The sequence below is a fragment of the Eleutherodactylus coqui genome, chromosome 6 (genome assembly GCF_035609145.1).
Source record: "Eleutherodactylus coqui strain aEleCoq1 chromosome 6, aEleCoq1.hap1, whole genome shotgun sequence".
Classification (NCBI taxonomy): Eukaryota; Metazoa; Chordata; class Amphibia; order Anura; family Eleutherodactylidae; genus Eleutherodactylus; species Eleutherodactylus coqui.
This window is the reverse complement of record NC_089842.1, coordinates 36,182,192-36,248,815: the sequence shown is the minus strand read 5'-3', so window position 1 is coordinate 36,248,815 and position 66,624 is coordinate 36,182,192. Positions and strand designations below refer to the sequence as shown.

Here is a 66,624-nt window from a genome sequence, read left to right as displayed (position 1 = left end):
GTAACTCCTTTATTTATCTCTCGCCGCCGCTGTATGAGGGCTTGTTTTTTAGCGGGACGAGTTGTTTTTTTCAATTGTGCTATTTAATGTACCATATAATGTACTGAAAAACTTTAAGTGGAGAGAAGTGGAAAAAAACAAATGAAATTTCGCCATCTTCGGTGCGTCTTGTTTCTACGGCGCACAACCTGCAGCAAAAAGGACATGATAGTTTTGCTCTACGGGTCAGAACGACTACTGCGATACCAAACTTGTGTCGTTTTTGCTTTTAATTTAATTTTTTTAATTATGTTTTTATTTACTACTTGTATTTTTTTTCCAAAGATATTTAATTTGTTAAAATTATTGTCTGCCGCCATCTTCTGTGCGCAATAGATTTTTTATCTTTCCGTCAACATAGTTGTGTGAAGGTTTTTTTTTTAATGTCCTGTAGTTTACGTTGGCGCCATTTTGGAATGCATACGACTTTTTGATAACTTTTTATTGCATTTTTTTGTTTTGGAGGCAGGGGGACCAAAAAAGCGCATTTCTGGTTTGTTTGTTTTTTCTGCCGACGTTCATCGTGCGGGGTCAATAATGCGCTACTTTGATAGATCGGACTTTTAGAGACGCAGCGATACCAAATATGTATTTTTTTTTTATTTAGATTTTTTTTTTTTTTTTTTAATAAATAAAAACAATTTTTATTTTTTTTAAACTTGTTAATTTTTTTAATAATTAGTAAAACTTTTATTAACCTTATTTTTACTTTTTTTTTTTTAAATCCCCAGAAAGGAACAAGAACTTGTGAGGCTCTGATTGCTCCTTCAGTATGATGTAATTGCATAGAAATACATCATACTGTGATCGGGCAGGCACTTTATCAAGCCACCCCACGGGCATTGCTTGATAGGCATTCTGCCATGACAGCCCTGCTGCCTTTCAGAAGGCCCGCAGCTGCTATGACATCCGGAGGGCTCCCTGCGATCTCATTGTGGGGGGCCGTATGAGACCACTGAACATCGTTCGGGGGAATTTAAATGCCACTGACAGTGGCATTTAAAGGGTTAACAGCTCCAATGAGCCGCTTGGCTTATCAGAGCTGTTGCTGCCAGGTGTTGGCTGTAAGAAACAGACAATCTCTTCGTACATAGCCCAGTGATACAGGACGTAAAAGCAAGATGGGGCGGTCACTAAAGGGTTAAAGAGAATTTGTCGGATTTTTCCTTTATGCAATCCAAAGGTGCTTTTAGGCGCAACGATTATCGTTCCAAAAATCTCACTAAGCGGGCGGCGGCGGATGTAAGGGGCGCTGCGAGCATTGGCCAAGAACGTTCATGAAGTGCGTGCCGGGCTCCCATAAACCGGTTGGATTACGCATGCGGGAGGCCCAGGCTGCGACCCCACATACCTGCATTATCTGTATTGTAGACGATCGCTGCAGCTCGCCGTCGGTCGTGCGCAGTACAGTTTTTTTTTTTTTCAAGCATTTGTATTTCCCGCGCCATCGCTAGGTGATGACGCAGGTACCCATGACCCATCTGCAGTGTTGATTGCGTGTGGCCTGCGGGTCGAACGCCTTCACTAACTTCAATAGAGGCCGTCCGCAGCAAAATAGAGCATGCCGCAATTTTTTTTTTCCTCCGCTCCTAGAATACGCAATTTGTATCCGCAAGCGTGAGGGAAAAAGCAAAAGTACATGCCTTTTTTTTTAATGTGTCTGATTTGCTGCGGATCCTCCACGTGGACGCCATCCGTGGATTCCACAGTAGGAATCTGGTCACGTGAATCCGGCCTAAAAACGGATGTTAGCACGCAAGCTCCGGCATCCTTTGTCACAGCTCATGCGTGGGGTATCATCAGAGGATAGGCAGACACATTCATTTTTTATTAAAAGCAGGGGGCGTGGCTGTGTGGAGAAAATCGGACTCTTTTACGAAAATCGGACTCTTTTCGCCTAATTTTAATACAGTGCAGGGAAACTCCAGAAGAGGATGTCCCCGAGGCAGGTATAACCACCGTATATGGCAATCTGATTATGAACATTATTTCATGCCTAGCTTAGATTGCATAGGAAAAACCTGATAACCGCTTCCCTTTAGGCGTCCTTCACACGGGCGACACATCATCGCCGCGATATCACATCGCTGGTCCGTGCGATATCGCTGCGTCTTCTCATGGCAATACCACAATTTTGTAGTGCTAAAAAAGTCGCATGTGACGCAACAAAGTTGCACGACTTTGTAGCATCACATGCGAGGATTTTTAGGGGGGGGGGGGGGGGCTGAAATACAAGCCCTACCCTGAAAATAAGCCGTAGCTGAAGAAGAAAAAAAAAAAATACACATCACCTGTCCCGCGCTGTCAGCCCGGCCGCATCTTCTCCCCTGGTCCCCGGCACTGATCATCTTCTACTCTTCTGGCCGGGGATTCAAAAATCCCCGCCTCCTGGAAGCGCAGGCTGTGATTGGCTGACGCTTAGCTGGAATCTCCGTCTAGAAGAGAAGAGGATGATCAGTGTCGGGGACTCAGGGAGAAGATGCGGCCGGGCTGTCAGCGTGTCTAAGGTGATGAATGTGTCTTTTTTTTACTTTTGCCTGCAGTTAGGGCTGAAGTTATTGCTATGACAGTAGGATCTCCTACTGTCAAAGTTGCATCGCACCGCACGGAAACCGTGTTTTCATGCGATGCAACAGGTAGGAAGGCTCCATAGGGAAACATTGGCGACAAAACCTCGCGTGTCGCGGGCATATCGCCGGGTCTGCAAGGTTTTTGTGTTGTGTTGTAGCATGCTACAGAACATCGCATGTGTGAAGGAACTCGTAGGAAAGCATGGGCGTCACATACATGGGATTTGTCGCCCGTGTGAAGGAGGCCTTAATCACACGGGCTTACCTTTTTTGTTTTTTCACTTTTGGTTTCTTTCAAAAAATCATAATTCTTTTTTTTAATCTATTGATGTAGCTGACTGAGGGCTTATTGTTTGTGGGACGAGTTGTATCACTAGAGATGAGCGAACATACTCGTTTAGGGAGATTTCGCAATCGAGCACCGCTTTTTTTCGAGTAACTGACTACTCGGGCGAAAAGATTCGTGGGGCGCCGGGGGTGAGCGGGGGGGTTACAGAGGGGAGTGGGAGGGGGGTTAAGAGAGAGAGCTCCCCCCTGTTCCCCACTGCTACCCCCCGCTCCACCACGCCGCCCCCCGAATCTTTTCGTACGAGTAGTGAGTTACTCGAAAAAAGCGGTGCTCGAGTGCGAAATCGCCCTAAACGAGTATGTTCGCTCATCTCTATTGGTCACTAGTACTATTTAATGCCCCATCAAATGTGAAAAACTGAAAAAAGTGCAGTGAAAGGAAGAAAAATAAAACCGTAATTCCGCCATCTTTGAAGGGGTGGGGTCTTGTTCTACTGGCATATAAACTGCGGCAAAAGTCACATCAGTTTGATCTATGGGTCCGTACAAAGAGAACTTATCCCGTGACTTTATGCTGCACTCCTGGGTCACCGCTCTAACTTCCATACTGGGAAGCTCCAACCATGAAAGGATCGGGGGCGCTAATAAAGGACCATTCAGTATATATATATTCTATTGAGTCCCACCAATGTAATACTGGAGTGACTTATCACAAGTCAACAGGAAAACCCATTTATAATAAACCCAATGCGAACACACAAGTTTCATTTTGATTCTTCAAGTTTAATTTATGAGGCAACAAGTTTGTGACATTAAGAAGTGCAATAAGATACGGAAAATCTGTAGGGCCTTATGTTAAACTTAGAGAGGTTGTCCAGGATTACAAAAACAGCACCACCCCTGTCCACAGGTTATATGTGGTATTGCAAATCAGCCCAATTCACTGGAGCTGAGTTGTAATACCAGACACAACCTGCAGATGGGTGTGGTGGTGTTTCTGTAAGAAAGCTGTTATCTTTTCCTAATATTGGACAACCCCTTTAAAGGAGGCCTCTACTTGATGTATTACAAAGCAGTTAAAAACGTGAGGCTCCCCTTGATCCCACTTACTGGGGGGAGATGACAATGTGTTTTTGAAGATATTGCTTTCCCAGGATGCAGTTGAAACTGGTTCAAGGGGTTATTCGAGACTCCTGAGGTTATACGGGGTGGACAAAAATATGGAAACGCCAAACAAAATGCATACCTTAAGTTACATGGGATTCTAAATCATATTTCAATAAGACATGTGGAGGTAATATGGCACAGATATTGCCGGGCAAAAGTGAACATCTACCCAAGCAACACGGTTCCATTAGTCAGGGGTTTGAGCCACTCAGTTGCTCTGGCTCCCAAAAACACTAAGAGCAGGGCAAGAGGTGAAGTAAACACAAATTTGACAGGAAAACTCTCAGCCAAGCAGGGGTCAAAAAGGCAGCTCAGTGATGATTATTAAAATCCCATGCATTTCTATGATATTTCCATATTTTTGTCCACCCCTTGTAAGTCATTAATACATGATCAGCGGGGGTCTGCTGCTTGGGATCTCCACTGATCAGCTGACTCCCAAGTACAGCAAGCAGTATGGACAGTGCAGGAAGCAGATCATGCTGTCCGTTATGCATTGGCCAAGGTTGGTACTGCAGGTGCAGCTCCCATTGATTCAGTGCAATACCAACTCTGGTCACTGCACTGCAGACAGCACAATCTACTTCCTGTGCAGTCTGTATGGACAGCGGTGTTGGGAATCAGCTGATCAGTGGGGATCCTGAGTGGATGACTTATCCTAATGCATGCGACTTTATGTGCGGTTTTCAACATAGTCGAACTTCCTCATACAGTCAAGGACACAACTGCACGAGACAGGGGTAGTTGTCATGTTGTGAGAGGGTGAATGGAGACCCTTAAGAGGTATTAGCGCTTACATGAGAGGGCATGGTGTGTAGCAGCGCAGGTGATTTCAGCAGAAGAGTTTGCATGATCTAGCGGTAGGCAGTGTTTCCTCTCATGTGATGAGATCATTGAGGTAGGGGGCGTCCTTTCAGAAGACAATAGACAGACCTCTTAATATTACTACTGAGCGGGTTCCTGTTTGCACCCGGCTGTATAACTATGAGGTCTCTCATATTTGTGACAAGACGGATCAACTTTTCCAAACTTTCTGTAATGCAGTTTGAAGTGTTTCCTAAAACTTCTTTATGTGATCTGCCATTACAACAGCGCCATCAGCTGATAAATGGTATTATGGCAGGACTTTTCATTTTTCTTTGCCTTTTAGGTGCTGCAGTTTGATGGCCAGATTTGATTTTATAATGAACTAGAGCTGCACAGTTTGCAGACCATAATCATAGCTCGCTGTCGGTCGTGTAAAGGCTTTTCAGATGCACTGCACCTGCTCCTTGATTGGCTAGTGCTGCTCATATGATCAAAACTAGCCAATCAGAATATAAGCCCTACCCCGAAAATAAGCACTCGCTGCATTAAAAAAAACACAATACATCACCTAACAGGCACTGTCTGCTCAGCCGCTCTTTTCCTGGTCAGGTGTTAAAACCCCCTCTTCCAGGAAGCGCTGGCTCTGATTGGTTGAGCTGCAGCGCTTAAGAACCAATTACTGCAATGCTTGACAAACCAATCACAGCCATTCAATGCAATGGCTGTGATTGGTTTTCAAGTGTCACGGCTCAGTCAATCACTGAAGCGCTCGATGAACCAATCAGAGCCAGCGCTTCATGGAGGTGGGGTTTTTGAAACCCCAGACCTGAAGACTACAGAAAAGTGCGCCGAAGCTGCAGAAGAGAAGTGTGGCGGAGCGGATGTAGCAGTCTACAAAACATCGCTAATGTGAAGGAAGCCATTGGAAAGCACGGGCTTCACATACATGGGATTTGTAGAGCTGTCGCATCGCGAGAAAATCGTGTGATTTTGTCGCCCGTGTGAAGGCGGCCTAAGAATTATTGAACGTAAAAACTAGCCAATCGGAGAGCAGTGGACAGTTGGCATTAGATAGATAGAAAATTGCAGCAAACATCTTGGACGGCCGAAAACAGTGACCGGCGATTCGGACGGATAGCAAGTAATACAAGCCATGGCCATTCTCCTTCCAGTACACAGCTTTGTCATGAAATTGGAGGGTCGCTTTAAGAACTATGGGGCAGCCCTGGTGGCATTGACAAGCCCCCTGATTTATGGCGGGACCACTACTCTCAGATACGGTGGAGTTCTTAGAAGTTATATTCTATACTTTGGATAGGGCATAACTTATGATTCTGGGACAACCCCTTTTAAAGTGAGTGTACCTGTATGTATGAGCATGTAAAGCTCTGAGTGCAGGTCAGCAGCCATTGGCTTTGTCTGCACATTGCTGCAGCGATAAACGTCCCCCTCCCTCCTCGTTTTGCCCACTAAGTCTGAATGACATGATAATTTGTCCATGTAGGATCCCAGCCAGCAATTCTTAGCACAAAAGCTGCCAATCACTGGCAGGCGGAGGCAGTCAGGATCCCCCAGCAATCCCCCCCCCCCCCCTCCGCCTCCTGGCCGCTGCTGGAAATCACTCTCCGAGCTTTATAATGGGGCGAGTCCTTTGTCTCCAAGAGAAACTGAATGCTCCTCTGTTCTGACGGCTTTGTGGACTGACTTGCAGGGCGAATAGGTATGAAGTGCGTTTGTCCTCGTTGCACTCGTCAGTCTCGCCGCTCCGTCGTTCATGATTCTCAGATATGCCAAGTACATGGGCAGCAGCTCACTACTTCATAGCAGATGCCCGTTCTAGACTCTTTATTAAGGACCATTCCTGGAAAAATGGTGTTTGACAGCCAGAAAGGGCCAACGATGAGGAAGAACGCTGCATAAAGGCAAACAAAAAGTGCATGGTTATAAAGAGAGCAGCTGATATCGGCCACACTTACGGATGTACATCTGACTAGAGCGTCCTAGCATTCCAGATATGTGACACAAAGTTGGAAATTCTTCTTCCCAGCCTGAAATGGGTGATAACAAAGAACAAGAGCACACTTTCAACTGCACAGCACATACACAGTTGATGGACCATAGATATAGTGTTTCACATGTTTGACACAATTATAGCATATCAATTAACCCATTCAGGCAAGAGTGCATGTGTACAGCATCTGGCGACGGGGTTGGTATGGAGTGGGCCTGGGAGCCGACCCTGCTCCATACATGGTGGGTATCGACTGTCTTTGATAGCTGACACCCGGCTGCAGGAGTTGCGATCAGAGATATCTCCAATCGTGACTATTAACCATTTAGTTACTGCTGTCCATTCTGATAGTGACCTTTAAATGGCATGACTGAGAGAAGGAGCTCACTTTGCGACCCAAATACCTCACCCCCTCCCTCCTTTCCCCACCCCACACAATGAGGTGCCGTTGTGTGGTAGCCAGGGTGCTTGTGAATGCCCCCAGGGTTGCCATGTATTGCTGACTGTTAAGCTAGACTGTCTGCAGAAATACCTAATACTGCAGTATATTGCATAAGCGAGCAGACGATCGTCAGTTCAAATTCCCTGTAGGAATGGAAAAAAACAAACATTTTTTTGTCATTCAAATAATATTAAAAGTTTTTAAAACACCTTTGCCCATTTTTAACATGAAGAACAAGAGAACTGGAATAATACCTCCACAGCGCCACCTATTGGAAGGCAGCATCTCTTCAAGCCAAAATTAGACTCTTTATACAAGCCTTGTAACAATGATTGGGAATTAAAAGCAAAGCCAGACTCCATGCACAGACAGCTGTTTCAGGGTATTTGCCCTTCATCAGAGTACAGTAGGAGTCTGGCTTTGTTAGTGAGAGGCCTGGGATGGGGGTCAGAAACACTATCTTTTCTCTTTAGGGAGAGCTCCTAGACTGTGAATGAGGATACTCAAATGGCCATGCACGCTCCTCTGGGTAACATGCAAATAAGGGAGATGGAATAATACCTCTCGAGACAGCAGCCTCTCATATAGGCACGATATTGGATGTTTAGGAGTATCTACGGAGATGCAAATTACCTCGAAGGGTGTAAGGTGTTTAATTAAACCTGCATAGGGTGTCAGAGAATCCGAAGCCCCCCGCAGCTGAAAATATCTCCTGGTGGAATCCGAGTCCCCTCAAAGAACTCCACCAGAGGCTTCAGCCCGCCAGGTCCGAGAACATCCCTCAGACGTGGAATGGGGTCCGAGTGCATAGACTGGAGATGCGTACTGTTCAGAGACCCTACAACGTGGATGAGCTAGTAGTGGGGTGAGCGGTTCGGGGATAGAGACCAACGAACTCTGTGGCAAAGCATATCCAAGCGGGCCTTAGTTGCGAGAGTAAGGTTGGGTTCACACGGGGCGGATTCGCGACGGAAATGTCGCGGTTTGGCCGCAGCAAAAACCGCAACATTTCCGCCGGGAGAACCACCGTGGAAAAAGCTGCGGAGGCTTTGAAGCGGCCCGGCCGCTCGCTCTTCCGCTGCGGACGGCGCTCCCATAGAGGAGAGCGCGGCCGCAGCAGAAAAAAAAAAATAGACATGCTTCTGCCGGCTTAGCCGCAGCGGATTTGCCGTCCCGTGTGGATGAGATATCTGAGAAATACCGTCCACATGGCTGGCTAATCCCGGGATTAGCGGCCGCATGCGGATTTGCCGCAGCAAAATTCCGCATGGAATTTTTGCGGCAAATCCGCCCCGTGTGAACGCAGCCTAAAGGGGACAAATTAAGGCCTCATGTCCACGGGCAAAATATGATTTAAGATCCGCAGCGGATCTCCCGCATGCGGATCCGCATCCCATAGGGATGCATTGACCACCCGCGGGTAGATAAATACCCGCGGATGGTCAATAAAAGGGATTTTTTTAAAAATGGAGCATGAAAAAATCTGGACCATGCTCCATTTTCGTGCAGGTCTCCCACGGGCTTCTATTGAAGCCTATTGAAGCCGTCCGGATCCGCGGGAGACCTAAATTAGGAATTTAAAAGTATTTACCCATCCGGAGCGGACTGGGAAGGTCTTCTCTTCCTCACGGCCGGATCTTTCTTGCTTCGGCTCGGCGGATGTGCCCGGCGCATGCGCGTGGCACGTCGACGACGTGCCGGCGACGTGCCGCTGGCGTGACGAATTCATCTGCCGGCCGAAAAAGAAGATCCGGCCGTGAGGAACAGCTGACCTTCCCCGCCCGCTACGGATAGGTAAATTCTTTTAAATTCTTATTTTCAGCCCTCATGTCCGCGGGGCAGGAGGGACCCGCTACGGATTCTACATGGAGAATCCGTAGCGGGCCTGATTTTCCCCATGGACATGAGGCCTAAAAGATTTGTTAATGCGCCCCTCCCCTTCCTCCTGAGCTAACCTGGGATCAGTGGTATATTCTATATCAAGCCAAAGCTTGGTCGCTCGATGTTTGAGCAAGTTCCATACGCAATTTGCAATGTTGGCTTTGTAATATAGGGAGAAATCAGAAAGACTAAGGCCCAATGCCCACGGACGGATTATTGCTGCAGAATTCGCAGCCAGACGCCCGCCGCAAATTCCGCAGCAATGTCTGTCCATAGACATGCCATGTTAAAAGATTCCCCCCTGCCCACGAGCCTAGATCAATTGCGATTTTCCGCTCGCGGGGAAGAATCGCAGCATGCTCTGTTTTGTGTAGAAAATTTCATGGACGGCTTCCATTACAATCAATGGAAGCCATCCAATCCGCGGCGATTCCAAAATGTCAATTTTGAAATCGCCACAAATTCGTGTCATCGCCGGCGCGACGGCAGCATCATGCCCTGCACTCCACTAGGCATGCGCACCGATGCGACGGCCAGGTGAATATAGGGTCTCTGACCGGCAATGGGTCTGATTCTGTTGCGAGATTTCGCAGTCGGAATCCGACCCGGCCGTGGCCATGAGGCCTAAGTCCCCCCTTGTCCGGGTGAGGATATTATATTTTATTCTAGGCCTATGACGCTTCCAAACAAACGTAGCTATTAGGGCGCGAATGCAGAGCAAGTATATCCTGGGCAGTCCAAATGGTAAAGCTTGGCATAAATAAAGAAGTTTGGGGAGGGAGTCCATTTTGACAAGAAGAGAGGGTTCCATTTGTTTAGGTCAGAAAGTATATATTTTTAAAGATATTTTAAAAAACTATATAAAAATTTGGGTATCGACGTTTTTTTACACCGAGTAAAGTTGAGCTGCTTTCACACGGCCAATAAAATCGTGCAAGATTTGTGCGTTGCGAGACGCACAATTCTCGCACAAATAGGAGCCCTATTTTTTAGAGCATCAAGATAAAAAACAAAAATGGCCGCGTCCTGAATCTGACCGATAGGGGCTGGATACTGTCCGGTATTCCTATGATATTTGATAGCCCTCGGGGCAGGAAGTGTTGTCATGAGGGCAAAAAGTCTAAAGCCTCTGATAACGAATTCTTTGTGCAGATGTCTTCCGTGCAGGTTGAGGTTTTGGTGCGTTAAACCTGCTACCGGATTATCGCGCGTCGGGATATCGTGTATACAGCGTTCGGGGGCTTTCTTCACCGAACGATTAGCGTGCAAAAAAATAGCTGGATCGTTCAAATTTGATCCGTAATCCTTCAATGTAAACACGGACAGCTATCGAACGACGAATGAGAATTAGTTTCTTCGTTCATTTTATGCAGGCACGGAAATCGCCGTTCGCTCGTTGATACAGAAAATGTGAACGACCGAACGATTTGCGTGCGAATGATTTATCTGCCTGTATGAACGGGCTGCACAAGTGAACCCTGACATCGTGCGAACGATAAATCGCTCAGTTTAGGCCGCTTTCACACGGACTATAAAATTGCACAATTTTCTCGCGAAGCGACAGCGCTACAGATCGCATTTATGTGAAGCCCATGGTTTCCAACGCGTTCCCTCACGTGAGCGAGGTTTTGTAGGCTGCTACATTGTCAGAATACAAAATTGCGGCACGTTCTATACAGCCGCGCTTTTCGGGGTTTTTTGTAGCCCATGTTTCCCTATGCAGCCTTTTTATTTAGCGCATCGCACAAAGTTGCGATTTTGCAATGCGATTTTAACGTTAGAAAGTCCTATTCACTTTCGCGTGATAAAATCGCGCAATTTTGTGGCAGGTAGCAGCGACACGGTGCGAGATTTTCCTAAAGAAAAAAATGCATCACTGACGCTACAAAATCACGTGTACAAAGCTGCGATAACGCTGTCGCCCGTGTGTAAGAGGCCTAATGGCTCCTTTACAGTAGCGTACATGTACGCCTCGGCACAACATTTTTGCGCTCTAAACGAGGCCTTTTTTTGCACGTGTATCTGCGTATTTTACTGTACTCTTCTCGCCTTGTTGTACAAATGCACAGAATAGTAGAAGATGGTGCGTATCCTTAGCTACCTGTAGATAGGATGCTGACGGCGGACAGCCCCACAGACAGGCGGTACAGAGCGGGCGTGCTTACGGCCTGCAAGAGAAGGAAGACTCTGGGTTAATATTACCTTCCCCCCTATGGAGGGAATCCTTCCCAATCCATAAGGGATTTTTCTTGTACAGGATGGGCTACATATAGAAGGCCGGCGCCACAAATCATTCTGTTGCCCATAGCAACCAATCACAGCACAGCTTTCATTTTAGCTCAGCAGTATAAGAAATGAAAGCTGCGCTGTGATTGGTTGCTATGGGCAACAGACAGATTTTCCTTCACACAGGTTTCATAAGAGTGTGGTGCCGGCCTACCTCTCTATGGCAACCCGGTAGATTTAGCACATGGGTGTATTTTCTGTCTGTATTACGTCCGTACCTTCTACTGCCATAATACGGACAGCACATAACACCAGTGATTTGCATCTGTGCGGTCACACACGGGTTTTTTACTCATGTAGAAACAAAATCACATCATGTCCTATTTTCCAGGTTTTTCAGGACTTTAAAAAAAAAATTTACAGGCTTAAAAGTGTCTACAATTTTTATGGGTGTATGCAATTTTGGCACGTCAAAAGCGCACCATTTTCGTTGCATATGTTTATGCGTTTTTGGTGCATTATGAGCATTTTTAACATCTGTATTACATTCGAATTCACTGCGCTTTTTCCGTATAAAAAAGAAAAAAAATCAAGGAGGTCCAATTTTTTTTCTCTCGGTTTCCTGGCAAAAATCGCAGTGAATTTGCCGAAAACTGCATATTTGCTGCGTTTCTATGCAGTCCCATAATGGGCGATTTTTAGACCAAAATAGGACACGCTGAAATTTTTTTTTTTTTTTTTCCGTAAAAACTCACAACGAAATATACCAATGCAAATCAACGGTGTAATAAACTACCCATATTACATCTGTAATAAATAAACAGATGTAATAGAGGCGGAAAATGCAGCCGTGTGTAAACGGGCCCTAGAGAAAAACGATGAATACACACGTGCTCCAGCAGCTTCCCGTCCGGCGCTTGAGTCCCGGTACCCACTGCTTGAAGCCCGGAAGAAGCCGGCGGGTGGTCGCGTGTCATACATTTTCCACAGACTTCAGCGGTGACTCTTCCTTGGCCACTGAAGCCTGTGGTGGGCTGAGTGGTTATATGCAAAATGAATGGCACATGACCGCCCGCCCGCTTCTTGCGTGTTTTGTACGGCGGACTACGGGGCTCCAGCACTGGACGGGGAGCAGAGGAGTAGGATTTTGTTCTTTATTATATACCATTTTAAGTCTGTAAATTAAGTCCCAAACCCCTTTTAAACTTTTGCTAAATGTTCATCTCCACATAAAGATTCTTGGTTTCCGCTCAGAAACCGCGAAAACTTACACACTCTGCTGCCAGCAACGTCATCAGGATGGTACAGATCCCCTCAATGAAGGAGGCCACCCCAAAAGTGTGAAAAAGGAACTTCAGCCAACATGGTAGCGGCTCCACGAATATGAGGATCAGCGCAAATGCTGTAAAATAAAATAGACTTTTAGTAGTACTTCTCACTCCACCTCTCGCTATCGTAGTGGGGGGGCTTCCGAACAGGAAAAGGGCAGGTACATGGAGGAGGGGTGCACCAAGATTGCCTTTTATGTCCTGGACACAAAATGAGCAATAAAAGTTTGATTGGTGGAAGTTTAACCTCTGATACTTTCACCGAGAACGGTGGTCCTGCGGCCCCCTCTTCTCGTCACTGTGGACTCGCTGACTATAGATTGAATGGAGGTCGCACATGCGCAGTGCCCCTTTATGAATTCAGTGGGGCTGACAGTAATAGCCGAGTACAAACGGCAGTACCACTGAAGATGAATGGCGAGGTGACAGCGCTGGATTGTGGGGTGGTATGGAAAATGCCTCACCGGGCTCTCTGTCACCTTGCCTTAGTTTATCATGCTGTGTGAGAGGTCCCCTTTAAGTCTCATCCTCAATGCAGAGGGGTGCAGTCATCCCACAATGAGGAGGAGGAGGGCTTACATAGGACCTCCACGTTTTCGGGATCGGTGGGGGTCTCAGCAGTGAGACCTTTCCCTTCCATACCGATCAGACTTTTATCACATGTCCTGTGGATGGGTGCTAAGATTCAATCTTGGTAAACCCCTTTAATGGCTCCTATAGATTAGGACACACGTGTATGCAATCTGCTGCCTACAATTGTGACTGGACTGAGGGCCTTTGACTCCCAGATTGAACAATAATGAAGCCAAGTGACCAGTGACGCTGGAGAATTTTCTGTCCATGTATTCCATGCACACAGACCCATAATAGTCCTTTAGGCTATCCCCATGGGCATCTTTTCACGTTGACCAAAAGTCCGCGTGAAAGAAAAAAAGTTGCTGCATGTCCCGCTCTCTGCCATTTCTGCTGTCCGTGTGCTGTCTCAGACCAAGCGCAACAATGGCCATATGAGTAAGCCCCAAAGAAGCAAGCGCGGATCACCCTTCAGTCTAACTCCTCAACCCCATGATGGGCTCCAGGACTCAGTGAGATCGTCCTTCTTATATCATTTTCTGTTGCCTCCGTAGTTTTCTAGACTTGCACTCCTTTCTCTTCTACAACGACAATTCTAAAAAAGTTGGGACGCTGTGTAAAATGTAAATGGGTGTAAAGAAAAAAAAGAATGCCATGATTTGGAAATCTCATCTAACCATATTTTATTCACCATAGAACATATCAGAAGGGAAAGGGAGACATGTTTTTCATTTCATTTTTGAAAATGTATTCATTTAGAAATAGATGGCAGCAACACATATCTAAAAAATTGGTCCAGAGCCACAACAGTCTGTAAATGTCTGGGGAGTGACAGGACCAATTGCTGGAGTTTGGGGCAAGGAATGTTGTCCCATTCTTGCCTGATGTAGGATTCCAGCTGCTCAGCTTTGCTGGATTTTTGGTTTCATGATGCACCAAATGTTTTTTATTGGTGAAAGGTCTGGACTGCAGTTCAGCCCCCGGACTCTTCTTCTATGAAGCCATGATGTTGTGATGGATGCTGTATATGGTTTAGCATTGGCTTGCTGGAATATACAAGGCCTTCCCTGAAAGAGCTGTTATCTGGATGGGAGTATATGTTGTTCTTCATCTCTATTTATTGCTCAGCATTGATGATGCCACTAATGCAACCCCATACCAGCAGAGATGTAGGCTTTTGAACCGTGAGTTGATGAGCTGGATGGTCCCTCTCCTCTTGAGTCCGCAGTCCATGTTTTCCAAAATGAATTTCAAATTTTGATTCATCTGACCACAGAACAGTTTTCGATTTTGCCTCAGTCCATTTTAAATAAGCTTTGGCCCAGAGAAGACGCCGGTATATCTTGATTGTATTGATATATGACTTCTTCTTTGCATGATACAGCTTTAACTTGCATTTGTGGATTGCACATTGTGATCACAGACAATGATTTCTGGAAATGTTCCTGATCCCATGCAGTGATTTGCATTACAGAATCACGCCTGTTTTTAATGCAGTTCCGCCTGAGAGCTCGTAGATCTCGAGCATCCAATATTAATCGTCAGCCTTGTCCTTTTGTGCACATGAATTTCTCCAGATTCTCTGCATCTGTTGAACGTCCGGCCATCTTTCCTCCTGAGAGACTCTGCCTCTCTAACATGCTCTTCTTATACACAGTCATGTGACTTAGTAGAAAATTGACCCTCCAGGTGTTTTTTAAGCTTTTGTGAGTTGTGTTGCTGCCATCAATTTCTAAATGAGTTAATTTTTAAAGTGAAATGTAAAAATGTCTCCCTTCCCCTTCTGATATGTTCTATGGTGAATAAAATATGATTAGATGAGATTTCCAAATCATGGCATTCTTTTTTTCTTTACATTTATTTACATTTTGCACAGCGTCCCAACTTTTTTTTTGGAATTGCGGTTGTAATATTGGAGCTTTCATGTATGTGATCCCTGGTAATGCGGTAGATGGACCTCACCTGTTGTGAATAGGGTGAAGCCAATGTTGCAGATCAGATTGTCGAGAAGAGGTTGGCTGCAAAATCTCGATGAGCTCGGCCTGTGGATCAGATATTATGGTCAGTTCAGTGTGCAGAAACACTATGAACACCAGCTTGGGATGGTTTCAGGACCCCCCACCTATGTACAGAAGATAATTTTTTAATGCATTAAAGGCGTTATACAGTTGTAAACTATTGATGGCCTATACTGGGGATAGGTCATCAAGTGGATCGATGCTAGTCTGTCGTTGGGAACCCTGGCCAATCAGCTATTCACAGAATGGGTGTGCATATGTACTAAGCTGATTTCCATAGGAAGCAGACAGCTCCATTCTCACTGCAGTGGCTAGACTTGGTATTGCAGACCAAACTCTCACTGAATTGAATAGGAACTCAATCTATAATACCCAGCCTGGGCACTGCAGTGGGAACAGTGCTGCCTGCAGGAATTGGTGGAGGTCTCGTGCGACGTACACCCACCGATCTAATATTGATTATGTTATAGAATAGAAGTGTCTGCTCCTCATTTGCCCCCACAAATAGTGCAGCAGAGCAGAACTGAGTTGGCAGAGCATTAGAAAGTTGCACCCTCTCCCCTCCTGATTGTTTATTATGGAGCAAAGTTTTAGAAAAGTATAGAAGCCCTTTTCCCTCTTTGCATCGCACTGTGTGATATGTTGTAGCTCTGCCTTCCAATTAACTGCATCATCTTTATGAAGGTTTTATACCTTGTAGTTTGTAGTGCTCAGGTTTATCATGGAGGATGCTGTGAGGAGGAGGTAGAGCTATGGGACAGGCTGCAGGGTCAATCGTTGCAAGATTATGTAAGACCACCACAAGTCATGCTGGGAGGACAGGTAAGACCCCTCCCATATTTCAGGTGTTTGGATGACAGAGTATGAGAACTGTGTTGTGGATGATGATGTAACAATCTGGTTCAGGTAACTTTACACAGAACCACTATTGTTCAAATAGTCGCTCGATAGAGCAAATGTAAGTGACAGCTGGCCACCAACTGAGTGACAAACGAGAATTCGTTCAGTAGGGGCTTTGTTTCAGCTCAACTAAAGAAAGTCGCTGGTCGATTCATTATCATCTGGTGTAAACAGGTAATCATTGTTCTTCAACGACTAGCCAACAACTTTGCAGGGAGGTGTGCGCTGGTTCATTGTGCGACCCCCACCGAATGCTGATTGGATCCCACATTTGCCCTCCCACTTAGCACTGATTGGTTCCTGAAAGCATATAAATACTTGCGAGTGATCCTCAACTGAACAGTCCCTGCTGGTCTTCAAAAGAACGCTGGCTGCTGCGGCCTTCGATGGAATACTCAGTACTGCGGCCTTCCATGGAATACTCTGTACTGCGGCCTTCGACGGAATACTCTGTACTGCGGCCTTCCATGGAATACTCTGTACTGCAGCCTTCCATGGAATACTCTGCACTGCGGCCTTCCATGGAATACTCTGTACTGCGGCCTTCCATGGAATACTCTGTACTGCGGCCTTCGACGGAATACTCTGTACTGCGGCCTTCCATGGAATACTCTGTACTGCGGTCTTCCATGGAATACTCTGTACTGCGGCCTTCCATGGAATACTCTGTACTGCGGCCTTCCATGGAATACTCTGTACTGCGGCCTTCCATGGAATACTCTGTACTGCGGCCTTCCATGGAATACTCTGTACTGCGGCCTTCCATGGAATACTCTGTACTGCGGCCTTCCATGGAATACTCTGTACTGCGGCCTTCCATGGAATACTCTGTACTGCGGCCTTCCATGGAATACTCTGTACTGCGGCCTTCCATGGAATACTCTGTACTGCGGCCTTCCATGGAATACTCTGTACTGCTGCCTTCCATGGAATACTCTGTACTGCGGCCTTCCATGGAATACTCTGTACTGCGGCCTTCCATGGAATACTCTGTACTGCGGCCTTCCATGGAATACTCTGTACTGCGGCCTTCCATGGAATACTCTGTACTGCGGCCTTCCATGGAATACTCTGTACTGCGGCCTTCCATGGAATACTCTGTACTGCGGCCTTCCATGGAATACTCTGTACTGCGGCCTTCCATGGAATACTCTGTACTGCGGCCTTCCATGGAATACTCTGTACTGCGGTCTTCCATGGAATACTCTGTACTGCGGCCTTCCATGGAATACTCTGTACTGCGGCCTTCCATGGAATACTCTGTACTGCGGTCTTCCATGGAATACTCTGTACTGCGGCCTTCCATGGAATACTCTGTACTGCGGCCTTCCATGGAATACTCTGTACTGCGGCCTTCCATGGAATACTCTGTACTGCGGCCTTCCATGGAATACTCTGTACTGCGGCCTTCCATGGAATACTCTGTACTGCGGCCTTCCATGGAATACTCTGTACTGCGGCCTTCCATGGAATACTCTGTACTGCGGCCTTCCATGGAATACTCTGTACTGCGGCCTTCCATGGAATACTCTGTACTGCGGCCTTCCATGGAATACTCTGTACTGCGGCCTTCCATGGAATACTCTGTACTGCTGCCTTCCATGGAATACTCTGTACTGCGGCCTTCCATGGAATACTCTGTACTGCGGCCTTCCATGGAATACTCTGTACTGCGGCCTTCCATGGAATACTCTGTACTGCGGCCTTCCATGGAATACTCTGTACTGCGGCCTTCCATGGAATACTCTGTACTGCGGCCTTCCATGGAATACTCTGTACTGCGGCCTTCCATGGAATACTCTGTACTGCGGCCTTCCATGGAATACTCTGTACTGCGGCCTTCCGTGGAATACTCTGTACTGCGGCCTTCCGTGGAATACTCTGTACTGCGGCCTTCCGTGGAATACTCTGTACTGCGGCCTTCCGTGGAATACTCTGTACTGCGGCCTTCCGTGGAATACTCTGTACTGCGGCCTTCCGTGGAATACTCTGTACTGCGGCCTTCCGTGGAATACTCTGTACTGCGGCCTTCCGTGGAATACTCTGTACTGCGGCCTCTCACAGCAGATTGATCACTCAAAGACCGCTCGCATATATTTATGTGTGTTCAGTGGACTCGGTAACCAATGAGCGTGTGTTGGGGAGGGGTCGTAGAACGGTAGAGTTGGAAGGAACCTCCAGGGTCATCGGGTCCAACCCCCTGCTTAATGCAGGATTCAGGTCAGAATTTTAAAAAAAATGCCCGCCAAAGAACCTCGCGGCCCTAACTAGTCAACAAACAATATTTTGTTGACTAGTTGACATGTAAATGCCCCCAACAATTCATTAGTGATTGCAGAACAAATGTTCTGGGTAAAAGCGCAGAAACCACAGTCCTTTTTCCGTTTTAGTGACTATTTTGAGCACCTATTTAGATAATAGTTCTCCCATGTAAATCCGTCCTTAAGGCGGTCTCACACGACCGGGCTTGAATTGCGGATTCTGCGGTAATATGTGAGCAAAGAAAGTCATTGAATTGCGGATTCCACGAACGGAAGAAAAATCACTGCATGCTCTATTTTGCCACGGAATCCATGTGGGCGGCCTCTGTTGAAGTCAACAGAGGCATCCGACCCGCAGCCCATAAGCAATTAAATTGCGTATAGCTGTGGGTGCCCATGTCATCGCTAAGTGATGGCGTGGGAGATGCAAACAAAGAAAAAAAAACCTGTACTGCTCATGACCGCCGGCGTGCCGCCACGGCCATCCGCAATACTGGTTAGTGGGGTATGCAGGGTCACTGGCCGGGCTCACTGCCGGAATCCGCTGCGGTGCTCTCCCGCATGTGGAATCCGATCCGCTTGTGTGAGTCTGGCCTTACAAAGAGGTCACATCTATTTTGCGTTTTTCTGTTACTCCAGAGTATAACTCCGGGTTCTGTCACTTTAGTTGCCATTCTTTCTCCCATGGGCTTAGAACACAAACTTTTTGGCAAAATACAATTTCTGAAACTTTTTCTCATGCATTACGCCCTAGCACACCGCATCCCCCCCCCCCCCCCCCATTGCTGAACTATACAGACCTAAATAGTACGTAGACCAGAGAGGCGGTCAGGGCGACCCCTATGAACGCCGCGGCCACCAGCCTGTAAGAAAGCGAGAAAACAGGAGAGATTAGTAATAACCGTGCCATGCATTAAACGCGGGTGACACGGGAGATGGGGGTGACTCACAGCCTGGATCTGTGGCTTCGGGGTAACCAGCGGCTGAGGTGGTGGGCGGCATGAGCTAGAAAGTAGTGGAACATTCTGCCTGTCACCTGATCTCCCGGCTATGAATAATGGAACGCGGCTCCGTGTGACAGCGACAGTCATGTGATAGAGCCTGTCATCCAGCTTTCCCAAACTCCTGAACAGTAGATTTATTGAAATATGTATAACTGTTCCATCCCTCGCTGTCATGGGGCTTCATAAAGATCTGTTCAGGGCTCTGGGAAAGCTGGGTGACACCCCTGTGGCAGCGATGATGGCAGCCGTCCATACTGGTTGTCACTCAGCTTTAGATGTAACTAAGAATCAGCTGGGTTTTATCTAATGGATACATAGTTACTGTACAGGGTGGCCACAGAAAGGTAGCCCAGCACCGCACTCTGAGGACGTATTCACATGAGTATATGTGTGTTTACGCCGCTTTTTATGCGCATTTTTATGCGTTTTTTTTTTACTGTCGTTTATTATGCGTTCAGAAATACTCAGTGATGCTCCAAGCCATCGAAATGGCCAATTAGGGCTCATGCCCACGAACGTATCGGTACAACGCCGCGGGTCTGCCCGCAGCGCTTTTATTGATTTTGTAAAGAACGATTCTGCCGGCGTAGACATGTCGCACGTTTCAGAGCAGTGTTGTATGGACGGCATTTCATACGCTACCTATACCAATCTGTAGGGCTCACGCTGCGTGGTACATGTTGCGACCTATTTCTCGTGCGTATCGATACGCAGTGTATACACACGTGCACGGATCAATGAAAGTCAGTCAACTTTCATTGACTCCATTCACCGCATATCAAGTTGTCATGCAACCAATCACAGTGCAGCTTTCACTTTACCTCAGCAGTATAAGAAATGAAAGCTGCCCTGTGATTGGCTGCTATGAGCAAGAAAGACAGAATTCCTTCTGCGGTGGTGCCGGAATCCTTATTCGTGGCCGACCGTGTAGAAGTAGTTCTGTGAAGGCTAAAGGGGCTTAAAGACTTTAGGGGGAAAAAAAGTACGGACAGAATGGTATACAGTAAGGACAAAGATAAAGCCTACTCGCCTGCTCCAGCAAGCGGGCTACTTCCCCGTGGCCCACCCTATGGGCAGGCTCACACGTGCGCATAATACGCGGTGAATGGAGTCAATGAAAGTACATTGATTTTCATTGACCCGCTCATACTAGCGTTTTTATTTTTTATTACATATAATACAGGAAAAAAGCGCAGCGTGTTTTATTTTACGCCTCTTGTTCTCTATGGGCTTGTAATAAACGCTGTACTTACACAATCGCACGCGGCGTTTATACATAATATCGCTAAGCAACAGAGCAAGAAATTAAAACTTCAATGGAAGCTGTCCGAGCGGAACCGTGTGAAAATAGAGCATGGCGAGATGTTTCCTCCGCTCACGGAAATCGCTATTTGATTCCGTGAGCGCGCAGGAAAAGGTGCCTTTACATAGCATGGAACAACTGCTGCAGATCTGCTGTTCAAACACCGACCGCGGATTCCACAATGCGTATCCGTTCGTGTGCAGCCTGCATAACTAAGGCAAACTGAGGCAAACGGACCCGTCCAAAAAGCAGTTTCCATTTGCATCAGCTAGAGATCCATTCTGACCGATGTTTAAGGATCGTTTTTTTTGCATTAGACAGAAACCAGACGGAACAGAAGCAAATTGAAACTAAATAAGTCCTATTGAAATTAACGCGAATTTTACGGAATCTGTTTCTTTTTTCCATTTTTCTGCCCTTAGGACGGAATAGAAAAACAGAAAACGGCGGATTTCATGTCATATTTACTGCAAAATGATATTGATGATTTCATTGCAGCGTTGAAGTCTACGATGAAATTCAGCATATAGAATCCGCAACACGTGTAGAAAAAATTCCAAAAACTAATTTCGAAATTTAAAAAATTTCAGACAAATTTAAAGGGGTTTTCCGGGACTCCACTATTTGATCTGCTCTCTGATTTTCGGGGTCCGCTGCTCGGGACCCCCAGTTTGGAGGGACTGGCTGGGGTCGTCACATTCGTTCATCACCAGCTCAGTGAACGGGTTTGATCTGCTCTACCAGCCAGCGCTGCTATGTAATGTTCGGCGCTGTGCCTGGAATGCAGCGCAGAGGTCGTGGTGTTCGCTCAGACAGCGGAGATCCTGAACAGCAGACCCCCGTTGATCTGATATTGATGACCAATGCTGAGTAAGGGTTAATTCACACGTGCGTATGCATTTTCAATGCCTGAATAACACATTGTTTTCACAGCATGTATACGTATGTGTGCGGATTCCGTGCATATTTGGTGTGTATGCCTTTATTTTGCATGCATTTTCACGCGCGCAAAAAAAAAAAAGGGCTAGAACTGTCTCCTGCCTTAATGCATAAAAAACACAGTAAATACCCATGTAACATGCGGTTTCGGTACGTCTTGAACGAATTTGGTCCATGAATACCGACCATAATAAGACCTTTTCATTAAAAAATCCGGACAGGAAATACGCCCTTGTGAATGGGCCCTAAGGCCGGGGCCACATAGAACCCAATGTCGTCTTGTACCCACCTGCAAGGACAAGCACTAAGCAAACAACCACATCCTCACTCTCTCCGATCTCTTGGCTTGCGCTACTTTGTGAATCCGCAGAGCAACTTTCGCACTTATTAGTTGGGCTGTATGACGCCGGCTTTGTCCCTCTGGAAGCAGTGGGGGTGTAAGTATTGCTTGTGGTGTTGCAGGGGTTAATTCTTCACCATTGCTCCTTCTCCTGGCGGTCTCGGTTAGCGGTGGAGTTTGCGGATGACACCCTGCAGGAACTCTGCGCTCTTCACGACTAACCAGTTAGTGACTATTACACAGACCATCACTGTGAGAGCTAGAGACTGAGCCAACCACAGGAGCATGGTGACTGCTGCTGCAAGGTGATTGTGGGTACCGGGGCAGCGTGGCATCTCTGAGAGGGGCGGCGGCGAGGGGCCCAGCCCGGATTAACATTTCACTGGTTTATTCAGTTGATTGGATGCAAACAAAAGTATTCAACTGAGCTATGTGATGTGTGGGAATCGGCCGGCCGCACAGTGGGACCATTCTTCACATGGTGATGACTATAGAGGCGGCGCCCTCTGTTGTGCACACATAGGTAATGCATTTATTTATTTATTTATTTTCTTTTGAGTTAATACACATTAGTAAGTTTTTTTTTTTGTTTGTTTTTTTTTTACTGATTTTTGGGTGATTCAAGAATCGCCCATTATTTGCTATGGTAATGAAAAAAAATGCATCACTCACATGCCAGGCGATTAGCGTGCAAGTGCGACGTGCTTCTTATCATTTTAATTATTGAAACCATATGCAATTTTAATTTTTTTCCATGCGCTTGAGAAGCTCACGTACATCGATGTGAATCACATGTTTTTAAAACCACATGCCAGAAAATCGTAAGTAAGCGAGTGCGATGTAGGTCAGATTTGCACTGACTTGCGTCGCGCTCAGCCATGTAAGTACAGCCTTACTATTGGGATTCATACAGATGCAGCGAAATTTAACTTGACTCTTAACAGGCTAAAATATAACTAAACCAATTAAAAACTTTTGACATGTTGACAAAAGTTATTAAAAAGTTTATTTCTACTGTGGCACAGAATGTCATTCGCCCCTTCGATAGTTTTACAATGGGTCTTGTTGCGATAAGATAACAGTAGCGTTTCGGTGGCTTAAGATAAGGTAACTTGTTGCAGAAAGTCAGGTTAAACTTGGCAACATCTGTCGAGATTCACAGTGATGGCAGTGAGTTTGTTCATTAACTGGTCATTGCTTGGCAGGTAGTGCGGTAGACATGACGAGTATTATCTATAGTCCTATGGTTTCAGAAGATTTAGCCCAGTAGCTAATATATAATATACTAGTAATTATTAGGAAATTATAGCACAAGAGTTCCTGGTGGCGCAGTGCGCCACACAGCTCTGCTACATGCACGTCACACACACACAGCACTGCTACATGTACATCACATACAGCTCTGCTACACACATTCTTAATCTCCTACAACAGGGATCACAAGCAGCACAGCACTCGAGATGAAGAATCTGTGATGACGTCACCGTCATGCTCTGCCTGTGATCACATGACGGTGACATCATCATAGGTTCTTCATCCCAAGCGAGTGAGTTACATGCTCTGCCCTAGAATACATGACGGTGATGTCATCACAGGTCCTACATCCCAAGTGAGTAAGTTACATGCTCCGCTCCTCATCACATGACGGTGACGTCATCACAGGTCCTTAATCTCTGCGGACTACATCCCCTACAAATCCCCGTGACCTCAGTTGCTATGGAATGTTAACGAACACCTAGCCTGACAGCAGCCATGTGCTTACAGGACCTGTGATCAAGGGCGGAGCATGTAACTCACTCACAGACGGACAGGTGGTCTTATTTTGATAGCTCCATTGTATAGTTGACTATAGACCGCACAATATTGCAACTTATATTTAGTAATAGGTTTGTAAAATAGCCCCCAAATAATAATAATCTGCCCTTGTCTGTCCATAACCAGGGCATAGGTCATCAGTTAAAAAAGCCCGGAATGTCCCTTTAAGGCTAGGGCTACAACAATCATTAGACACAGCATCTCATACGACATACATTGCCATGTAGCTCTACTCTAAGGTCAGAATTATATTCTGTTGCACTACAGAGAATACATTGCAGATCACCCATTACAACAAATGAATAGCCGGCCTTCAATGGTCTGTTGTCCAGCTGCCGCACTTCATGCTTTATTTCTTTTATGTTATTGATTTTGTGTTTTTGTTTTTTATCATTTGCCCTTTTCTGCCCTTTATGTTGTCAGCTATAGCACCACGGACTTGTTGAGATCCATCCTCCCAGGTTCTTATGTTGGGATTATCCAGAATAGTATTAACCCTGTGCCCCAGGTTCTCCAGGTACAGACCCTGGGACCCCAGCAGTGCTTGCAGGCGGTGGTATAGAAATCAGAGCAGAGCTCCAATCAGAGGCCTCGTATTACCGCCTCAGCGTGGCGCCAGCACAAGGAGCTCTCAGTGGGCACAGAGTGAGTCTAACTTTTATTTAACTTTTTTTTTAAGTACTTTTTTAGTTTTCTATTATTTTTTTTACACACGACCTGAGTGACACAGGATGTTATACATGTTTTTTTGTTTTTTTTTTAATTCTTGACAATACAATTAAAGGGGTTTTCCAACTAAACACATTTATCACCTATCATAGTTGATATGTGTTTGACTGCTGGGGTTGCAACCATCACCTTTAAGTATATAGTGCATGCATATTACGCAGCACTCTCCATCACTGGATTCTGTCCCCATCGGGGCTCACAATCTATTATCCCCTTTGTGTATTTTTTTGGAATGTGGGGGGAAACTGGAGTAACCGGAGGAAACCCAGGTAAACATTGGGAGAACGTACAATATCCATGCAAATGTTGTTCTCGGTGGGATTTGAATCTAGGACCCCCTGCACTGCAAGGCAACAGTGCTAACCACTAAGCCACCGTGCTGCCCACATTGGGACCTCTAAGGATCACAAGAACAGCAGAACTTGAGTCCACCTACTGAATAGAGAGGTCGTATGCATGCATGATGACCATTCCATTCCCTGTCTTTAGAGATAGCCAAGCTCTGTGCTTGGCTGTCTTTGGCAGTCCCATAGAAGAGTCTAGAAAAAGAGTTCACTAACTTCATAAACCCTTTGCTTTACTTTTTTTTTGTTTTTACATTATCTTAACCCCCCCCCCCCCCCCCCACACACACACACACACACTTCTTCAGTCATGTAAAATAAAAACAAGTCTTGTTATTTGTATAGCACCAATTTTTCCCGCAGAGCTTTCAAGTGATTTTTTTTATTACCCCCCACCAAACTCGGTACTCATTTTACCGACCTCGGAAGGCTGGAAGACTGAGTCGACCTTGAGCCGGCTACCTGAACCAGGCGGGGATTGAACTCGCAACCTTCAGGTAGCAGCGTAGGTCTATGTACATATCTCCCATAATGTACTTCTCTCTGGTAACTCAGTAAAACTGCAGGTTTTTTTAGGGGTCTTTTATTCTTTGCTGGACATATCCCACTGCAAACAGCTTATTGGAAGATAGGGACTCCTGCCAGAGGTATCCATAATATGGAACAGAGGTTGTCCAACCTACGCAACCATTTCAATGAAGAAGGCAGACCTATAGGATATATGTACAGTATATACCATAGAATGGAACATCAGGATCTTCTTCTATTAGCCGTAGTGGAGAGCTGCTACAAAGAAAGTTTTTTTTTTACTTTGGAGGACAAACATGCAATAGTTTATTTCACCTGTGGAGGCACTGCAGGGAATTTGAACACTGGCTCTTCTATGGATCACAGCTGATTGCTGAGGTCCGAGTAGCAGAACAGGCTGTGATCAGCTTATCGTCCCTGCTAACAAAAGAGAATTGTCTGAAGGTAACACCGCAGTGGTGGGTTTGCATGAAAACTAAAGCTACAGTATCCATATACAGCCAGCGCTGGTTAGCCAATGACCTATTCAGACATTGATTTATCCTTTTCCAGTAAGTTCAGGATTTCTAATGCTTGGGTATATCAGGTCATGTAATCCTGTGTGTTGGCTCGTCCCAGTATGGCTGTGATGAAATAATTGCGCGGTATTGGTTGCTGTCTGGTTATTTCCTTATCTCTGACCCCATTCTCATTTCCCAACTTATGTGCAGGGGTCAGTGCGGTTAATATGTAGATGATGTAGTAATATGGAGCAGACCATATTACAACACACATATTGTGCCATGGGGACAGTTAACCCTTACTCTGCTGCTATGGTGGGATTCCTTATAAGTCGTCTGTGACATGTAAAAAAAAAAAAAAATTCCCCTTACAGTGACCCTTTGGTCCAGGGAAAGCAAGGTGGTAGTAACAGTATATTATTTGAGGGTTTCCCTTTAATGGTTCCACCGCCTGTTCCTGGGACCCCTTCTTCAGTCATTCAACATGGCTATGGAGCAACTGTCACTACTTAATGAACACTCTGCGCCAGTAGTCAGAGAGTGCATGCTGCTTTCTGATTGGCAGGAGCTGCTCACATGAGTAGCATGGGCAATCAGAGTAGCATATGTATAATATCTTAGGCTACCAAAGCATCCCCAGTGCTCAGTGTGCATCCAAAAACACAAATCGCCTGTTTTGCAAAAAGTAATAAAAGTGTATCTGCCATTACAAGTCCTGTTGGAAAATTCTTGTCTGGTTAGTGCTTGTGTCACCCAGCTTCTTTATGTTAGTCATAAATCACATTTGAAGCTGGCTGAGGAGAAAGGGAAAGGTGGAGTCTGATTTGCTAGTAAACGACTTTCTGCAGTTTGCTATATACAGTGATATGCAGAAACTGCAGAAAATGTAACTGACATTTTTGGGGTGAGGGGAGGCATTTTTACGGTGTTCACAGCGCAGTAAAAATGTCCGCTTTATGCTGCAGGTCAGTACAGTTCTTATTTTACTACTTTTTTTTAGTGCTTTCCGTCCCTGTTTTCTGAGACCCCAAACTCTTATTTTTTCAGTGATGTGGCTGTGTGAGGCCTTTCCTTTTTTTTTAGGGTGTAATTTTTATTGGCATCATTTTGGGGGACAAATAATTTTTGGGATCACTTTTTTTCATTGTACATTTTTTTTTTGGAGGGTTCACCATATGGGATAAATATTGCAATATCGTTACATCCGCCAGGCAGTCCAAAGAGCCATAAGCACAGATAAAATGCACACTGAGCACCAAGGTAGGACTGCAAACTGGTCTCACGGGCAGACATAACATAAGGACTGACAAACGACCAAAACACTTACCTTGCATACCTACACACATAACCAGATGGAATAGCTATCATATGTACGAGGTATTGGTTCATGAAGAGGCCAAGTCACTTAAGCCTGCAAGCCCATGTCATGGGTCCTCATTGTCTTGCGGATCCCTACTCTTAACGAGGCAACATCCACAAGAACCCTGCCTGCAAGCAGGGCGATCGCCCCAATAAGGACAGCCCCACGCTGGAACCTAAGGACGTAACTCACACAGAAATGGTAAAAGATCCACTGCAGGACAAGACACAGTTCACACCTATACTTACACATACACAACACATAACATGCATGCCAGAAACCCAAACCCTAGAGTGAAGGGATACCAGCTTCCTCTTGCAGAGGGACTGGTATATATATATGCAGCAGACCAGTGGGGATTTCCTGGCAGGAGGAACTCCGCACCCAGCCAGCCAGTCCATGTCTTATATGCAAAGTGGAAAATGGGTTGTTTTTGTTGAACTCATAATATTTTTTTTTTAGGTTTTTAAAATTTTTATAAAGCATTTTTTTTAATTCTCCATAGGAGACCTGAACTTGCGATCACTTGAGCACTTGTACTATATACTATAATACTTCTGTACTGAAGCATATAGTACTTACCAGTGTTGCCTATTAAGCCCTACCTACAGGCTGGACTTAAGAGGCACCCATGCATGGCAGCCCTATGAGCCTTCACTAAGTCCCAGGCTGCCATACAAATCCATCAGCTCCCCTTGGTCATGCCGCATGCAGCTCCCCAACCCCTTGAATGCCACAGCATCTAAACAATTGAGCAGCCATGATTAGAGCCGGTCCAATTGCTTCTGTTGCCCGTTGTTGAGGAAGGCCGACACGCTTCAGGTATGGAGCGGGTTCAGCTCCATGCAACCTGCATTACATATATACTGCGGTTGTGAAGGGGTCAAAGCTTATTTCATTGATAGAATATGCGTGTGTATATTACATCTGTGATATTTCATCACTTAATCATGTTATTGGTAATGCTGTAATGGCTCAACTCCCTTTTCTTCTCCATTTTCATTTCCTTCTTTATAGACTGCATAAGTAACCGTAACTCGCTCCATCTAAGATCTTGGTTTTCAGCAGAAGCAATGGAGAAGTCAGACTCACGGATGGAGGTTGTGCTCCTGGCTACGGGGTCTTTTAACCCAATCACTGTGATGCACCTGCGACTGTTTGAACTGGCACGTGACTACCTGCAGGGAACAGGTAAGTCAGAATCAGTACAGGATAAGTAATGTAGGTACACAGTGACTCCACCAGCAGAATAGTGAGTGCAGCTCTGGAGTATAATACAGGATGTAACTCAGGATCAGTATAGGATAAGTAATGTATGTACACAGTGACTCCACCAGCAGAATAGTGAGTGCAGCTCTGGAGTATAATACAGGATGTAACTCAGGATCAGTACAGGATAAGTAATGTATGTACACAGTGACTCTACTAACAGAATAGTGAGTGCAGCTCTGGAGTATAATAAAGAATATAATTCTGGATCAGTACAGGATAAGTAATGTATGTATACAGTGACCACCAGCAGAATAGTGAGTGCAGCTCTAGAGTATAATACAGGATGTAACTCAGGATCAGTACAGGATAAGTAATGTATGTACACAGTGACTGCTGCAGTAGAACAGTGAGTGCAGCTCTGGAGTATAATACAGGATGTAACTCAGGATCAGTACAGGATAAGTAATGTATGTACACAGTGACTCCACCAGCAGAATAGTGAGTGCAGCTATGGAGTATAATACAGGATGTAACTCAAGTCATGCAATATTGTGTATTTCTCCTATTGTATTTGTACTATATATTGCAACATAGGGGACTTTACCCTGAATTATGTCTTTTCACAGGGAAATATAAGGTTGTGAAAGGTATAATTTCTCCAGTAAGTGATGGCTATAAGAAGAAAGGGCTTGTTGAGGGGTCTCACCGCCTGGCCATGGCACAACTCGCTACTGAGAACTCTGACTGGATAGAGGTCGACCCCTGGGAGTGTTCCAAGAAGGAGTGGACGGAGACAGCGCTGGCATTAAGGTAAAGGGGAGCAGAAAGGAAGACACAGAGCAGTCACAGGATGAGAAATATTCATTACTGTTTGTACTCACTAGACATTACCAGCAGCAGCAGATATCAACCGATAATGGGGAGATCCGGGAGAAGAAATCAGGGTGCCGAAAAGGTCAAAAGAGGAAGAGAAATCATATTTGCCAAGACGTCCCAGACTATAACTGTCCAGAAAGTAAAGGTATGAAGTAGTATAAAAAGGCATCCCAGGTTACGTTTTTTTGTAGTTCCCAACATGATTGCAACATGACCATGACCGCAGTGCAGCTCTTTTATACTTAATACATTGCATGCTAGACTTACAAAACGTATCTGTTTTTGCACTTAGTTTTACTTCTCATGCATTTAGAAAGCTTCATACTTGGTTTGTAAGCTCTCCTACATTCAGGTTTCTAGTTTGGGGTTTTCCTAGCAGTGATTATCTGGTCTCTCTCATGAATGTGCACAAGCTCAGCTCCCCCTCACCTCTTCTCTTTCAAAGGTTGTGTAGCATAACCACACCCACTCAGTACTACACAGCTATCTTTCTATGTTATTTACTGTTTACTAGTGGGGGATAGATTGGTAGTGGAACAGATAGCATTGTATTGTAATAAACTATACTGTGATTATCTCTTGATCAAATGACAAGGTAGTGGAAGATGAGCTGGACTACCAAAAAGGAGGACAGGGTGTAACAAGACAGTAGTACTACAAGTTGCAGGATGATAGGGCATGAGGGCTGGTGAGATGATCAGCATCTCCCGACACTGTCATATGGCTCTCTGTAATGGTAGTTTAATCCTTCCAGGCTTTTTTATCCTCTTTTACCATTTATGACTTGGAGTGAATGCAATAAACTAATACATATTGATTTCCAAAAACTGCACTTCCATGTGTAGAAGACATCAACTTACAAATGACTATGTGCTAACTTCTTCCTCTCAATGCAGAAAATCCCTGAGTAGTCGTTTCTTAGAAATTCCTCAGTGTGTAATGTGCTGCTCCCCCCAAAGAGAATATGTTACATTCTTCTTGACACTGCAGAAAACCCCTGAGTCGACGTGTCTTAGAAATTCCTCAGTGTGTAATATGCTCCTTTCAGTAATGAATGTTCCCCACTGACCAAATTTGTAAAGGGCCTTTTTACACATGCAGCGGGAATCTGATCGATTATCGTTCAGTGTAAAGGCATACCCCGACTGAACGACGAACAAGAAATTATTCGCTTCTTGTTCGCCGTTCAGTTTCTGCATGCAGAAACTGAACGACGAATTGGCCTGTGTAAACAGACGGTCATTCACTTAGGACTTACTGTGACTGAAGACCTCTGTTCAGTCAGCGATGCTCATTCCTGTGTAAAGGCACAGGAGCGATCGTCGCTGGGACGACCTGTCAGGCATTTTCGCCTGACAAGTAGCCACATGTAAAAGGACCCTAAGATTTCAGTCTTCCAGGCTTAAAGGGGTTGTCCCGCGCCGAAACGGGTTTTTTTTTTTTTCAACCCCCCCCCCCCCCCCCCCCCCGTTCGGCGCGAGACAACCCCGATGCAGGGACGTACAGAAAGCTTACCGGAGCGCTTACCTTAATCCCCACGCTCCGGTGACTTCTATACTTACCTGTGAAGATGGCCGCCGGAATCCTCTTCTTCCGTGGACCGCAGCTCTTCTGTGCGGTCCATTGCCGATTCCAGCCTCCTGATTGGCTGGAATCGGCACGTGACGGGGCGGAGCTACACGGAGCCGGCATCCTGCACGAAAGGCTCCATAGAAGAAAGCAGAAGACCCGGACTGCGCAAGCGCGGCTAATTTGGCCATCGGAGGGCGAAAATTAGTCGGCACCATGGAGACGAGGACGCCAGCAACGGAGCAGGTAAGTAAAAAACTTTTTATAACTTCTGTATGGCTCATAATTAATGCACAATGTATATTACAAAGTGCATTAATATGGCCATACAGAAGTGTATAGACCCACTTGCTGCCGCGGGACAACCCCTTTAAGTACCTTGGAAAACCATGCAAGCATGGAAATCAAACAATCAGACATTTTTATTGAAAACCAAATACAAAAAGTCTTCATTTCCAAAAACATTGATTAAAAAAGCATTCAGCATCTCCAGATCAGTTACATTGTCTTCACTTACTTTCAGCCCCCCCTCAGGTTAAGCTTCTTTGCGGAGCCGATATCCTTGAGTCACTCGGAGTCCCCAACCTTTGGAAACCTGAACACGTCAATGAAATTGTGTCATCTTTCGGTCTGGTCTGTATCACCAGGATGGGGAGTAACGCCCAAAAGTTCATCTACGAATCTGATGTCCTCTGGAAGCACAGGCACAATATCCATCTTGTGGAGGAGTGGATTACCAATGACATCTCCTCTACCAAGGTGCGAAGAGCCCTGCGGAGGGGGATGAGCGTGCGATATCTGGTGCCGGACTCTGTCCTAGACTACATCAAGAAACATGACTTGTATAATGAGGAGAGCGAGGAGAAGAACTCAGGCCTCACCCTAGAGCCCTTCCTGAGGAACTCCGAGAACCCGCAGTAATGATGGACACACTGCAACTTCTTCATTGCCTAGATTTTAAGAGATGCCAAGCATGTTGATCACACAATAGAGAGATTTAGTTACACATTATTTCTAATGTTCGTAATTTAAGGGCTAAGCTGTGTGGACAATTTACCTTATTCTGTTTGCTTACCACTGATGGCGACTCCTTGGAGATGATAGGAATTGCCCTTTTGCTTCTGCATGGCAAACCAACACCAGCCACTACTCCTTTTAAGGGGAAGTGGGGCATAGTACGATCATCGTTAGTGAGAAGGGGCACATAGAGCAAGCCACAGGAGCAAGGGGACCAACGTCTGTCATTTTAATGGAGCCGCCAAGAACGGACAGACCATTCTGTTCCAATGTGTCTTCTTTATAGATACACAGCATGTTTTAAAAGTTCTGGGATTTCAACAGGAGGGAAGTGCATACAAAGTCAAAAACATGCACCCTTCTTGGAGTGACCGATCCCTTATGCAGTAGTAGGGCATATGTAATGTATCACCATGTTTTACCTGTATTGTACCCACAATCATGTTTTGCACAATCTTGCTGAGCAACTAAAGTACAAAATGGTCAAGTTAGACTCTGAAGAGCCAGAATTAGAATGCACTCCAGTCACTAACTTGTATCACTAAGAGTACGTACACACCTAGCGGAAATGGCATGGCTGTTATGCAGCGGAAAATCTGCGCAATCTCTGCTACATGTGAACATGCAATAAAGCATTTGGCCACCTATGAAAATACAGAATTAATCTACAAAACAGGTTGTTTTGTTTTTTTGTATCCTGTACTGATACTCAGTTACATTCTGTTATTATGCTCCAGAGCTGCATTCACTATTCTGCTGGTGGAGTCACTGTGTACATACATTACTTACCTCGTTCTGATCCTGAGTTACATCATGTATCATACTCCAGAGCCGCACTCACTATTCTGCTACATACATTACTTACTCTGTACTGATTCTGTGTTACATCCTGTATTATACTCCAGAGCTGCACTCACTATTTTACTAGTGGAGTCACTGTGTACATACACTACTTATCCTGTACTAATCTCGAGTCACATCCTATATTATACTCCAGAGCTGCACTCACTATTCTGCTGGTGGAAGCACTGTCTACATACATTACTTATCCTGTACTGATCCTGTATTATACTCCAGAGCAGCACTCACTATTCTGCTGTTGCATTCACTGTGTACATAGTGGAGTATAATACAGGATACAACTCAGGGTCAGTAAAGGATAAGTAATGTAGGTACGCAGTGACTCCACCAGCAGAATAGTAAGTGCAGCTCTGCAGTATAATACAGGATACAACTCAGGGTCAGTAAAGGATAAGTAATGTAGGTACGCAGTGTCTCCACCAGCAGAATAGTAAGTGCAGCTCTGCAGTATAATACAGGATGTAACTCAGGATCAGTACAGGATAAGTAATGTATGTACACAGTGACTCCACCAGCAGAATAGTGAGTGCAGCTCTGGAGTATATGATACAGGATGTAACTTGGGATCAGTGCATGATAAGTAATGTATGTACACAGTGACTCCACCAACAGAATAGTGAGTGCAGCTCTGGAGTATAATACTGGATGTAACTCAGAATCAGTACAGGATAAGTAATGTATGTACACAGTGACTCCTGCAGTAGAATAGTGAGTGCAGCTCTGGAGTATAATACAGGATGTAACTCAGGATCAGTACAGGATAAGTAACGTATATACACAGTGACTTCACCAGCAGAATAGTGAGTGCAGCTGTGGAGTATAATACAGGATGTTACTCAGGATCAGTACAGGATAGGTAATGTAATGTATGTACACAGGGACTCCACCAGCAGAATAGTGAGTGCAGCTCTGGAGTATAATACAGGATGTTACTCAGGATCAGTACAGGATAGGTAATGTAATGTATGTACACAGGGAATCCACCAGCAGGATAGTGAGTGCGGCTCTGGAGTATAATAAAGGATATAATTCTGGATCAGTACAGGAATGTATTTACCAAGTGCCTCAAGTGTTTAGATAGATTACACTGGTATATTAACTGTGAAGTGGTGGTACTTAGACATAGCCTTTTAGCATTTGTGGTGCCAATACTGTGAGGCCAGTGGGATGTTGCTGGTTTACCATGAAGCTACATATGAATATATGGCCACTTTTCATTTCACGTTTCAGTTTAGCTGGTAGTTCTGGACACTTGTTAGTGTGACAGGACAAGGCGATAGTTGCTGTGTTTCGGGCTTTCATCTGCACCATGCACAATATTGTTGGATTGCAATGCTGGATTCCTGCTATTATACAGGATACATTTGTTGTGCACTTTAAATAAATCATCTGACTTGATTCTGCTCTTATTTTCCTTTTATTTCCACTTTGTGGCTTACACCTCTCATGACCGCTGCACCCTAGAACTCGGGTGTGCATTAAAGGTAGTGATGTGCATGCGGATTACAGGGATGTGTCTTTGTAATTGTAGTTTCTTTGAAACTTGCATATTCTCATTAGCCTGGCACGCCTGTGTATAGGGAGAAAGTTGTGGATCAGGTAACGGCTGGAGGGTGGGGTGCGCTGGACTAACCTCGCAGCTCTTGAACATCGATGACTCCTTCCTCCCGGTGTGATGCCAGCGCTGCTATTGAGAAGATGGGAGTTTCAAATAAACTATAATAGACTGTAATCAGCTAAAATTAGAGATGAGCGAGTATACTCGCTAAGGCACATTACTCGAGCGAGTAGTGCCTTAGCCGATATCTCCCCGCTCGTCTCTAAAGATTCGGGTGGCGGCGCGGGTGACAGGTGAGTTGCGGCAGGGAGCGGGGGGGGGGGGGGGGGGAGAGGGAGAGAGAGATCTCCCCTCCGTTCCTCCCCGCTCTCCCCGGCCCCCGAATCTTTAGAGACGAGCGGGGAGATACTCGGCTAAGGCACTACTCGCTCGAGCAATGTGCCTTAGCGAGTATACTCGCTCATCTCTAGTTGAAATATAACTTTTTCCAGTTCACCGCATTTAAACACAGATTTTTAAGCTTTTCAATGCATTATATGGTACATGAACTACTATTAAAAAGATCGTCCCACAAAGAACAAGCCCTCCTGCGGCTTTGCGGACAGAATAAAAAAAAAAGTCAAGGCTTTGGAAAAGCAGGGATGAAAAAATAAGGAATTTTTTTTTTTAAATGCTGTTAAAGGGGTTGTTCATTGGCTACGTTTAAGGGTACATTCACACAGGTGTACGCGATTTACGCCCAAGATCATTTGGCGCAATTCACATTGGACAGCACACAGATGCATATCTGTCTGCTGCCCAATACCCTGCATGTCTTATTCTCGTCCGTGATATGGAGTAGAATAGCGCATATACTGTGATGTTTTTTACACTGGTCCATGTGAAAAAACACCTGTGCGAATATCCTTATTGGCTATAATGGTTCCATGGGAAATGTACGGATTGGAAATACGCTCGTGTGAATGGGCCCTAAAACTCGCTGACAGCTCTCTTTAACTTCCCCCAAACTCCGGTTACCAGTAGAGATGAGTGAGCACCCAAATGCTCGGGTCCGCGTTATTCGAGTTGAGCTTTTCTTAAATTTCGAGAGCTCTACTCGAGTAACGTACCCCATTGACTACAATGGGAGACTCGAGCATTTTTGTATGTGGGACGCCGGGTGCCAAGATTTTGTTCTCTCTCTCTTTCCCTCTCCCTCTCCCCCTCTCTTCTTCTCCCCCTCTCCCGCTCTCTCCCTCCCTTCCCGCCAGACTAAAAATTTTCAAATGGCGTGCGCTGCGTCGGGACGGAGTGGAACGCGATTTGATGCTCGTTCAAGGAACGAGCACTATCGAGTATGCTATTGCTCGAACGAGCATCAAGCTCACCAGAGTACGTTTGCTCAACTCGAGTTACCAGTCATTTCGATGTAGAATGGCTATGTGATGACTAAGTGCGTGACCGATGGAGCCAACTGTTGGTCTCAGAGGTATTAATGCTGAAGCTAGTGATTGGCAGCAGTAGTCACACACTTATAAGGCACATGACTGCGCTAGCTAGAGGTGAGTCGGCTGGTTTATTTTTTCATCGGTAGTCACTGAAGTATTTTCAATGAAAATGTAGCTGTTGGGCAACTCCTCCAATTGAAGAAAATTTCAAAAAAATGTCATTTCCATGTCGGTCCATTTCCCTCTCCCTGTGGCGCAATGACTTGTCCAACTTCCAGGTCTGCTATATACAGAAGCAATATTCTGCAGTACATTTACTATATTATTATTATTTTTTTTTTTAAGTTTTAAAGTACAAAAAAAATGTCCCTACCCCCCAAAACTTTTTTTTTCTCCAAAAACACTGGTTTTTGTGGCAGTTTGTTGCGACAAAGCCAGAAATGGCCTCAAATGAATAAGTGTCCATTAGAGATGAGCGAACGTACTCGTTTAGGGCGATTTCGCACTCGAGCATTGCTTTTTTCGAGTAACTGACTACTCGGGCGAAAAGATTTGGGGGGCAGCGTGGTGGAGCGGGGGGTAGCAGTGGGGAACAGGTGCTCGGATGAAAAAGGGGCGTGGCCCAGTTGGTTCGCTCATCTCTAGTTTTCAGCCATCTGCTGGATGAGTGGAAACTTACAGATTGGTAGGAGTCTGACCGCTGGGACCCCACTGATCCTGAGAATCGGGAACCTGTGCCTCCCCTGTCTCACAATGCCCGGTTGCTTCTTCCTATTTCCCTAACATCGCAGCGAATGAGTCGCTGGTCGAGCACACACGGCTTCATTAATTTCATTGGAGCAGAAATCGCGCAGTACAAAGTGCTCGGCTATTTCGGTCAGTCCTATTTAAAAGAATGGAGCTGTAGCCACCCTTGTGTGGGGCTGTTCCATTCATTTCAATTGGGCTGATGAAAATAGCCAAGCATAGCATTTGGCCATCTGTCCGCCCCATTGAAATAAATGAAGCCACGGCTGCGCATGTGCGACCAGTGGCCAATTCGCTGCTACGGTTGAGAAATGGCATAATTTCCCCCTTTTCGGTATCAGTTGGGGCTCCAGCGATCGGACCCACACCGATCCCAGTGGATGGGTGAAAACTTGAAATTAGGGCCTGTAACTGGAATACCCCATTAACTGGCTGTTGGTTATTAATAATTAAATGTTTGACTTGCATAGGATAGGAGATAAAAGTCCGATCTGTGGAAGTCTCACAGTTGAGACCTTCATTGGCTTAAGAACGGAGGTCCCGCGCGCCGGCTGCAGGCTCACTACGTCGTGCAGCTCCATTCATTTTCAGTGCGACTGCTAGAGACAGCCGGACACTTGTACTCAGCTATTTCCATCAGGCCCATTGAAATGAATGGAGCAGCGCTAGGCATGCATGACCACCATTCCAGTCTTCATGCCACTGCAGGTGGGTGCAGCAAGCCTGTATTAAGGAGAGGGGGTCACGGGACCCCATTCTTGGGATCTGTTTGTGTCTGCGATTATACCCCCAGCAATCAGACTTTTTTCGCCTATCCTACGGGTTGGTTGTAAAAGTAAATTGTGGTATAACCCGTTAAAGGGTATGTTCACACATCGCGGAAATACAGTGGAAAATTCAGTGGCAAAACTCTACATTTCCGCATCAAAAACAGAGCTAAAATTCGCAGCAAATCCCCTGCTGATCTCAGCCTGCTGCTCTTTTCACCTTACAATCAGCAACCCTACACTGCAGTACTCGCCACGACCACCAGTCAGTCAGGTGATGCGGAAGTGGGTGCATCATCTGACTGGTGGCTTAGTAGCGGTTGCCAGGTGAGGACCGCTCTATGTGCTGCAATGAGGGGCTGCTTATTGCAAGGTGAGAGGAACGACAGGCCAAAATTTTGAGTCAAAATCCTCACCAATTATGTGGATTTTGACTCTGGTATTGATGCAGAAATGCTGCAGAAGATCCGTAGCATTTCCACTACATGTGAATGTATGCTAAAAGGGGGTTTCCAGACATTCAACAAATTTTGTAGTCCTTGAGTTTGAGGAAACCCATCCAGGAGGGATGATTGCATCTCTAGACAGCAGCGGAGGGCATGGTGGACTATTCTGCCTAAGGCTGCCTTTTCACGGGCAAATGCAATATCAAGCTGGGAAACCGCCCGATATCACTCTCAGCAACCTGCGTTTTACCCACCGATGTGAGGCGATTTTCAGGCAAAAACACTGCATCGCATCTGTGAAATTCCGATCCTCTCTCGCGAATTTCTCTCGTGATAGAGGATTGGAAGTGTTTCCCATTGATTTGAATGGGAAACTCGTGTGCACAACGTACGGCATGCTAGAGCCATGCGATGTATTAAAGGTCCCATTGAAATCAATGGGCGATGCGTTCTAAAGAATGCGAAAAGATAGAGCATGCCACGTTGCAATGCGGTGCAGGAAACACATTATTCGCATAAAAGGCTCCATTCAAAAGAATGGGGTTCATATTTGTGCAAGATTCATGCGTCTCCTATTGCAGAGATCTCGCACGAGAATCTCGCCTGTGTGAAGTCCGCCTAACTGGACTAAGCATTTTAGAGTAAGGTGCTGACTAGAGCTGAGCGAGCATACTCGCTAAGGACCATTACTCGATCGAGCATTGTCCTTAGCGAGTACCTGCCCGCTCGGAAGAAAAGGTTCGGCTGCCGGAGCGGGTGACAGGTGAGTTGCAGGGGGGAGCGGGGGGGAGAGAGGGAGAGAGAGATCTCCCCTCTGTTCCTCCCCGCTCTCCCCCGCCGCTCCCTGCCCGCCGCCGGCAGCCGAATCTTTTCTTCCGAGCGGGCAGGTACTCGCTAAGGGCAATGCTCGATCGAGTAATTGCCCTTAGCGAGTATGTTCGCTCATCTCTAGTGCTGACCCCTACAGACCTGCTTCCTACCCCCTCCGGTCTAGAGATGCATTCAACCCTTCCTAGATTGACTTCACAGGCGATGGCCATTTTGTTAATTTCCTGGACAACCCTTTTAGCAATGATCATAGATTTAAGAGTTTACGGGACTTTAAAAAAAAAGTGATAAAAGGGCTTTCAATAAATAAAAATATAATCTCCTGGTGACTTCCCGTCCAGCACTGCAGCCCCATTGCCTCCTGCACAGATCCCCGAAGAAGGGGCAGCCATGTCATATCACCTTTGCAAGAGGTGCCCCTGTCTGAAATTTCTTTCCTGGCCATGTGATGGATATAAAGATAGATATTAACACTGTAAAGACTTGTGTGCCCACCATGACAACGGAAAGAGGTGTTATCACAGTGCAAACCAGCTGTCTATGCAAACGGGTGCATAAACGGAGCACGAAGGGTTACACCCGAGCACTGGAACATCCGATGGATTCAGTAGATATCCGGACTATTAGTTAATATGTTATTATTTATCTCCCAACCTGGCTTCAAACTGTAGAAATGACCTGCCAGCTGGGTGCGGGACGGGTCACCGTCTGCTCTAGACATTACATAGTGCAGATGTCATTCTGTAGTTTGACCCTAACCTGTTGGTGGCCGTGGATCGCACAATCCATCCTCCAAGATAAACGTCTAGGGGTTATAGTCTGTAGCCTCCTACGTTCTGATGGTTGTCCTATACTTACTGCTGATTCAGAATGTGGATACCTAATTGGCAAGTCTATCTCTAGACAAATGCTGTTCAGATCTCTAGGAAAGCTGGGTGATGGCGAGCTATAATAGCATTCATATTGCATGGACATAAACATACAAAAGTAAATCTCTAGATGCCTGCAGTGGGTTAAATTATTCCCCAGGATTTATGCATGGATGGGAGGTATGAGACACTTATTGCACAGATAAGACTGCTGGCCTGCTGAAAACCCCCATCAACAGTAATTTAGGGACCATAAATTTATAATTAGAGATGAGCGAGTATACTCGGTAAGGCACATTACTCGAGCGAGTAGTGCCTTAGCCGAGTATCTCCCCGCTCGTCTCTAAAGGTTCAGGGGACGGCGGGGGGCAAGGAACGGAGGGAAGATCTCTCTCTCCCTTTCTCCCCCCGCTCCCCGCCGCAACTCACCTGTCACCCGCGCCGGCCCCCGAATCTTTAGAGACGAGCGGGGAGATACTCGGCTAAGGCACTACTCGCTCCAGTAATGTGCCTTAGTGTGTATACTCGCTCATCTCTAATTATAAATTAGAGATGGCCTGACGACCCCCCCCCAACAGTAATTCAGGGACTATAAAACTTTCACTCCGCTATCAGTGCCTAGACAAAAAAAAATTGTTTTATGTTGCAGAATTCCTTTTAAGTGCGAACCAATCACATCCATGTCTGTGCCTTGTCATAAGTATATATGTGTGTATAAATATGCACGCCTCTTCAGATCTATTTCATTTTTAGCCTGACGAAGAGCCCGAGAGGTTCGCAAGCTCGCTATAACATCATGTATTTTTGTTAGCCATTAAAAGCTATCATATCTACAAGATTACTTGGTTTCTCTTGCTGGGAACAATCACATTTTGAACAATAATTGTTACATCTAAAAGAACCTCTATCTTAAGGAATCCAAAAGCGATTGTTCTCTTTCTTATTTTGAATGGGGTTTCCAGGGAAATACTATTGATGGCCTATAGTATTAAAAAAGGGGCTTACCAGCAGCACACAGTTATTACTAACACGGGTAGGACTGGAATCATGCAACAGCCACCAAAGAACTTGAACCACTATTCCCAAGTCAGATCCATAATGAAAGAGAAGTAAGTGGCAGCATACATTGGTGCAAGATAGAAAAGTAATTTTATTCCTCCATGCCAAGGAGGAATTGTTCTGTTTTGACCCTAAGGGTCTTTGCCAAGCTCAAAAATTAGTGAACTATGTGAACAAGAAATGTAAAAGGCAAATAACAATCGACCAGAGGTTAGTGGCCAGTGCTTGTAACTGCTGGCGCAGATCTCATTAAAATCAGTGTCGGCTGCACCTGCAGTTACAAGCGCTGGCCACTATAAAGGGGTCGGAGCAGCAGCTTCCACTCTGTACCACTCACAGTGGGCGCCCAATCAGCTGATCACCTGGGGTCCCAAGTGGCAAACTGCAGCCAATCAACTATTGATAACCTACCCTGAGGATAGGTCATCAGCAGTATTTCCCTGGAAAAGCCCTTTAACACAACAAAAGCCATTGTAAAGCAATTGGATGGGTAGACATACACAGAAAGTTAAAAGTCAAAGTAAAGTTTGCTGCATCTGTAGGCTCTATATACAATATCATAACTCTGTACTCATTGTATAGTGGGATAGTTCTGAATATTAGGGTTATATCACTGTGCAACTAGCCTGATCCATTGTCCCTCCGTATCCATGAGTCTCCCCAGGAGAAGGGACTCCTCTGAACTCCTGCCCAGGACTACAGCTTCATCCGTGTGGTTGGTAAGAGCCTTCCTGTCCCAGCAGGGGATCAGCAGGCCGCTGTCTGAAGATACAATGGTCACTGCCGTCACTCATACAAAACAATCAGCGGGCCGCACTTCAGATCAGACCACAAAGTACTTCAAGTATACAAACATGCAAGAAAAGGAACATAGGTTCTTAAAATAAAAGTGGGATCGTTAACCCTTTGTGGCATGTCAACTCATTCCTGTACAAAATGGCAGTCAGATGCTTTAACCCCTTAGTGACATGGCCTATTTTGGACTAGAGAACGCAATAAATTTTTTGGGGGATTTTCATCTCCACTTTTCAAAAGCCATAACTTTTTTTTTTTCACCCGTCATCATTGCCGTGTGAGGGCTTGTTCTTTGCGCGACGAGCTGTAGTTTTTATTGGTATCGTTTTCTCGGTACATATAATGTATCGCATAACTTTTATTACACTTTTTGGGAGGAGAGGGAGAAAAAAAACCCACTTCAATTCTGCCATTGTTTTTGCGTTTCTTTTACAGCATTTCACAGGACCGAGAAAATCGTGCGCGATTTCTGCGCAGCGAGACGCACAAATCTCGCACAAATATGAACCCCATTCTTTTGAATGGAGACATACACATGAGCGACATGTCCTATCATTGGGCGTTCCCTCGGTATGCCTCTTCTATTGTTTTCAATGGGGTTGGAAAAAACATTGCACGGTGTGCGATGTGAGGCTGCCCATTGAAAACAGGGGAAAACACTTGCCCATCCTCCCTGAAGTGATGGGAGGTGTTTATAAATTATAACAAATTATATTTATTTTTTTTTTAGTTTTTTCCGCTTTTGCACATTAAAAAACCCTTTTTTAAGAAATTACTTTTTTTTTGTCATCACTGCATTCAAAGTCCCATAACTTTTTTATTTTTCCATGGCCAGAGCTCTGTAGTGGCATGTTTTTTGTGAGTTAAGCTATAGTTTTTATTGGTAAACACAGCTTTTTTGATCACTTTTATGGCGCTTTTTCGGAGGCAAAATGAACAAAATAAGTTTTTGTTTTATCGCTTTTGCCTTGCAGCATAAGGCTGGATTCACACGAATGTATATCGGCTGTGTTTTCACGCCGAGCCGATATACGTCATCCTCATCTGCAGGGGGGGAGGCTGAAAGAGCCAGGAGCAGGAACTGAGCTCCTACCCCCTCTCTGCCTCCTCTCCGCCCCACTGCACTATTTGCAATGGGGAGAGGCGGAACGGAGGCAGGGCTAATTCTCAGAACTTAACCCCGCCCCCGCCCCACCTCCTTTCATTGCAAATAGTGCAGAGGGGCGGAGAGGAGGCAGAGAGGGGGCGGGAGCTCAGTTCCTGCTCCTGGCTCTTCCATCCTCCCCCCTACAGATGAGGACGACGTATATCGGCTCGGCGTGAAAACCGAGCCGATATATGGTCGTCTGAATGCAGCCTAAAATAGTGTGCTTAATTTATTTTACAGACTGTAATGGACACAGTGATAGCAAATGTGCCTTTAAAAAAAAAAAAAATTAAAAAGGTAAAGTAGGCAAAAAGTTTTTTTTACTACTCTTTTTTTTACAGTTTTCTTTTTACACATTTTTTATGTCCCTGTAAGGAACTCAACCCAGCGATCATATGATCGGTAATACATTGCAGTACGTCTGCACTGAATTGTATTATTGCTATTGCTAGCGATCATATGCCATTGCAGATTCGGACGCCAGGCAATAGCGTCCAGTTGCTATTGCAACCCATTGGCTTGCCGTGATAACATCACGGCAGGCCAATGACATGACAGGAGGAGTGCAAAACAATTGTTAATGCAACTTCCCATAGGGATACTGCGGACACTTGAAAAACCTAGGGAGCTGGGAGGGTTATGTGATGACTTGTCACGGCGGCACTTACCAGGCTCCTTTTCCCAGAGGGATGACACGCAGCCAAGGCCAGAGCAGGATTGCAGGACACCGTTGACACCCCTAGGATAGGGAATGCCAATAAACAGGATAATGGTGGTAGTAGTTGTCTCGGGTAATGCCACCGCTCCCACACACTGGTATGCTACACGGAGGGGAATAACCACAGACACTGGTTTATAGTACCTCGGGTCCCCAGGAACAGTTAGGGCCCGGTATAAACTTTACTTGGAATAAACTTTGGCAAGACACTTATTCACAACAATTCAGGTACAATTTTTGCAGGTAAGAAAAGGAAGTTCAGAGGCCAGGGAGGATACACAGGATGAAACCAGTCCTACAGTCTGCGTTATCTGTCAGGTACCGCTCCTGGACTGGGAGCACTCCGGAGGAGGAAAGGGGGTAGGGTCACTCCACAGACACTCTGGTAGTTATTATTAACTTGTTCTGATTTGCACCCGCATTGGAGATGCGTGGGTGTGACTTAGGAGAGTACCTCTATACGGTGATCCTGACTTTGGACGGCTGCGTAGGAAAAACGTGTGAGTTTGAATTAATACCTCTGCAGTGGGTCTTGTCAGGAAAAGTGATTACTTACAAAGCTCTCTATTAGGCTTGCGGCTCACTCAACTAACATCCAAAATGCAGTCGCTACCGGATATCTCTCCTTCTCCTCCATCTTTACCGCAAAGAAGCTGAAGGTGCTTCCATGTGGCTCTGTGTTGGCACTCTCTCTGGTCCCAGACAAGATGGAACTCTCAGTGAAGATGGACCCTTTCCCTCTCTCCTATTTATACCCTCACTCATACCGCATGACATGACAGACAGATACATTTACAGACCGACTATGATTTTATTAAAGCTAATCCCTCAAGTACCGCAGCTGTGCAACACACACTGGAAATGACAAGACAGGCTTTGCACAGCGCATCTACATAAGACAAACATTTATGGAGGGGACCAGGATGATATTCTGGGACACGACATTAATCTCTTACATATCGCGATCAACATTGGAAACGTGTAATTGTCATTTTTCAACGACTGTCCAACAATTTTGCAGGGAGGTGAGCGCTTGTTCTGTGTGCGCTTCCCACCAAATATTCATTGGCTCCTTTGAACATTTTATCATCCCACTTAACACTCATTTGTTCCCAAATGCATATCAGTACGTGTGATTGATCCTCGACTGAACAGTCCCTGCTAGTCTTGGAAAGAACATTCGCTGCTACGGTCTTCCACTGGTTTGACTATCGATAGATCATTGTGTGTTCACTCGTTTATGTGCGTTCATTGGACTCAGCGGCCAAGGAACGTGCGTAGCGGAGGAGTTGAAATGTCAAACGCTCCTGACAGCTGCAGCCAATCAGAGAGCACAGCAGTTGACACCCCCTATAGCTATGCCCCTGTCTTTAGCCATGCCACCTACCCAGGTCCTCAGTACATAAGTAACGCCACTTATGAGCAGGCATCGTAGGGCGGGCCACATGCTTGGTAACGTATCTTGCACCTGTAGCTCTTGCAGGTCTGTACCGCAGCTTCATACATTAATGGCTATCAGTATGTAAAACTATATAAAACGTGTTATTTCTCTAATCATTGTCTCACATCCCCGGGTTATTACATCAGCCCTGCATGATCCATGCAAACTTGGCAGCAGCTGTGGAATTTCTCATGCCAGTCTGAAGACCTCTGCTATTGGATGTTATATCTCTGCCCTCTCACACCATGTAGCTGCGCCAAGTAGAGCAAACGCCACAACCTTGTATTTCACAGGTCAAACACATACTAATCCTCTGGGCAGCCTCAGGCCTGGCATGGCTCCTTCACTGCTGTGTGGGACACATTAACCCTTTCCAATCCAATTTGTATCCTGGTTCTCCTAGGGGGCTTACTCTTTTTCTGCCGTTATACAACAGCGCTATATGCTGGCTAAAGCCAGTACTGCATAAGGTGACACGTTGGATAGGCCCTGACAGCAGAGAGGCTGGCAATATACAGTAAGAGAACCCTGATGGATGTCTTCCAACATTGGAGCTGTACAGCCTTAAATCATAATGTCTTCAGAGGTCAGACAGTGGATTGGAAAGGGTTAGGGCTAAATTCACATCTGCACTAAGGATTCCGTTTTCCTGCTGCATTATGGGAGCACAGAGAACGGAATCCCTTTGGATTAACAGATCCGTCTCATAACAGGGCGAACAGTGCAGAACAGACCCCATTGACCATAGTGGGGTCCGTTCAGTTCCAGCACCTCTCTGGCATCTTTACCAGACTGCATGCATGGATGCCGGACTTTTTGGTCCAGCATTTCATGCCGAATCAGCCCTGAAGGCTCTGAATCAGATTTAGGAAGAGCCTAACTAGTTCTCTCTCTGGTAAGTATGGTCAACCTAGTCAACAATGGCACAGTTAGGCTAGTTTCCCACGGGCGATCGCGATTGTGACACAAAAAAAGGGCGCCAAAATGTCATCTTTGTTCCCACGCTTTTTGAGTGGAAGCGATGCTTTTTTAGAGAATGATCTCGCATCACATCGCTGCCGCCCACAATAAAATTGCACAATTTTTTTTAGTGCAAAGGCAATAGGACTTTCTAACATTAAAATCGCATTGCAATGCGCATTTGTTGCGATAAAAAGAAAGCTGCATAGAGAAACATGGGAGATTAAAAAAATCGCACATCGCAGAAAGATAGAGCATGCTACGATTTTTTGTTCTCTTAACATCGCTAATGGGAATTAAACCGTTGAAAATCATTGGTTTCATAATCTGCTTTTGTACTATCGCATTAAAGCGAAAATCGCACGATTTTCTCGCCCATGTGAAACCACCGTTATAGATTCCTGGGGCTGGAGGAAAAATGCACAAGAGCTTTAGAGCGAAGTCACACGGGCGTATATGTATTTTGGTCCATGGTATTTAGGGCTTAAACAGGCAAGCAATCACACCTGAAAAATCACGCCAGTATGGAATATAATTGCGCATGAACTTGTCAAAGTCTTTTTTGCCGTGTAAAGTTCACACTATTGCCTATCTTTTCTCGTGCGTTGTATTAACGAGTGATAATCCTGAGAGAGAAAACGAAACTATTGAAATGGTTTTGTTTTGTCGCATTTTGCGGTTGTGAGTTTCACGGCCGCAAAACTTGACAAAATCACGGTCATCTGTTTAAGCCCCAACAGCCAACTTATGTGTGGAAAATGCAGCAGCAGAATCTGCTATGTGAACATAGCCTCAGGCTGCGTTCACACCTGCAAGAAAATTGCGTGCTTTTTGAGCAATGCGAGAGTGACTGAAAACGCAGAATTATCAAACCAATGATTTTCAATGGTTTCATTCCCATTTGTGATATTTTCACTCATGTGACATTAGAAACTCCTATTGTCTATCGCCAAAAATCGTGTGAGAAAATCGCAAGCGGCAGCGATGTTTTTGCAAGATCAAGCATTGCTGACGCTCAGACATCTTCTGAGCAAAATTGTGAGTTTGCCACGCTTTTTTCGTGGTGATATCATGATTGCCACTGTGAAGAAGCCCTTAGTGTTTTTTGTTGTACTTTTGAACCACAGCAAAAAAAAAACATGGAAAAAAGTTACATGCATTTTCAAAAACTTCAATATTTTAACACATGCACTAGGCTAGTGTCACATGTGAATCACGGCTCGATATCGCCCTCGCCATCCATGTGAGAGCGCCAATGCTGCGAGGCGTTTTCATGTGAAAACAGCCTCACATCACTGCAGGGATTATCTTAATCCCCTCCACAGCTATGACAATTGCAACAGAGGTTCGCTGAGTTCTTCCATTGCTTCCAATGGGGCCGTGGCTGCCACTGACTCCATTGAAAAAAATGGGCGATATTACAGGAAGACAGAACACGCTGCGATGTGTTTCCTGCATAGCATCGCGGGCAAACATCGCTCATGTGTATGACCCCATTTAAAAGAATGGGGTTCATATTTGTGTGAGATTTATGCGCCTCGTAACGCACAAATCTCGCTATTTTCTCAGCCGCGTGAAACTGCCCTTCATGATAACTGCATTTCTAACGATGCATGCAGTAATTTCAATAAGCATACAGATTTTTTATGTGTTTTTTTGTTGTGGTTTGAAACTGCAACAAAAAACGCCAAGAGTGAACATAGTTTTATCTTTGACTTTGTTACATCTGTTTCCATTGCTTTGGGTGGCAACATTGTTACATTTGTATATACATCTTTTACTGTGGTCTGTGCATTACAGTCTGGATGGAATAGGAATTGCAAAAAGAACAGTAATAATCCTTTTTTTTTCACTTTTCCCTCTAAACTGTGCGCTCTGGAATTGAAAAAGTTAAGAATTCCAAGCTCTGCATCAGGAAGAGATCTTATAGGGCTCATTAAGCCTCATTAATATGTCATTTTAACTCTTGCCTTTCCAGAGCGCACAGCGTAGTAGGAACACTGCCTACACGGGTTTACCCCACCTTGTACAGGTTCTATGCACAAACTGAAGAGAAAGGGTTAATGTCAGCAGATTTGTGCATGGACCTCCCTGCTGAGATATGGGATACTCCTCCACAATGAGTATATAACTGCTTGGCAGTGGGTGGCTCTATAGTTCCTCTGGTCCAGCAGCTATTTGTCAGCTGGTGAAGGCTGCCTTCAGTTCTGCAATCATGGCTCCACCAGACTTCAGTGGCACCTGGAACATGGTCAGCAATGAGAACTTTGACCGCTACATGCAGAGCCTGGGTAAGTGGGTGATGGGAGTGGGGGCTTGTTGTCCTATAGCTGGCAGAGGGTCACAGGTATATTGACTGTCTTACTCCTGATCCAGGTGATTGCATGACCTGAGTGCACTGCAGATTATTCTAGGTCATTGGAGCATTCACCTGTCTACCTGCAAGCTGTGGTGTAATAACCTCTCCAGTATGTGTAATCTGTGGGGTGTGAGATCCTACACCGCAGGCTCCCTGCTGGGGTCATGTAGAAGTGTCCTTTTTACATGAGCTGATAAACTGTTTTATAATTGGGGTATGTTCACATAGGATGACTTTGCTGGGGAATGTCAGCAGCTGAAAGGCTGCATCAAAACCTGCACAACTTGGTGCAGAATCTTACCCCCTCATTGCAGAAGAGATGGATTCTGCAGTACTAAAAGTGATATGTTGTGGATTTTAAGTTCTGCACCACATGTCAACTTGTGGATGAGACTTTGAAAATCACATCCCCCTCTGCTCCTGTAAATGCTGCAGATTGTGTATAAAATCCATAGCACATCCACCCCATGTGAACATGCCTTTAAATGGGCACTAATGTTTTGCACAGCTCTTGTTCATCTAGCAGCCTGTGTGTATTTGTCTTGTAATATACTTCCACTAACTTTTTTTTTTTTCTCAAACTGCATTAAGTTTGAAGTGGCTGCCACTAGAGGTCTCCCTTCCAGCAGCATTGCAATCAACAGCCTGTCAGGCATTTGGTTTTTCTAGTAACAGGGACATGGGGACACTGCTAGTTACTACATGTAACAGAGGTGGCCATTTGGATGCTACCTTGCAGTTGACTACAATGGCAAGGCTGTGTGGGAGGAATCTGGTACGCACACCATGTATTACACTGGCACCTGTGGCTAATTTAGAGTTTAATGTTTGCACTGGTACATGTTGACAGCATCACAAGTAGTTATGGTATTTGTAGTGTAATTCTACAATGGTTGAGTAAAGTTTACTATCAACTAATATTTAGTCTCTATTGTTTGTAATGAAGCATTCCATTACATATGTGGCACTCATGACATCTTTATTTGTGCCAGTGGTGACCAGCATGCTGGTGATATATTGCAAAGCAGGTGGAACAATACCTCTGCAGCGCCACCTACTGGATGGCAGCATTCCTTCAAATCAATGCTTGACCCTTTATACAGGTCTGTAGAGCAATGACTGGGAATAGAAAACCAAGCCAGAATCCATACAGACAGCTGTCTTGGGGGTTTTGCCCCTCATCAGTGTGCTGTTGGATCCTGCCTTGGCTATTGAGGCCTATGACATGAGTTGGGAGTGATATATTGAGCATGTGCTGGACTTGTACTGTGCTTATGGATAATAGCGGAGCTCAGTATATCACTTAGAGCACTTTGGGAATATGCTAGTTAAGGAATACCCTAGCTACCCATGTGCATACCAGTTTCCACAGTACCCATGCATTGGCATCCAGTTATGGCAGCCACCTGAACATCTTATTCTGGCACAAGTCGATAGTTCTACAAATTCTAGTATTTAGCTTATTTGATATGACTTCATATTTCTGTATAATCAGTTAAGTCACTAAACAGTTCATGATGTGACACATTTATGCTGCATATGTGCTGGAGGTACAGCTAGCATATGGTGCAGACATAACTTGTATGCGTACACATGTTTGGGTGTTACTATTAAGTTGTGACTTTTTGGAAGTGTTTAACTTACAAAGTTCTCTTAACTTCTGCCATTGGCTGAGCTGGATTTTCCCCTTGGTGCTACACTTAATTCTAGCTGCTAAACACCCAATATGTAGTTATAGCGACATAAAAGGGCTGAGTCCTGCACTCTTGGTTCTGTCTATAGGGTTGCTATGAACTTATCCTGAGTTGAGGCCCTTTTTACACCGGCCAATAGTTTCTACTAGTCTAGCTGAGCTCCTATTGCATGAAGGTGAATGGGTTTCTCTCTACCTCAGATGACTTGCAGTGAGTAGAAACTGTACTTTCTAACATGTCAACAGCAGATGCTGAACAAGCAGGGAATGCTGGAAAATATTAGCTCTCAAGCACATGTGTAAAATATCACATATGATGTGATAATCCTTCTCTATACGGTTCTAGTTAAGGCTAAAGTCTTGAAGCAAGCAAATTGGGGAGGAATGGGCTTCTAGAATGATACATGGTCTCTGGGCTTCTCAGCTGCAAATGATCCATAAGTCTGACGTCAATTGTGAGCTCTGTTCTTGGAAGGCATGCGCTGCTGCATTTTATACATAAGCTGCATTTTGCACATGTACTGACTTAAAGCCACACTATAGATCCCCACAACGTGTGCTGCGGAGTAACCGACCAATGGATGTCACATTGGCACAGAGACTGACTTCTCTTGTTAGAACCACAGATTGCCTCCACGATAAACAACTGAGTCACCAGTGCTGATCTGTTCCTATAATTATAGCACCGGCCAAGTAAACTGCCTTCTGCCTCCATAATCCCCAGTAGGGCTGGTTCATATGGGCGACTGCAAGTTTCAGTTGTGTAAATGCGGTGCATACGTCTGTGGCTGAAGATCACAATTCCTTGTGTATTTCTGCTGTTCCTGTGAGTATTGTGCATGTAAATACACTGCAGATTTGCATGTAAATAGACTGCAGATTTGCATGTACAGAACACACTGCGCAGAAGGGCCTGTTTGCTGCACATCTGCAGGTTTCCTGTGCTTTTGTATTCTGATGTGTATATGTACTAAAATAGGAAGTGCGTTTTGTTTTTTTTGTTTTTTTTTAACCTGTTTTATACGATTTGGTCATGTGAATTAACCCATTGAGACTGAGGCTTTTAAATAAAATATATTAGAAAGTTTAATCGTCCGTTCACTTCTCTTCTGGCTACAGGTATTGACCTTATTACTAGGAATCTGGCAAAACTCATCAAGCCGCAAAAAATCATAGAACAAAGTGGGGACTCTTTTGTAATTCGGACTCTGAGCAGCCTGCGCAATTATCGGGTTCAGTTCACGCTGGGGCAGGAGTTTGATGAGGACACGAAGGGCCTGGATAACCGGAAATGCAAGGTACAGCTGGAGTAGCATACATAGTATATACTGAAGACAACCTGTTCTCTCTAAGGCCCAATGTCCACAGACGGACGGCTCGGATTCCGCATGCGGGAGCCTGCAGCGGAATCTGATACTGCAGGATTCTACGTGCCCTGCAGGTCTCTTCATGTGTGCCCACAGAATCTGAGTGTAAACGTGAACAAAAATTCCTATTGCCCTTCCTTCTGGGTCAAAGACAGGAGAATGACAGAGCTGTTCTCTTGCCTTTAGTGTACAGGAGACATGTTGGCAGCTCTGATGGAATCGGAGATGCAGCGTTGCGAAGTAGAACAAGCTCTACTTGTCCAAAACTAAACTGTCCTCTTGCTGAACAAGGCTCTTCCTAAACTGCAGGGGGGTTAATAACGTTGGTGTTTGCGTGGAGTTGGGAAGGGCACCTTGGAGACTTAAGGCCATTTATGCTCCTCTGGGAAAATATGCAAATGGGAAGATAGAACAATGGTGCTACAGCACCACCTATTGGAAGGCAGCATTACTGCAAATGTCTGGCCTTTAACAATGAGTGGAAATCATGAGTTTAAAGTTTGCCTTCTAGAGAAGACTCTGGCTTTGACCTAACTTCCAGTTCTTAAAAGGTCTGACACTGACTTGCAGGAATGCTGCCTTCCAGTAGGTGGTGCTCTAGAGTCATTGTTCTATCTTTATCCTTTTGTCTTAAAGTATATCCTCTTACTGTGCTATTACACCATAGCAGTGTTTCTAGTCTGTGTGGTGGTCCCAAATGTTCTAACTGACATCTGGTGTTCTGGAACAATATAGCACTCTTAATGGTCAGCAGTGTCACAATAGTGTTGATAGGTTTTTGTGATGTTATAGTCCACCTTGAAGTAGAACTGTGTGAATGAAGTCAAAGAAGCATTATTGGTGGAACTAAATCACTAATCTTCACTTCTGGCAATGATGTCTGAGGAGTGGCCATGAGGTATTGTAGATATTAGAACCTCCTGTCCACACTGGATAAGGTGGTAGGTGAAGTTATTGGGACCTGCATACAAGACCCATGTAAAATCACTGGAGTCCAAAACTCTCAAACTATGCAAAAGGGGTAGACAAGGTATTTGCACCCATACCTGAAACATCAGTGGAGGAGTAGACAACTGTTCATCTGATGTCAGTTTTTTTTTTTCTCTCCCTAGACCCTGGTTACCTTGGACAACGGGCATCTCATCTGTGTCCAGAAAGGAGAAAAAAAGAATAGAGGGTGGAAACACTGGATCAACGGTGATGACCTACATCTGGTATGTAACAGCAGTTCACTAGGTTGTTCAGACCAGCATCGGAGAACTATCTGGGGGTACACTGGAATGCTGGCACTAGAAGGTTAAAATGACACTGCCAGAACTGGGTCCTGTTCACCAAAAATCCCTATTGTTACATTCAGGAAACCTTTGCATGAAAAAATCAATACCCACTTAGATATTTGCTTCAGTCACAATGAAATGAATGGAGTGCTGACCATGTATGCTTGGCCAGCACTCCATTCTGAGTCACTGCAGGGATTGTATCTTCCTCAGCAGTGACAAGACAATGGTATATGGGACTACCGTTCTCCAGATTGGAAGGGGGGTCTCGCTGGTAAACCCCCCCCCCATTCCAGTTATCCTTGATCCTGTCAATGGGGAATAACTTGTTCTGGTAAAACCTTCTTTAAAAGGAACTTGTTGGGCTCTAGGAGTCCCATAAACTATTATGGAGACAAGGGATGTTGAGTTAAGAGATGTGTTTCATAAACCAGCTTCCCTCTTCACAATCTGATGCTTGGTCCATGGAGCAGACTTTCTCTACTATTGGTCAGGTGTGCTTGCACTGAAAAAGTTAGCTTAATAAACCTAATGCTGGCTTTGTGGATAGCAAGTGAATGAAGAAACTGGTGTGTAGGAAAGTCACCTCCCCAGACTTCATGGCCCCATTCTGAGTGCCATAGCCTTAGTTCATAGAGCTTATAAGGAAGCCATGAAGTCCTTTTTAATGGACACTGTCTTCTACTTTTATCCACTTAATCTAAGCTTAGGGGCTAAAAGTAGGTGAGGTGCTGAGTCCAGGGATGTCAGTGTTATACTTCTCGTCATTCCCTTGGTGTAGGCGCTGGAATCAACTGCTTGGTGCATTGAGCCGCACTGCTTGGCCTGCCCATTATAAAACTAGAAGGGGTGCATTACATGGCAGTGCCGCTTGGTGCAATGAGCAGCAGCTTCTAGAACTGGCAGTGGGGAGGTAAGTATGACCCTTGCATTCCTGGACTCACTGGGTCAGCTTAGGGCTAAAGTTAAGTGATATTCCCTTTTTAAGAATGCTTACTGCCTTAATATGATCAAGCATTTGGTCTGGCCATCAGTTTCATCTTGTCAAGAATATTATAGAGTGGGCTGTCAAGTCCTACTTGGATGAATATAGACACTTGAGCGGACTGGTTCTGGAATGCAAAGCCACTCTTGGCTAGTATGGAGGTGGTGGTGGTGGCTGCTGCACTAGGGGGTCACTGACTATGCAGGTCTGTGCAGCGGATGTCGTCAAAATGAGATGGCCTTCAGGATGTAGACTTAATAGACAAAGTTTTCCTTGTAAGAACAGGAGTTTGGCATTTCTAAGGGATGGGCACCATTCCCACCACTGAAATGGCCCTGTTTGGTCTAATTGTGTTGATGTATTGCACAGAGCCATCTTCTTGGAAGCTCATTGTTGGCCAGTCTGTTTGGTAATGCCTAGGCAACTGACCAGCTTCATGCAAGCGCAAGAACTAAGGCTCTGACATGGTGAGCTAACTTCTGTGTCCTCATTCCACAGGAACTAAGCTGTGAAGATCAGGTGTGTAAGCAAGTGTACAGAAGAGTGCAAGAAGCCTGCTGAGGGTCCTGTGCCACAGACCTGGTGCTACTGTCTGGATTCTAGATGTATCTATGCAATAAGTTTTTCTAGTCCTGTCTATTTATATTCCTTGAACCTTTCTGGATTGTTTAATACTTAGTGATTATAAATAATGGATTCTTCTGTTACATTTGCTTATTAAAAATTTAAGAACCGTGAAGCTGTCTCGTGAGTGCATAACGGGTATCCATAGAAAATGGTGAGTTCCTCAGTGCTGCGGAGTAACAGCCCTCCAATCTGGCTGGTGGATGACCAGGTGTCATTGTCTTCTCTCCAGCAGTAGTGGCATGGTCCTCTGGGTCTATCTGCAACAGGGTTGGTGCCAACCTAAGACTTAATACTTGCCACTGCACTTACATGCATTGCTTCTATGGTAGGTATGCTCTTGCATGTGATCCATTGACAGGTAGACCATTCCTTTTGCTACTGAGTACTACAGAGGCCGGAGCGGAAGTCTCACTGAACACTGACAGCAATGGCAGGGTGTTCAGTGATGAGGGGCACTCCCCACGGAGATGAAGGAATCCCCTGTCAGTGCTCAGTGATGAGGGGACTCCCTGCAGCGGTGAAGGAATACCATGTTGCAGCTGTCACAGCAGTGGCAGACTATCCTGATCTTCTCCCATAGCTTTCAATGGTGTTGGCGTCCAGGGGTTCTTAGGTTTACAAGAGCAATATCAGGCTGTGAATCATGGCCCGATATCGCTTTCGCCAGTGTGCAGGAGCCCTTAGTCACAGGGAAACTCGTCAAACCAACTAATTCCATACATGAAATTCTAAAGAACTAAATCGTGGATTTGTCAATGAGTGAAGACACCTTGACTGCATCAGTCCAGTCACTCCCATTAAACTGACCTAATGATATATTGAGCAGCTATTTTTAATCAGATCCCTGTACCTCTGACCAGCAGTCACCACTACCATCTAGAAAGACAAAGGTCCATAGGAAATTGGGTTCTGAAGTGTGTTTGAGGAATCCTTATTCTTTTGGACCTCCTGAAACAACAATCCGTCTTACCTGTTGATTACATGTGTCTTGTCTAGAGACCTACGCTCCTACTGTGGGTGGCCTGTTTTCCTCAAGTAGTCCGGCAGAGGTTCTTAATTTGTGTGTCTCCAGCCCTAATTTTAAGATTACTAATAGAGATGAGCGAACGTGTTCTTCCGAGCTTGATATTCGTGCGAATATTAGGGTGTTCGTGATGTTCGTTATTCGTAACAAACACCATGCGGTGTTCTGGTTACTTTCACTTCCTTCCCTGAGACGTTAGCGCGCTTTTCTGGCCAATTGAAAGACAGGGAAGGCATTACAACTTCCCCCTGTGACGTTCAAGCCCTATACCACCCCCCTGCTGTGAGTGGCTGGGAAGATCAGGTGTCCGCCTAATATAAAAGTCGGCCCCTCCCGCGGCTCGCCTCAGATGCCTGGTGAGTTAGATGAGGGACAGTGCTGTTTGTACCGGAGCTGCTGTAGGGAAAGAATTGGTAGTTAGTGTAGGCTTCAAGACCCCCCCCCCCCCCCCCCCCCCCCCCCCCAAAGGTCCTTATTAGGGCCACTGATAGCTGTGTGTTGGCTGCTGTTAGCAGTGGCAATTTTTTTTTTTCTCAATCGCCTCTGCAGAGCGTTGCACCCGGCATTAGGGACAGAAGTGTTGCATAGGCAGGGAGAGTGTTAGGAGTGAGTGTAGCCTTCAAGAACCTCAACGGTCCTTTCTAGGGCCATATTTAACCGTGTGCAGTACTGTCCAGGCTGCTGTTAGCTGTGCTGCATTTTTTTTTTTTTTTTACTTCTCAAAATCACCTCTGCAGAGCATTGCACCCTCCATTGATACTGCAGGGAAAGAATTGTGTAGGCAGGGCCACAACACAGTTATTATTCATTGAATATACGCAGTGCTGCCTTTTGGTGGAAAAAAACGGAAAATCTATTTGTCCTGCCTCTGTCCGTCCTAAGGGCGGTGGACACGTGTCGGCTGCGTGTGCAACCTTTAAAAATCAGACGCACCCAGCTACGGTTTACTGCTGGCTTCGCCATTTGCTTTCCTTAATTGGGAAAAAAAATACCTGCTCTGCCAGAGTTAATAACTCTGCTACCCTCACGTTCTGTGACACATTAGCAGGAAAACAGCACAGTTATTAAACTTAGATTATACATTCACTAGAGGCAGTGGGGCCTTTCGTTTTCAAAAAAAAGAAAAAATTATATTTGGCCTGCAGTCTTGCGCCAATTTTATTAGCTGCCTGTGAAATCAAATCACTGGTAATACAGCATGCTGAGGGGTAGGGGTAGGCCTAGTGGACGCGGCCGAGGACGCGGAGGGCCAAGTCAGGGTGTGGGCACAGGCCGAGCTCCTGATCCAGGTGTGTCGCAGCCGACTGCTGCGCGATTAGGAGAGAGGCACGTTTCTGGCGTCCCCACATTCATCGCCCAATTAATGGGTCCACGCGGGAGACGGTTATTAGAAAATGAGCAGGTCCTGTCCTGGATGGCAGAAAGTGCTTCGAGCAACCTATCGTCAACCCGCAGTTCTGCGCCGTCCACTGCTGCAAATCCGAATCCTCTGTCTGCTGCTCCTCCTTCCTCCCAGCCTCCTCACTCCATTACAATGACACCTGCTCAGGAGCGGGAGCACTCCCAGGAACTGTTCTCGGGCCCCTGTTTAGATTGGGCAGCAGCGGTTCCTCTCCCACCAGAGGAGTTTATCGTCACTGATGCCCAACCATTCGAAAGTTCCCGGGGTCCGGGGGAAGAGGCTGGGGACTTCCGCCAACTGTCTCAACAACTTTCTGTAGGTGAGGACGATGACGATCAGACACAGTTGTCTTGCAGTGAGGTAGTAGTAAGGGCAGTAAGTCCGAGGGAGCAGCGCACAGAGGATTCGGAGGAAGAGCAGCAGGACGATGAGGTGACTGACCCCACCTGGTGTGCAACGCTTACTCAGGAGGACAGGTCTTCAGAGGGGGAGTCAAGGGCATCAGCAGGGCAGGTTGCAAGAGGCAGTGCGGTGGCCAGGGGTAGAGGCAGGGCCAGACCGAATAATCCACCAAGTGTTTCCCAAAGCGCCCCCTCGCGCCATGCCACCCTGCAGAGGCCGAGGTGCTCTAAGGTCTGGCAGTTTTTCACAGAGACGCCTGACGACCGACGAACAGTGGTGTGCAACCTTTGTCGCGCAAAGCTCAGCCGGGGAGCCAACACCAACAGCCTCACCACCACCACAATGCGCAGACATATGATGGCCAAGCACCCCACAAGGTGGAACGAAGGCCGTTCAGCGCCTCCGGTTTGCACCCCTGCCTCTCCCCCTGTGCCCCAACCTGCCACTGAGATGCAACCCCCCTCTCAGGACACAGGCACTACCGCCTCATGGCCTGCACCCACACCCTCATCTCCGCTGTCCTCGGCCCCATCCAGCAGTGTAGTTCAGCGCACCGTCCAGCCGTCGCTTGCGCAACTGTTGGAGCGCAAGCGCAAGTACGCCGCCACGCACCCGCACGCTCAAACGTTAACCGTCCGCATAGCAAAATTCATCAGCCTAGAGATGCTGCCGTATAGTGTTGTGGAACGGAGTCCTTCAAAAGTATCATGGAGGCGGCGGCGGCCCCGCGCTACTCAGTTCCCAGTCGCCACTACTTTTCCCGATGTGCCGTCCCAGCCCTGCACGACCACGTCTCCCGCAACATTGTACGCGCCCTCACCAACGCGGTTACTGCCACGGTCCACTTAACTACGGACACGTGGACAAGCACAGGCGGGCAGGGCCACTACATCTCCCTGACGGCACATTGGGTGAATTTAGTGGAGGCTGGGACTGAGTCAGAGCCCGGGACCGCTCACGTCCTACCCACCCCCAGAATTGCGGGCCCCAGCTCGGTGGTGGTATCTGCGGAGGTGTATGCTTCCTCCACTAAAGCACCCTCCTCCTCCTCCTCCTCTGTCTCGCAATCAAGATGTGTTAGCAGCAGCATGTCGCCAGCAGTCGGTGTCGCGCGGTGTGGCAGCACAGCGGTGGGCAAGCGTCAGCAGGCCATGCTGAAACTACTCAGCTTAGGCGATAAGAGGCACACGGCCCACGAACTGCTGCAGGGTCTGACACAGCAGACCGACCGCTGGCTTGCGCCGCTGAGCCTCCAACCGGGCATGGTCGTGTGTGACAACGGCCGTAACCTGGTGGCGGCTCTGCAGCTCGGCAGCCTCACGCACGTGCCATGCCTGGCCCACGTCTTTAATTTGGTGGTTCAGCGCTTTCTGAAAAGCTACCCACGCTTGTCAGACGCTGCCACCCTGCGCACCCTGCAACATCACTTTAAGCTGCCAGTGCACCGACTGCTGTGCGACGTGCCCACACGGTGGAACTCTACGCTCCACATGTTGGCCAGGCTCTATGAACAGCGTAGAGCTATAGTCGAATACCAACTCCAACATGGGCGGCGCAGTGGGAGTCAGCCTCCTCAATTCCTTTCAGAAGAGTGGGCCTGGTTGGCAGACATCTGCCATGTCCTTGGTAATTTTGAGGAGTCTACCCAGGTGGTGAGCGGCGATGCTACAATCATTAGCGTCACCATTCCTCTGCTATGCATCTTGAGAAATTCCCTGCAAACCATAAAGGCAGCTGCTTTGCGCTCGGAAACGGGGGCGGGGGAAGACAGTATGCCGCTGGATAGTCAGGGCACCCTCCTGTCTATTTCTCAGCGCGTACAGGAGGAGGAGCATGAGGAGGATGAGGAGGAGGGGGAAGAGACAGCTTGGCCCGCTGCTGACGGTACATCGGCTGATTGCCTGTCATCCTTTCAGCGTGTATGGCCTGAGGAGGAGGAGGAGGAGGAGGAGGATCCTGAAAGTGATCTTCCTAGTGAAGACAGCCATGTGTTGCGTACAGGTACCCTGGCACACATGGCTGACTTCATGTTAGGATGCCTTTCTCGTGACCCTCGCGTTGCACGCATTCTGGCCACGACGGATTACTGGGTGTACACACTGCTCGATCCACGGTATAAAGAGAACCTGCCCACTCTGATTCCCGAAGAGGAAAGGGGTTCGAGAGTGTTGCTATACCACAGGACCCTTGCGGACAAGCTGATGGTAAAATTCCCAGCCGACAGCGCTAGTGGCAGAAGGCGCAGTACCGAGGGCAAGGTAGCAGGGGAGGTGCGGAGATCGAGCAGCATGTACATCCCAGGCAGTGCAACAGTCTTTAAGGGCCTGGCCAGCTTTATGGCTCCCCACCAAGACTGTGTCACCGCTCCCCAGTCACGGCTGAGTCGGCGGGAGCACTGTAAAAGGATGGTGAGGGAGTACGTAGCCGATCGCACGACCATCCTTGGTGACGCCTCTGCCCCCTACAACTACTGGGTGTCGAAGCTGGACACGTGGCCTGAACTAGCGCTGTATGCCCTGGAGGTGCTTGCTTGTCCTGTGGCTAGCGTCTTGTCGGAGAGGGTGTTTATGCGGCTGGGGGAATCATCACAGATAAGCGTACCCGCCTGTCAACCGACAGTGCCGACAGGCTAACACTCATCAAGATGAACAAAGGCTGGATTTCCCCAGACTTCTGTTCTCCACCAGCGGACAGCAGCGATACGTAAGCAATACGTAGGCTGCACCCGCGGATGGAAGCTACGTTCTCTCTCACCATCCAAAACGGGGACATTTCTGCTTCATCAATCTGTGTCTAATATTCCTCCTCCTCCTCCTGCTCCTCCTCCTGAAACCTCACGTAATCACGCTGAACGGGCAATTTTTCTTAGGGCCACAAGGCTCACTCAAATAATTTTTCTGAACAATTTTTATAAGTTTCAATGCGCTTAAAAGCGTTGGAACTGTAACTTGAACCAATTTTTCGTTACACTGGGCTGCCTCCAGGCCTAGTTACCACTTAAGCCACATTAACCAAAGCGATTAATGGGTTTCACCTGCCCTCTTGGCTGGCCATGGCCAATTTTTCTGATGTACATTAGTACTGTTGATACAGCAATTTTTGTGGGCCCTCGCCTACAGTGTAATCAAATTAATTTTTAGCCCACCTGTATTACGCACGACATTACTACCTCAGCTGTGTTGGGCAATGCAATGGGATATTTCTATGTACCGCCGGTGGCTTCCTGGCACCCACCCATGCTGTGGGTCCACAGGGAATTATAAATGCATCTGTTTCCACTTATAAAGAAACCCAGTCTGACTGGGGCATGCAGTGTGGGCCGAAACCCACCTGCATTAACCCTTTCCAGTCCACTGTCTGACCTGTGAAGACCTTAGGGTTTAAGGCTGTACAGCTCCGTTGTTGGTAGACGTCCGTCGGGGTTCTCTTACTGTATATTGCCAGCCTCTCTGCTGTCGGAGCCTATCCTACGTGTCAGCTCATGCAGTACTGGCTTTAGCCAGCATATAGCGCCGTTGTATAACGGCAGAAAAAGAGTAAGCCCCCTAGGAAAACCATATACAAATTGGATTGGAAAGGGTTAAGCACAACATTACTACCTCAGCTGTGTTGGGCAATGCAATGGGATATTTCTGTGTACCGCCGGTGGCTTCCTGGCACCCACCCATGCTGTAGGTGCACACGGAGTTTTTACTACATCTGTACACTTATAAAGAACCCCAGTCAGACTGGGGCATGCAGTGTGGGCCGAAGCCCACCTGCATTAAGCACGACATTACTACCTCAGCTGTGTTGGGCAATGCAATGGGATATTTCTGTGTACCGCCGGTGGGTTCCAGGGAGCCACCCATGCTGTAGGTGCACACGGAGTTTTTACTACATCTGTACACATGAAAAGAACCCCAGTCAGACTGGGGCATGCAGTGTGGGCCGAAGCCCACCTGCATTAAGCACGACATTACTACCTCAGCTGTGTTGGGCAATGCAATGGGATATTTCTGTGTACCGCCGGTGGGTTCCAGGGAGCCACCCATGCTGTGGGTCGACAGGGACTTCACAATAGGGAGTTGTACCTGCCTGTGTCTATGAATTAAAAAGCCCGGTCTGACTGGGGCATGCAGACACCTTGACAGAATGAATAGTGTGTGGCACATAGGTTCCCCATTGCTATGCCCACGTGTGCAGCTCCTAATGGCGGTGGCACAGGATTCTATTTCTCATTGCTTCTGTACAGCATTGTGGGCTATCGCTCCGCCACTTTTAAAGAGGGTCGCTGCCTAGCCGTGCCAACCCTCTGCAGTGTGTGCCTGCGGTCCCTCGTCATGGCAGACGCACTTCTAAATAGACATGAGCGTGGTGTGGCATGAGGGCAGCTGAAGGCTGCCCAGGGACACTTTGGTGTGCGCTGTGGGGGGGAGGGGGGGCGGTTGGGCAGCATGTAACCCAGGAGAAGTGTCAGTGGAGTGTCATGCAGGCAGTGATTGTGCTTTGTTGGAGGTAGTGTGGTGCTTAGCAAAGGTATGCCATGCTAATGAGGGCTTTTCAGAAGTAAAAGTTGTTGGGAGGGGGGGGGGGGGCCCACTCTTGCCGGTATTGTGGCTTAATAGTGGGACCTGTGAACTTGAGATGCAGCCCAACATGTAGCCCCTCGCCTGCCCTATCCGTTGCTGTGTCGTTCCCATCATTTTCTTGAATTGCCCAGATTTTCACACATGAAAACCTTAGCGAGCATCGGCGAAATACAAAAATGCTCTGGTCGCCCATTGACTTCAATGGGGTTCGTTGTTCGAAACGAACCCTCGAACATCGCGGGAAGTTCGTTCCGAATAACGAACACCCGAACATTTTGGTGTTCACTCATCTCTAATTACTAATAAAGCTTAGCTATACTGTGAAGGGCATTTAACCCTTTCCAATCCACTGTCTAACATCTGAAGACATTCTGATTGAAGGCTGTACAGCTCCGATGTCGTAAGATGTCCAGCAGGGTATTCTTACTGTATATTACTGGCCACACTGTTGTCGGGGGCATCTCCTGCATGTCCCATACCTCAGTACTGGCTCTAGCCAGCAGATGGCACCATTGTATAATGGCAGAAAGAGAGGCCCTAGGAAACCCTGAATCCAAAATTGGATTGCAAAGGGCTAATCCAAGAAATAGACCTTATTCTGCCTCAGTAAAAATGATTTGTATAGCGCCAACTTATTTTTGTGCGTAATACGCTGTGCAAGTACGTTCATGTGAAGCTGGCCTTACAATGACATGAGTTGCTGTAACGACTCTGGTGCATTTCAAGACTATCTGTCTTTGCACTTTCTAACTTTTAGACAGTGTTAGTAAATGTGCCCCACTGCACTCAGGCGCAGAGTCGGAGGGAGGGGTGAAGATCATACAGTGTAAGAGTCCTGGTGTGAATGGAATGCGGGTAAGCAGTACTACCCGCAGCTACTGGAGTTACAGTGCACAAAGGGGTCTGGAAAGCAGGCTATCAGCATGCGGGGTGGTCCTAAAAACTTTGTGGGGGCCCAGCTCTGGGACATATAGCTCTCCTTCCCCTAGTAAGTACATCGGCGCTGCTAAATCTCAATGACCTCCTGATACCGGGTATTTTATTGCTGCCCTCTTACAACATGCAGCCGCTAAGCATGCAAACTCCACAGCGCTGTCTATATTAAACAGGTCAAAGAAATCAATGCAGTCCACTAGGTGAACTGCAGACCATCGGCCGAGCAGCGGGACTGCCAGCAGAATATAAAAGAGCTTTATATGCAATAGAACTCCATTATTATGACCACTACATTCAGGCCCATATTACAAGTGGGCTGCACTGCTGCATGGGATCAGTGGGCCACCGGCGCCGCCAGCTGATCCTGTGGTTGAATTTGGAGTTAATTGTATCCGCATCGTTAAGATGCTAGTACAGTGGCAGCATTGGAATCAGAAGCCGCACTGGGCTCCATGCACCACCGCCCAGCATCGTCTATGTGACGCAGGCAGTACGATGATGTCATCACGTCACCTCTGTCATTCCACTGGAAGTCGGCCAGCAGGTAGATGGGAGGCACCGTGGGACCATGGGGGAGGCGAGTGCCATTATTTTAACTAGATTGACATGATCACTACGCAAACATAAAATAGGCTCATTCACATTTGCGGCGATTCCCTGCATGGCACCACGCTGGGATGCTATGCAGGAAAAAAATCGCAACATGTTTGTTTTTGCAATATCTCCCAATGTTTTTAATGGGGCCGGTGGCAGCAGCGCCAGCCTCATTGAAAACAATGGGAGAACATCACGATCCCCATGCCTTGGCTGTCACAGCAGTGCTGGGGGATTCTTTCAGCACCGCAGGGATGCAAGGCTGATTGTGTGGGGGCGTTATCGCCCTCGCCAGTGTGAAGGAGCCCTGACTCTCCCTAGTGGAACTGCTGGCTGAAGCACAACAGTGCCGCTAGACTTAACGTAGGATCTTTGACCTGGTCTGACAGCTCACTCAATGTATCAGACTAAAACGCCATGGGAAGAACACATGTGGCTGCAGGATGTCCTGAACATATTGCGGAGCTGTCATTGTCCCTTGTATCACTACTAGAGGTGACAGACTGTTGTATATAATGGCCCGCCCAAACCATCACACCAGCAGAGGGCAGTGTGCCGCTCCACAGCAAAGGTAGAATTCAGATGCTCACCCCGAGGTCTCCAGACACAAACACAGCCTTTGTCAGTGCCCAAAATAAACCTGGATTTGTCACTGAAGACATCCCGGTTACAATCTGTAGCAGTCTTGTTTCTTTGGTCATGTCCCAATGCAGTGGGCCAGACCGAGGAGGCCTGCCACATAAAACCGTGGCCTGGAGTCCGTGTTGCACCAGTGGTAGATTTTTGTCACACTTAAGCGGTGCTCCCTAGGATGCTATCTACATAGTTGGATATAGTGAGATGGTAATTCCCAGTGAGGTGCTACCCGCGGGGTTGGGTAGGCTAAGATGGTTATTTGTCATGACGCCAGTCTATAAACTGGTTGGGACCAGTTCTGGACAAAAATGGGAGAAATAAACCAAAATGTGGGTTTAGATCCTTTTCCCTCAAGTGTGGTACCTCAGTGCAGATGTTGGGTTGGTGAAGAGGAACTCGAGGAGTCAGGATGGAAGGTGCAAACAGATGAACATTTTATTGAAGGGAGAGTTCTTCCATAAGGGCGCAGCATATAAAGTCTGTTGCTTGATTTTGAGATAGATACATGAATTCACTTTGCTTAACTTTAGGATGTATATAGACAATAACTTGACTTTTCCTTGTTTACATTGTTTTACTTGTTACATTATTAATTGATGTTATCTGAACATGGATTTACATTACTCTTTGATTTCTCATGGTATTTGCTTAGTCTTTGGCCCTGACTTTTCTGCCTTTTCACTGTAATGCTCCTTCACTGCTATAGTCTTATAACTTCTTTCTCTCTCTTTTCTCTGACATGGGAATGATGTTAGAACTCACACTTTCTTCCTCTCCCCACTGCACTGGCTCCTCAGTCCTTGCTTTTTCCCTTGAGTTCTCTGTTTTCTTCTCTCTCTGGACTTATCTGACTTCACCCCCTCTACCTCTTATACAATCACTCTAGCCCAACCAGTGCAGAGGAAATATTACCCAATCACAGGCCCTCTTTCTTTCTGCTACCTGACTAACCACTTCCCAGACTTTTGACCTTCAGTCAACACCTGGAATTGGTTCTGACAGACACGGACCTGTTACAATTGTGCAATGTCAGTCAGTAATATTTTATGAGCTTCAATGAAGTTCTCCCTGATGCAGCATTACAGATATCATGTAGAGGTACTTGAGCATTTTCTGCCCATGCTGCTGCCGTAGATACAGTAGATTATGCTCTGAAAGTAATTGGTGGTAATTTATTTTCTAGGCTGTAGGCCTTTGAAATAGTGGACTTAAAGGGGTTGTCCAGTTGTAAACTATTAATGACCTGTCCTTGGAAATTGTCATCAGTAGTAGAACGACAGGGGTTTGCCTCCCAGGGCTGTACTTTGGGCCAATGCACTCATGCAATTAACTGATTTCTGTTAGAAGCAGACAGCTCCATTCCCACTGCAGTGGCCAGGTTTGGTATTGCAGGCGAAGTTCTCATTCATCTCAGTAAAGCCTGCAATACCAAGCTTGGCCACTGCAGTGGGAATAGAGCTGACTGCTTCTTGCAGAACTCAGCTCAGTGCATGAGTATATTGGCCTAGTAAATCAGTGATTATCAGGGATCCTGGTGAAAAAAAAAAGCCCTGCCAATCTATTACTGACGGCCTATCCCTAAGGCTTGGCAATCAGTAGTTTACAACTGCACAACATCCTCCTAGTGTGTTTTTAGAAGTTTTAGGCCTCATGTCCACGGGCAAATTCGGATTTTAAATCCACAGCGTTTTTCCTGCACGTGGATCCGCGCCCCATAGGGATGCATTAGACACCCGCAGGTAGTTAAATACCTGCGGATGTCATTTTTCCCTGCAGGCTCGGGCCCCGCGTGCAGGAAAAAATCCGGACATGCTCCATTCAGGCGCGGGTCTTTCGCAGGGACGGCTCCCGCAGGCTTCTATGGCAGCCTATGGAAGCCGTCCGGATCCGCAGGAGCCCAGTGCCTGAATTAAACTCACCTGCTCCGGGCGATGCGGTTTTTCCTTCCTTCGTGGCCGGAAACTTCTTTCTTCGGGCTGGCGGATGTGCCCGGCGCATGCGCGCAGCACGCAGCTGGCGTGCCGAGTACATCCGCCGGGCCGAAGAAAGACGATCGGGCCGCGAAGGAAGGAAGACACGCACGGACCGCAGCAGTTGAGTTTATTCTTATTTTCCCCCAGTCGTCTCCACGACAGCACCAATTGAGATTGCCTCCTCCTGATAGGACAGGAACATACTGAGAGGTTAAAAGCTCCCCCCCCTTCCCCACTTTCCTCAGTGTCTTCCTGTCCTGCCAGGAGGCAGGATCTCTGAGAGGAGCTGGTGGAGAAGCCAGCCGGAAGCCTACTCACGGGCGGATCGGAGGGCAGTGGGTCAGCCTGTCCTCCCTTCCCAGCCAGACGACTCCCGGGACGCCACATGGGGTGGTAACCCCCGGGCCAGGTTCCTCCCGCGGCGGCCCAGGGCGGGTACAAAGCGGGAGCCTCAGTCCCCCTCGTCCTCCCTGCACGTCATCGCATCTGCATCAGGAGCGGAGGGGGCGGGGCTTAGCGCAGGAGCGCGAAAATTAAAAAAAAAAATAGGAACCTGAGAGAAGCCAGAACAAACCAGCACTACAGGTCGCAGGGTGTCTGCAGCACCGGTATAGTAATGAGTGCTCCAGCCCCAGAGACAGCTGAAACCTCAGCCTCAGCGGCCATAAGTAGCCAGTGCGGCAAAAAATACAAAATGCAAAATCCAATGTATTGTATATGGAAAAATTGCATATTTACCCGCAAAAAATACAATGCAAACATCCAGTGTATTGTGTATGGAAAAATTGCATATTTACACGCAAAAATGCTTTATTTGTCAGGGGTTTAAAAAAAGACATCCCCCCCAGAACAAAACTCAGAAAATGCGTGGAATGCGGGATAAAACTGCCAGCTACGTACCAGGGGCCTCTATGCAAGGCATACGTAGCTAGGCTAGTTAAAGAGGAATCAGGAGGACGTTAGGAAGCTGGTGAAAGAAGAGGTAGATCAGCCCTAACGTCACACCTGGCGCCACCAGCGAAACGCCATAAAAGGGCGTATGCTCCTGACGAGCCTTCCGACTCCGTATCGGGTCGGAGCAAGAGGAACAGGCGGCGAGGAGTCCTCA

General features: G+C 46.5%; 1 protein-coding gene across 1 annotated transcript; it reads left to right on the top strand.

Moving 5' to 3' along the window:
* Nucleotides 1-24,335: 24,335 nt before the first annotated feature.
* On the top strand, nucleotides 24,336-54,090 carry NMNAT1 (nicotinamide nucleotide adenylyltransferase 1). The gene is made up of 9 exons (XM_066609283.1): nucleotides 24,336-24,557; nucleotides 28,391-28,564; nucleotides 29,212-29,395; nucleotides 29,470-29,606; nucleotides 31,554-31,947; nucleotides 47,804-47,961; nucleotides 50,842-51,020; nucleotides 52,202-52,303; nucleotides 53,850-54,090. The coding sequence occupies exons 1-9, from the start codon at nucleotides 24,380-24,382 to the stop codon at nucleotides 53,910-53,912; spliced, it is 1,569 nt and encodes a 522-aa protein (XP_066465380.1). The 5' UTR covers nucleotides 24,336-24,379; the 3' UTR covers nucleotides 53,913-54,090.
* Nucleotides 54,091-66,624: the final 12,534 nt, after the last annotated feature.

Bases quoted from the DNA above. Each gene is read 5' to 3' on its own strand.
- NMNAT1 (XM_066609283.1), top strand. From the start codon at position 24,380: ATGTTGGGATTATCCAGAATAGTATTAACCCTGTGCCCCAGGTTCTCC. The intron at 24,558-28,390 runs GTGAGTCTAACT...CCTTCTTTATAG, and splicing joins GAGCTCTCAGTGGGCACAGA to ACTGCATAAGTAACCGTAAC. The intron at 31,948-47,803 runs GTAATGATGGAC...GAGTATATAACT, and splicing joins AGGAACTCCGAGAACCCGCA to GCTTGGCAGTGGGTGGCTCT.